Source organism: Amborella trichopoda, chromosome 8 (assembly GCF_054954075.1).
Source record: "Amborella trichopoda isolate Santa Cruz 75 chromosome 8, AtrichopodaSantaCruz75HAP2 v2.0, whole genome shotgun sequence".
In the NCBI taxonomy this organism is placed as follows: Eukaryota; Viridiplantae; Streptophyta; class Magnoliopsida; order Amborellales; family Amborellaceae; genus Amborella; species Amborella trichopoda.
This window is the reverse complement of record NC_142343.1, coordinates 8,761,832-8,822,779: the sequence shown is the minus strand read 5'-3', so window position 1 is coordinate 8,822,779 and position 60,948 is coordinate 8,761,832. Positions and strand designations below refer to the sequence as shown.

At 36.3% G+C, this 60,948-nt stretch overlaps 2 protein-coding genes and 1 long non-coding RNA gene across 15 annotated transcripts in view; all 3 read right to left on the bottom strand.

Moving 5' to 3' along the window:
* Window positions 1–4,353: 4,353 nt before the first annotated feature.
* On the bottom strand, window positions 4,354–5,439 carry LOC105420787 (pentatricopeptide repeat-containing protein At1g59720, chloroplastic/mitochondrial-like). Its single transcript, XM_020668430.1, has 3 exons — window positions 5,183–5,439; window positions 4,786–5,095; window positions 4,354–4,458 (listed from the first exon to the last, which is right to left on the bottom strand). The coding sequence occupies exons 1-3, from the start codon at window positions 5,437–5,439 to the stop codon at window positions 4,354–4,356; spliced, it is 672 nt and encodes a 223-aa protein (XP_020524089.1).
* Window positions 5,440–8,269: 2,830 nt separating this feature from the next.
* LOC18436110 (uncharacterized) lies at window positions 8,270–32,654 on the bottom strand. Of its 13 annotated transcripts, none has more exons than XM_088874849.1 (20): window positions 32,455–32,654; window positions 32,151–32,322; window positions 31,833–31,964; window positions 27,318–27,455; window positions 26,132–26,182; window positions 25,870–25,959; window positions 25,463–25,609; window positions 25,228–25,338; window positions 24,447–24,524; window positions 23,446–24,183; window positions 22,873–23,127; window positions 22,468–22,633; window positions 22,145–22,287; window positions 21,383–21,661; window positions 21,125–21,244; window positions 20,853–21,034; window positions 20,457–20,568; window positions 20,163–20,276; window positions 15,548–15,699; window positions 8,270–8,700 (listed from the first exon to the last, which is right to left on the bottom strand). In XM_088874849.1, exons 2-11 carry the CDS (start codon window positions 32,241–32,243, stop codon window positions 23,110–23,112), a joined length of 1,596 nt encoding a protein of 531 aa, XP_088730975.1. In that variant the 5' UTR covers window positions 32,244–32,322; window positions 32,455–32,654; the 3' UTR covers window positions 8,270–8,700; window positions 15,548–15,699; window positions 20,163–20,276; window positions 20,457–20,568; window positions 20,853–21,034; window positions 21,125–21,244; window positions 21,383–21,661; window positions 22,145–22,287; window positions 22,468–22,633; window positions 22,873–23,109. The 13 variants fall into 13 exon arrangements, with proteins under 13 accessions (XP_088730975.1, XP_088730971.1, XP_088730966.1 ...); XM_088874845.1 differs by having other exon boundaries at window positions 22,873–23,060; XM_088874840.1 differs by having other exon boundaries at window positions 22,873–23,040.
* A 17,758-nt stretch (window positions 32,655–50,412) lies between these two features.
* LOC148780766 (uncharacterized) overlaps window positions 50,413–60,948 on the bottom strand; it is a 17,916-nt gene continuing 7,380 nt past the window's right edge. Inside the window, exons 2-3 of the long non-coding RNA XR_016061518.1 lie at window positions 51,228–51,284; window positions 50,413–50,761 (exon numbers count right to left, since the gene is read on the bottom strand). This is a non-coding gene — a long non-coding RNA (uncharacterized LOC148780766). The remainder of the gene's footprint in view (window positions 50,762–51,227; window positions 51,285–60,948) is intronic.

The following is a 60,948-nucleotide window of genomic DNA, read 5'->3' as shown; positions in this document are numbered from 1 at the left end:
TGTGTGTTGATTTTTTTACGTGAGATAGATGAAGATCTTAAATAGAAGGAAATAACATGAGGGGGAAGTTTGAGAGTGAAAGAAAGAGCGAGAGTTGTTTTGATTCCCCCTTAAATTTTTTCTTTTTTATGTTTAAGTGGTTGAAATGGCCCACCGGGAGAAGACTTTGGTACTCTTTTGTAAAGAGGTTTTTTTTAATGAGAAAGAAAAAAGTTTTTCTTCCCCTTGGTTGAATTTACAGCCACTTGTTTTCTCAATTATTGCTGAGTTCTTGTATACTTTAAGACAAAAAAAAGAAGGTTGGATTTAATTTATCGGACTCCTTTCTCTTCATATAATTATAAATTAGTTAACAATAAATCTATAATTTAATATAACTTTTATATTAATCTAATTAGATATTTTTATTTTAGTATACAAAGTACATGATTACATTGTGTATGATTATATATTATAACAAGGTCTAGATTGGGGAAAGTATTTGTTGTTTTGAGGGTTAGTGACATTTATTTTGTTGGGAAACTTTTATATGTGACAGCACCAAGGGGGTCCAAACACCGTTAGTATGTGGTGCCAACCAACCCAACCTTTTGACAACTTCTTGAATTCTCAGTTGATGAATTTACTTAACTTTTTCAAAAGGTTTATTGACTCATTGAGTAAGGAAAGCATTTTCTTAATTTTGGGGCCTATCCTCGATTAATTTGGATTTTCAGATAAATTTATTGAGGGGAAGTTTTAATATGTCAAATGGTGCTAGGACCATTTATTTTGGGATTTTGTGATGAGAATGGTGATTAATTGTTGTTGGTAAATAATTGACGATACAGTCCTTTTCTTATCATATTTGTGGGTTTAAATTTAAGAAAAATCAAGAATTATGATGCTTTCTTAAAAAGTTCACATATCTAATTCTATACGACATAGTCAGTACAAAGTCAAGTACCAGATCTTTGAGTTTCACAGAGAGACCTATTGGAAGAGTCAATGAGATTCACAAAGTCTAAACTATGCAGTACATTGCATTGCAAATTGATATTCGTATTACTTAAACAAAAGAGACATGAATGTAATTAATATTACAAAGAGATGTAAATATTATATCAGAAATCATACCATAGCAAGGATATAAGTCACAATAATTGAAAAAAATGTTAGAAAAAATTCATTACAATTAAAAAATGAGCTTTAAAAGAAATAAATATAAAAAAAACTCCATCATTTTAGGAGATATCCACGTTCTCTATCTCTCTCTTTTTTTTGGACCAATTATAAACTTTTTACTTCTTTTTTTTTTTTTTTCTTTTTTTGGTAATTCAGAAAAACATTCTCTATCTATTCATTAATTTTAGAAGTTTCTATCTAGAGATACCTTTACGCAACTCTCTGTTTCTCTTCTATAGTTCATGAATTTCCATCTTTTTCTGTTTTATAGTTATTGAAATTTGTATTTTTTAAAAAAATTAAAGAAAAAAACTCCACCATTTTAGGAGGTATCCACATTCTCTCTCTTCATTAATTTTAGAAGTCTCTGTCTAGAGATACCTTCAATGCCACTCTATGTTTGTCTTCTATAATTTAGGAGTCTCTATCTTTCTCTTCTCTCTTTATACGCATTAAATTTAGGAGTTTCTCTCCCTTCTATCTCTATGCATTAAATTTAAGAATTTCTATATGTCTCTAGCATTAATTTAGGTATTTATCTCCATGTCTCCCTCGCTATCTCTCTTTCAACCCCTAAAGATACCCCGTCTCTCTTTCTATACATTAAATTTAATACTTTCTATCTCTAGCATTAAATTCAGGGATTTATTTCCACGTTTATCTCAATCTCTCTCTACCCTTTTTCTCCTAGAATAAGTTTGTTTTCTCTCTCTCTCTTAAATTTTGTGCATACTCTCTCTATCTACCCCTTAAGATGGGAATATGTCTTGTAATCTCTATAGAATTAGGCATCCTTCTTATTTTCACGACATGTGTCTACCCCTTAACTTTGACTTAATAATGTAGTTTATAGATATGCCTATGAATCTCCTATTTCCTATCTTATCAGCACCAAGTTCGCTAAACGTGCTCCACCGCAACTAGGTTTAACCTTATGACTTGGATAGCCTTATTGACCAATCACTAGATTATCCAGCCTAGTCAATTCCTCAAGGTCAACCCCTAATGGTAGATTAACCAACTGATGAGTCAATATCTGTAGTGCAACCAGCCCAACAAGTTAACTATCTCCAGGTACCCATCGAGGCGCCAATGGATCAATTTGTTCCTAAGGTCTAGCCATGCCAGCCCATCTTGGAGGTTCAAGACAGCCAACCATAGGTCTAGTCATTTCAGGTTACTCCCCAAGTTCAATAATTAGGGAAACTCAATCAACTAGTCTATCAGTCAATTCGAGTAGGTCATATACCTTACACTGATCCATGTTAGACAACTTGCCAGCTAGTTAACCTGATCTAGTTCTAATATTTCAATTAGCCAACATGGAAGCAACTATAAAACACCTTCTCAACCCTAGGTGACCTCAAAACCTAACCTCTAAAAATATATAGGAAAAAAACAACTTTTGTAGACAAATAAAAGCCTTACACGTAAATTCCTAGGCACTCTCTTTTCTGTAGTTTAAGAAAACTTTTAGTTCAACAAACCTAAAGTGAGATTATTCATAAACATTAGTTGCAAAACACCAGGCCAGAAATGTTATTACACTCTTGAACGTCGGACTACATAATCCGGGCAAATGTAAACCGATTAAAAAAAATTTTCTTTTTATTTTATTTTCACCACCCTGATTACTTACAAAAGTCCAAATATATTATGAGAAACAATAAGAGCACAAAAGAAACCCAAGGACTCTCACTTGCTGTCACTTTAATAATTATTTATCATACAAACGAAATTGCATAAATTTGATATTGGGATCATGAAACACATAATACTCATGGGAATAAGAAAAGATAAGACTGCAAATCATGAAGAAGATTGTCAAAAGATTAACTTAACTGGACTTTGCACACCTCGCACGTGGTTTCCTCCTCTAGTGGTGCATGGTGCATGGGATCAATGGTCTATCTCAAACTGCAAATCATAAAGAAAATTGCCAGAAGATTAACTTAACTAGACTTTGCACTTGGTCTTCTCCTCTAGTGGTGCATAGTGCATGGGATCAATGGTCTATCCTCCTCTAGTGGTGCATAGTGCATGTAATCAATAGTCTATCTCAGATTTTTTAAGAATAGGGAAAAAAAAAAATATCATGAAGAAGATTGCCAGAAGATTAACTTAACTGGACTTTGCACACCTCGCACCTGGTCTCCTCCTCTAGTGGTGCATGGTACATGGGATCAATGGTCTATCTCAGACTGCAAATCATGAAGAAGATTACCAGAAGATTAACGTAACTGGACTTTACACACCTCGCACCTGGTCTCCTCCTCTAGTGGTGCATAGTGAATGGGATCAATGGTCTATCATCTTCTAGTGGTGCATAGTGCATGGGATCAATGGTCTATCCTCCTCTAGTGGTACATAGTGCATGGGATCAATGGTCTATCTTAGATTTTTTAAGAATAAGAGAAAAAAAAAAAGGGGTAGGTCAGTGGGGATTTGAGCCCCTACCCTTTGGTGAGAATGAAGTCAAATATGTCATCATAGTGCCCATTAGTACTACTGCTAAGGCCCCGGCCCATTGTTGATGTTTGAAGCATGGGAAATCATAGGCTATCAACCCTTTCAAATTAGAAAGCAATAGTGAAACCATAGGCTATGTCTCAATACCTAGCATGATGGTCTAGGTCTTAATATTTAGGGTTGGGGCATGGCCCTCTTTTCTTTTCTCAATACCTAGCATGATGGACTAGGTCTTAATATTTAGGGTTGGGGCATGGCCCTCTTTTCTTTTCTCAAAGATAGCTCCATCTTAGAGAGGCTAGAGAGGGGAAGATAAAGATCAGATCTGTAGAGAGAGAGAGTGGCATGCTAATCTTAGGGGAAGAGATCATATCGGTAGAGAGACTGCCATGATAGATCAATTTGAGGGTTTTTTTTAAGCATCGGAACTTCATTTTTCAGTGGGATTTGAGATGTGACATTACGTTTGATCCTAAGCCTCATGAAAAAGTTGTTTTCCATAATGTATTGAATATACCATTGTATGATTTTACAAGGCCATAAAAATGCCAATGATTAGAGAAACATTTCCTACTGTTTACTAATTCAAATAGCTCTTTAAAATAATTAGAGCCTTCTGACATACTCGCGGGTGCACACACACCTTGAAAGTTTGCATCAATCCCATTGACATATTTGTTGCAGTTTCATAGTTTGGTGTTATGGACAATATTTTCCCATTTATATCCTATCTACCATGTTAAAACCCAAGGTTCTGAAACCCTTGGCCAAGCCAAGTTGGTAGGGTAAAGTCCGATTAGGCTCACCTGAGTAATGCATACGCCCCTTAAAAAGAAAAACAAGTAAGCAAAACAAAAAAAGATAGAGAAAGTACAATAAAATAAAAAAAGGTTTGTTTTCCATAAGGTTGTAACCTTAATCAATCCAATTAAGGTGGACCTCCAAATTTTATTATAACATGTAATTTTGATGTAAAATATTCCTAGGATTTTTTCAAAATCTATTTTCATATGTAATTGTAAATTTTTAAACTCCAAAAAAGGTTAAAATCAAGTAGCTGTATAAATATATGAAAATCTTGAAAATAGACAGTTTAGATAAAGTGTTGTAAGATGAGCGTGCATATCCTGTGATCATGGCATTCCAAGTAACGATATCCCTCTCGTCCATGTTCCTGAACAAAGCCTCAGCAGAACCCATATCACCCAACCTTATAAAACCAGCAATTAAAGCATTCCACAAGATCAAATCCTTGTTAGGAATATCGTCAAATACCTTTCTAGCAGAACCCATAACTCCAAATTTTGAGTACATGTCAACCATGCCATTCTTCACAAACCCATCTGATTTGACTCCAAATTTGATGATATGAGCATGGACTTGATGCCCCTCAATAACAGCAGGAACCGAAGCACAAGCTCTAAGAACGACAGTGAACGTGAATTTATCAGGACTGATACATCTATGCCTCATTAGTGCATAGAGCAAAATAGCATCTTGGGGTCCTCAACAATCTGGGTCAAATACACGGGCATTGAGCTTTGAGTACCCAGCAATCATGGTGTTCCATGGAACCAAACTTTTTACGGGCATTTCATCAAAAACTGGGCGTGCAAAATGTCGTTTATCGCAAGAAGAGTACATACGCATGAGACTGTTTTGTACATACACATTACCAATGGAAAACCATTGCTTAACCAGGTGAGTATGAACCTGTTGGCCTTCTCTTAGCCCCACTATAGAGGAGCAAGCCTTGAGAACCAATGGGAAGGTGAAATCATCAGGAAAAACAACATCTTTCACCATTTCAAGGTACAGGGAGAAAGCATAGGCTCTTGTCAATCAGATCTCTAATCATGGTGTTGTAGAGATATGAAGAATTTTGATACTCATTGTTTGAGTTAGGTTTTGTAAGAGGGGATTTCAGTGGAGAATAGAGGGCAAATTTAAATTAATTTTATTGTTATTTGGGGATTTCATGGGGCAAATTTTTAGGTTGAGTCATGATGCAGGGGACGAAAGATTCATGGGGAAAACTGTATTGGGGTATAGTGTTTGAAACAAGTGCAACCATTTTTTGTTGAATTCTCTTCAATGAAGAAGAAGAAAATATCTAGTTTCATATACAAAACCGATCAAATCCTTACAAGAGAGAAAAACCCAATAAGTTATTGTCCTTGCAAAGGAGAAAACACTTGTTTCTTCTCAATTTTGGCCATAGATTCTTCAATGGTCTCCTCTGCAATTCTTCCCCTTGCCACGTCTTCTGCAATTTGCAACGCTAAAGCCCCTGCACCAATGCAAAATGGTTCGGTCCTTGTCTCGGAGCCGTGATTTCGCACCTGTGATGTCTCCTTAGTATTTTTCCGGCGGGAGAAACCCTGTCACACGACGGCCGTCACGGAATCTTTCCATGCATGCCGGAATTTGTTCCTTTCCGGGGGGTTCATGTGCTTTTCTGGAGAACCCTTGCGGTTCGCAACACGTGTCTTGTTTGATTACTTATTCCGAGCGGGAGCATACTGTCTATTTGCTCCCTCGGTCAGCTACATTAGAATAGAGCAAAATGAAAAGGAAAATGATCTAATGCAACGGTTGTATAATAGTATAATGCAACCACACCTCTAGAAAATTATATTTTTAGCATTTGTATGACCCCAAATTGCGTAGAGACATTCTCTTCATCCTCATAATCAATCTTACAAAAATAATTTCAATTTGTACGCCAAAATTAATACCTATCCAACAATGAATTTCGACCATCTATTTGGTGAATTTCAAGATCTAGGCCTTAACAAAGTCAACATTAGTTTTTCCTTTTTTAGCATTATTAATCTAATGATGATAACGCTATATACAAATTTTGGGAATAAAAAAATGCTTCTCAAGCATATATCTAACCATCTCAATAAAATGGATGACTTATATTAGACTAGAATGAATACTTTCTAAAGCATTTTTTCAACATTTTCTTTATTGTGATTGTTCTTCATAATGAAAAGAGTGTACATTAAAAAATGGGTATGGTTTCTATAAGGTTGCAACCTTAAACAATCCAATTAAGGTGCATCTCCAAATTTTACCCTAACATGTAATTTTGGTGTAAAAAATTCTTAAGATTATCTTAAATTGTATTTTCATATCTATTTATAAAATTTTAAACTCCAAAAATAGTTAAAATCAAGTAGATCTATATACATATGAAAATCTTGAAAATGAACAGTCTAGATAATGTGTTGCAATATGCACTATTTCTGAGACTCAAAATCTTTTTTTTCTTTCGTATTTATACATCTTGATGCCGAGATGATCAATTAAAAAGTTTTCAACATTAAAATAATAATTTTCGATGGATTTTTAGGTGCATCTTTAATTCCATATTTTAAAGTTGCAACCTTATATAAACTTTTCTTTTAAAAATTCGTGTCAAACAAATGTCTCTAGCATAGTTTTTAAAAATGATTCTACTATACTACTATACAACCGTTGTAATAAATCATTCCCCAAATAAAAAACATGAACTACTCTCCTAAGAGCGGTTTGTTAGGGCTTACAGTGGCCCTAAAAGGAATGCGTGAGAATCCATGAGTAAGGGAAAGCAATACATCTTGATAGCAAACTGAATGCCCTTTCCTAGAGCTGGAAAGTCAATCAGCAAGGGACAACAATACATCTTGATAGCAAGCTGCATGCCCCTTCCAATTTGTCAGTTGCGTGCCCCAAAGTGAACAAAAAGGGCATGAAAACCTCTCATTTTATTTCAAATAATTCTACAACCAGCTAGCCTAAAGTTGCCAAAAGAGGAACCATAATAACACAAGTGATTGTCTATAAGGAGACTATTTATCTTTTATACATGAAAGTCATAATCATTCTCACTCATTAGTGGGTCTCGAAATTTGAATTTTTTTTTTTTTTTGGAACGATATCTATTCAATAACGCTCTTACAACCGCCTATTTTAAAATTTAAGACAAGAATAATTGTATCCTCAATGAGCAAAAGATAAATGATATCTTTGTATACAAACCTATAAAAGAATTCGAGTGCACATAATCCTATAGGACCCTCCGCCACCCATATGCATAAAACCCCAAAGGATCACTATTAAATTTGACACAAATTTCTAAAAAAATTTGCACATGAATGTAGATTTTTACTTTTATAGAGATTTACGCCAACTTTAATAATGATCCTTTAAAATCCTACACACATGGGTGTGAGAATGTTTCATAAGATCTTTACTCTTCTAATATTATCTATAATATGCTTCTCTGATAGATGGAAACTCCATCCCTTCGCTTTTGCCAAATCCACAACAAAGAGGTAATATAGTCCATCAAAACCGTTCTCTTTTGGATCTCATTCCTTTAAAGGTGTACAAGTTTTGTTCAATCCTAAGGAGCCCGACTATTGCGATTGTGGACAACAGATCCGCTTTTCTTAGGACTTAAAATCCTCCCTTTCCTTTCTCTTTATACATCTTCTCTTTATACATCTTGGAGTCGAAATGGTCAATTGGAAGCTTTTCAAACTTCAAAACACTCTGCTCTCCTGAATTTTTAAAGCCCATAAATCTCCTGAATTTTTAAAGCCCATATTAAATCTATGATATAAAGTTGCAACCTTATATAAAATTTTTCCTTTTTGATTCAACCATATATAAACTTTTTCCTTTTTGAGTTTTGACTCAATCCAATAGAAGTTCATTCTTGCTTTAAGACTCCACCAGATAGGTTATACCTTGGGGTATGCCCTTTTGCATCTGAATTTTCACTGAAATCTCCACCATATAGGTTATACCTTGGGGTATGCCCTTTTGCGTCTAAATTTTCATTGAAGTCGGGTGGATTTAATACTTCAAAGAGATAGGGAAAAGAGAGAGAGAGAGAGTCACTGTTCATTAGAGACTAGGAAAAGAATAACATGAAGAAAAGTCTCAAACACTTTACACGAAAAAATCCATCCATACGACACCAATTTCTAGGGCTCAATCCAAGATTTTGTCATTCCATTGTGCTCCCACGATGCCATGAAACCTTGGGATCCGAAGCCACAGCCGATAAACCTGCAGCATGGGGGACAACGAGGGGTTAGGCATAAAGATGCCTTCATTATACTATGATACAGCCGTTGCATTGGATCGTTGCTCCCTCTATATATATATGGGAGTGATTTTATGCGACAGTTCTAAAATAAAAGATCGCGTTAGGGCTATTTATTTGATTTAAATTTTACAATATAGACTCCTTTCATTCTAAAGATCAATCACAAAAAGTAGAATTTTGAAATAAACAACCTAAAAAGAATTTTTTTAGCTCAATTAACAAAAGATGTCTATTTTAGTGAGATGCTTAAATTTAAGCCTTTTTTTTTTCCAAATTTCTTAAACTACTTTATTATCATTAGATTAACAATATTAAAATAAAATAAAATGATTTTCAATGCATAAAGGCCTAAGTGAGGCGTGTGGAGGTATATAATTAGAGTTTTATATGATTGCCGCATACCCATGAAACAGATGAAAATGTTCTATAAGTCAAGTTTGCTTTATGGGACAAAACGCTAAGCAGTCAACAAACATACCTATACAATCACTGTAGTTGAGATGAAGATGTTGAGATGGATGATAAAACAAGAAAAGATACAATTCCAAATGAATAAATTCCGAAGAACTTAAGCTTAACACTAATAGGTAAAGAAAAGATAGAATTCCAAATGAATAAATTCCGAAGAACTTAAGCTTAACACTAATAGGTAATAAGATGATAGAAAGTAAACTTAAGTGGGCTAACCATGTATACGGCAGACCCAGTACAACTTATATTAAGAGGTACGAGTTAGATTTAAGTAGAAAGCTAAAAAAAGGCAAATGTAGACCCCAAAGGCCATGATTAGAAACAGTAAGAAAAGATATGGGACGTATGGCCTCATTGAGGGTATGACCATTAATAGAGTAGAATGACAGACTAAGATTCATATAACAAACCCCAAATAGTTCACAAAAAGCTTAAATGATGATGATGATTTAGATGTACCTCACTGATGCATACACCCCTAAATTTTGAGGTTAATCCAATTTATAAAAAATTAATTAAGATTTAAACACTATTAGATAATCATGCTACCTGAGACTCTAGATGGTAATGAGCTATGAATGAAATACTATAGAAATTACTCATGAGTGTTTTTAAATGTCTCTCTCTCTCTCTCTCCCTATATATATATATATATATATATATATATATCCAATTTATAAAAAATTAATTAAAATTTAAACACTATTAGATAATCATGCTACCTGTGAGACTCTAGATGGTAATGAGCTATGAATGAAATACTATAGAAATTACTCATGAGTGTTTTTAAATGTCTCTCTACCTCTTTATATATATATATATATATATATATATATATATATATATATATATATATATGGGGGCAATGATCTAATGCAATAGTTGTACCATAGTACAATGCAACCACACTTCTAGAAAACCATGTTTGTGATATTATATGACCCAAAATTGTGCACAAATACTTTTTTCTTAATCAATCTAAAAAGTAATTAATTAATATGCACTGTATATATAGTCAAAATGAGTCACCTCCAACAATGAATCTAAACCATCAATGTGATGAATTTCAAGATGTAGGCCTTTATGAATTGAAAATCATTTTTTTCTTTTTTTAATATTGTTAATCTAATGATAATAAAGTTGTCTAAAAAATTTGGAAAAAAAAATATCACTTTTAAGGCTTAAATCTAAACATCTCACCAAAATAGATATCTTTTGTTAATTGAGCCAAACAAATACTTTCTAGGTTGTTTATTTCAAAATTTTATTTTTTGTGATTGTTCTTTAGAATGAAAGGAGTGTATATTGTAAAATTTGAATCAAACAAATAGCCCTAACCTGATATTTTATTATACAACCGTCAAATGAAATCACTCCCCTACACACACACACACACACATACATATATATATATATATATATATACACCCAAGATCTATTTTTCGAGCATATATTCAATCAATTATTAAAACAGTACAACAATAATTAATTTCTAAACTTGCTAATCATATAACATAAATAGACCGACACACATATAAACAATAAATGGGGAGAAATATCTATAACTAACCAGTTAATATAAATACCAGTCCTTAATTTTACACAGAAAATAAACTTTACTTGCACAATACTTGCTGGTAGATTTATTACAAAAGGAAGAAAACTTACATCATACACTTGCAGTAACTAGCAAACAACTTCCACTCTTCAGGATAAAAACTTGGCAAAGTATGAAAATTACAATCACACATCACACCTTACAATCACTCAATCTCGGAGTGGCTTTCGACACACCACCCGATATACAGTATTTGTTTACAATAAAGACTGAGTATAGACAGAGAGATTGTATTAGAGAGAGAACAGAGACTGTATTAGAGAGAAAACATAGACTTCTAAGAGATTTCAAATGAATATTAGATATTGCAGAAGAAGGAGAGTCAACAGAGGAATAGGATTAAAAATACCTTTTGGGGTGAGTGGAAGCTTCAAGCTCCGTAATGGATGGAAGACAGTGGACAATAGAAGAGAAAGGCTAGAGAGAGGAGAGTAACTAGGAGAGAGAGAATTCAGACTACTTCTTCCGATGCTCTTTCAAGTGGGAGAGTCCCCCTTTTATAGGAGTCGGACCTCAAATTTTATAAATTGCTTTTTATAATTGGAGGCTACATCAAAAGAGTGAGCAGTCCCGTTCAATGACTAAAAGGTCTGGCACAATGTTTTGAAAAGACTAACAGTGAAACAGTAGCCAGGAAAGATCTGTCAACAGCATCTTGCACAATAAATAGTAAAGTCGACAGTATAGTAAAAAGTCGTGTCGGCAGCAGCTTGTACAGTAGGGTTTGTCGATAGCAGTATATAGGAACAGTAAAATATTTTGGTGACTTGACTGGTGGTTGGCTAGTGGCAGGCAAGATGGTCTCAATATTATGGCAGTTTTCAAAAAGCGTCTTCTTTTGGCATTATCGAGTCTTCTGGTGACAACTGTTCTTTTGGAAGGTTTTATTAATGTTGGGTCGGTATTCCGGGCTTCTAAGGAAAATCTATTTTTGGTTGTGCAATCTTCATTTTCTGTAGTAAAATCTTCATCATTTGTTGAAGTTGACATCGCTTCTGCTTCTTCAAACATCTGTAGCAGCTGGCTTTTTTAGTTCTTCTTTGGTGCCTTTTGGATTCGGTTGTTTCATCTTGCTTATGTAAACAACAAGATTATTTTCCTTCTTTTGTTGAACAGGGGAAAGGATTTTTTTTAATTTGATATTTTCGGGATCTATTGCAGTATTCTCATATACATCCCACCATTTTATATATATTTGTTTTCTTAATTTTGGGATATATTCTCAGTTGTGGGTATAATCCTCAATTATTGTATAGGACCATTTCATGATCCATGGAATTTGATAAAAAGCCATAAAGTATAAATGAAGGTCTATTTGGGGGTTTTTATAATTATATTTAGAAAATTTTTGTTGGGACATCTGTATTTTGTCTGGTAAAATCTCTGATCCAGATCCCCAAATCTGAAACTAGTTTTTAAACCAGTTTGGAAATCCAGTTACTACTGGTACTTTTATCTGTAGAAACCAGGTGTGAGAATTATTGCTATTTCGGAGTGAAAAAGCTTTATGCCCGGCATCAATAATTCTAACACCTGGTTTCTACAGATAAAAGTACCAATAGTAACTAGATTTCCAAACTGATTTAAAAACTAGTTTCAGATTTGGGGATCTGGATCAGAGATTTTACCAAACAAAATACAGATGTCCCAACATAAATTTGCTGAATATAATGATAAAAACCCCCAAATAGACCTTCATTTACACTTTATGGCTTTTTATCAAATTCCATGGATCATGAAATGGTCCTATGCCATAACTGAGGATTATACCCACAACTGGGAATATATCCCAAAATTAGGAAAACAAATATATATAGAATGGTGGGATGTATATGAGAATACTGCAATAGATCCCGAAAATATCAAATTAAATAAAATCCTTTCCCCTGTTCAACAAAAGAAGGAAAATAATCTTGTTGTTTACATAAGCAAAGATGAAACAACAGAATCCAAAAGGCACCAAAGAAGAACTAAAAAAACCAGCTACTACATATATTTGAAGAAGCAGAAGCGATGTCAACTTTAACAAATGATGAAGATTTTACTACAGAAAATGAAGATTGCACAACCAAAAATAGATTTTCCTTAGAAGCCCGGAATACCGACCCAACATTAATAAAACCTTCCAGAAGAACAGTTGTCACCAGAAGACTCGATAATGCCAAAAGAAGACGCTTTTTGAAAACTGCCATAATATTGATACCATCTGCCTGCCACTTGTCTGCCACTAGCCAACCACCAGTCAAGTCACCAAAATCTTTTACTGTTCCTAGATACTGCTACCGACAAACCCTACTGTACAAGCTGCTGCCGACACTACTTTTTACTATGCAAGATGCTATCGACACTATGTGTTATTGTGCAAGATGCTGTTGACAGATCTTTCCCGACTACTGTTTCACTTTTAGTCTTTTCAAAACACTGTGCCAGACCTTTTAGTCATTCAATGGAACTGCTCACTCTTTTGACGTAGCCTCCAATTATAAAAAGCAATTTATAAAATTTGAGGTCCGACTCCTATAAAAGGGGGACTCTCCCACTTGAAAGAGCATCAGAAGTAGTCTGAATTCTCTCTCTCTCCTAGTTACTCTCCTCTCTCTAGTCTTTCTCTTCTACTGTCCACTGGCTTCCATCAATTACGGAGCTTGAAGCTTCCACTCACTCCAAAAGGTATTTTTAATCCTACTCCTCTGTTGACTCTCTTTCTTCTGCAATATCTAATATTCATCTGAAATCTCTTTGAAGTATCGGTTTTCTCTCTAATACAGTCTCTGTTCTCTCTCCAATACAATCTCTCTGAAATCTCTCTAAAATCTCTCTGAAACCTCTATGTCTATAATCAGTCTTTATTGTAAACAAATATTGTATATCAGGTGGTGTGTCTAAAGTCACTTCGAGATTGAGTGATTGTAAGGTTTGATATGTGATTGTAATTTTCATACTTTGCCAAGTTTTTATCTTGAGGAGTGGAAGTTGTTTGCTAGTTACTGCAAGTGTATGATGTAAGTTTTCCCCCTTTTGTAATAAATCTACCTGCAAGTATTATGCAAGTAAAGTTTATTTTCTGTGTAAAATTAAAGACTGTCATTTATATTAACTGGTTAGTTATAGATATTTCTCCCCTTTTATTGTTTATATGCGTATCTGCCTATTTATGTTATATGATTAGTGAGTTTAGAAATTAATTATTGTTGCACTACACTGTTTTAATAATTGATTGAATATATGCTCGAAAAATAGATCTTGGGTGTTTTGGTACCAGAGCCATTAGAATCATAGTGGTGAACTGTAGAATGATAATACTATCATAAAAGTTAACAACTTAATAAAATTTAGCATTTAAAGATAGGTCCGAGAGTTGAAACCAAAGTCGTCTTGACCGTTACTGCTGTGAAAGGCCAGAAGGGCCGCTGAGGCATACAGGTCGTAAGAGATTGACTCGTGTATTCATCCGCTATCTTAAATATGGAAAATTTTATTAGGACGCTATCCAATAGGGCAACATCATCATCCAATAGTACACTTAGAATAAAAAATAAAGAGGAAATAATCATTGATAACATTGAAAAACAAATACAAAATTGGAACATATGCAAGGTTCCTATAACTTATATATATAAAAAGGCAATATTTGAATTTAAAACTAGCTATGCCATAAAAATTGTTGAGCAACGTATATCAGTAGATAACAACCAGGAAAGTTTTCAGTCGTTATCAGAGAAAATGATTAAAAAACATAGGACTAAAGAATACAAATATTTACACATAGGATTAATTCAAATAGCAATTAAACCCTTAACTAGACTAGGTTTAAATAACTCTATATTATTATGCCTCCGTGGTAGTAGACATAATAAATTTTCAGACTCTCTGCTAGGAGTAGTTGAGTCTAGCTTTTGTAATGGTCCTATATATTTTAACTGTTTTCCCAACTTTTCAGTCTCCTTAACTGATCCCAACCTTCTTAAAGTTCTAACCTTAAATCTCAAAACACAAAGGTTCGACATGAATCCTGATTCTCAGAACATTGCTTTAATAAATAGGATATGCTACAAGGTAATGAACACCCTCAGCCCAAATGTCCTTCACATGGATACCTAAGGACAAACAACATTCTTGCAGACTAATATAGAAAAATCTCATACGGTTATACCCAAATCTATAACATGGTCTCAAATCATGCTTCCTGATAATTGGACAACACAAAATGAAAACCAACACTATAGAACTCCTGTTAACCGTGAACCAGACCAAATAATAGAATACCCTGATGGTAATACTGAAATCCAAATTAACTCTAATCAAAGGACCAGATTAAATATTTCAAAGGAATCTGTAAGAAGCCCTAGTAAAATACCTACCCCTTCTTAGCATTCTACCTCTTCTATTCATGAAAAACCTATAATAGAAGAATTAACTAGGACAAATAGTAATATTCATATACCCGTCTATAAAGTTTATGAGCCAGATTCATCTAGTCATGAACCAACATTTTCGGATCTCGATTTTAATGTTCTAACTTTACAAAAAGAAGAAAAATTTAGGATGGATACTGAATTCCTCAAAAATGACTATCTTTCTAAGGATAATAAACAAATAAGAGATTGGCATCTGGCAGAATTTCCAAAGGAAATGTTAGATGCCCTTTATAAAAGACATAACAAATTTATAAAACAATCTAAACAAAATATAGGGTATTTTATATGGTTGAAAGCAACCTTGAATGAGAAAAATATTCCAGTTTCTGATGTTGGGCTCCACACATTGGAAAGCCAATATGAAGTCTTCCATACAACTGAGGGAGAAGAAATACAAAGCAAACACCCTCTTGAGAGAAGCCTTCAAATCAAAGGAATATCCAAAGAGAAACCTGAAACAAAAGCTTCTCCATATAAAATAATTTTAAAAGAAAATGAACATCATAGTCATAAGATAGATATAATCCCTCATATCCTGGAACAAAATAATTATACAAACTTGTATTTACAGTCTATTGGTAAACAAACCACTAGAATTGAAAATATAGTAAATAAAACCAAAATTACTCCTAAAGAAGAGAAAAAAAAAGCTGTTATGTTCAAACCCCCTCCAGAGATTAACAAAGGAAGATTCAGCTTAGAAGGAACTAAGAAAAAGGAAGAGAACCAAGAACTGATAGATGAATTGGTTAAAAAATTATCAAAGCTGAATATAAAGGAAGATAGGAAGGGAAAGGAGTTATGGTAGAATCAGAAGCTATGGTCTTACAAGAGGACTCTACTAATGAAATAGAAAAAATAGAAGGAGCCTAAGCTAATTTGGAAATAAATAGAATTGATTATGGGAGAAAATTTAGGCCACCTTCTCATACAAGAATGTATCATTCTAGACCAACTCCTGTAGATATACAGTTCGAAGAAGATTTGATATCAAGTATTGTCTCTTACTCAGGAAGGTCAATTGTTAATTGGAATATTAATGGCATGTCAGATCATCAAATACAAGGTACTATGAAATACATAACCATGTATGCTACAACCTGTAAAATAGCTGGGAGCCATGATCAGGAAGTAGCTAAGGCTATTGTCTGTGGATTTACAGAATGGCTAAGAGGCTGGTGGGATTTTCATATGAATGAAACCGCTAAGCAACAAATTTTGAATGCTACAAGACAAAGGACGATAAAAAACGAATTCAATCAAGATATAATCCAAAGTGAAAGTGATGCGGTTAACACCCTCATTTATACAATAACACTCCATTTTGTTGAAAGTACTTCTTTCTCGAGAAGATAGTAGTACAGACCACTGGAAAGAAAAATTTATACGAAGCTTACCTCACCTTTTTGCCGAAAAGGTAAAAACTAGACTAAAAAATAAACATGGAGGAATAATCTCATATTCTATATATACTTTAGGAGAACTATCTGCTGAGATATGTTCAGAAGGACTTGCCCTTTGTACAGACCTAAAATTAAAACGATAACTCGATAAACAAAGGATGACGGGCAAAAGGAACTAAGAGATTTCTGTAAACAATTTGGATACAATACAATACCATTGTCTAATAAACCCCATAAAAGGATAAATATAAAAAACATAAGATTAATAGAAAGGAAAAATTTGCCCCAAAAAATAGTTTTAAAAGAGCTAAGGGGAAAAGAAAAATACCATGTTATAATTGTGGAAAAGTAGGACATTATTAAATGCAAAATAAAAAAGAAGATTAATACTTTGCAAATAGAAGATAATATCAAAAAACGATTATATCATATTTTACAAATAGATGAAGATTCTGAAAGTAGTACATCTAGTTCCACTTAACCTTTGGTTGGAGAAATAGAGGATGAAAGTTTAACTTTCAGCAGCTCAAAATCTGATAAAGATATGGATATAGAAAGTTGTTCTTGTCACACTCTTACTGAAGAAGATAATCTAATAATAGATTTAATAGATAAAATAATAGACCCAAAAGCAAAAAGAGAAGCTTTGACCCAATTCATACAAATAGCTAAAATTAGAAAGAAACCTTCGCCTCTTATAAAAACTCAAGAGGAATATAGTCTAGCAGAAATTTTAAAAAGAATTAATAAAAAAAGAAAATGTCAATAAAGAACCTTCTATGTCTGAATTAAAACATGAAATCATATAAGTCAAAGATGAATTAATAATCCTAAAAAATAGAATAAGTGTCTTAGAATTAACTTCAAACCTCCAAAACTCTCCTGAAGATATAGATGAGGAATTAGAATTTGATAAAATTATAAATAACTATAATACAAAGCCTTTATCCCCTATAGAAGATATACCATAATCTTCCAGCCAACCTACTAATCAGGTTAATTAGAGTAATAACACAAAAATGGTTTACTCTAGTAAAAATAATAATTAAAAAACGAATACAATTTTCAGTCCCTAGCACTAATAGATTCAGGAGCAGACCTTAACGGCATAAATGAAGGACTTGTTCCTACAAAGTATTTTAGTAAAACAAAACAAATTTTAAATACAACAGATGGGAGCAGATTAATAATAGACTATAAATTACCCAATGCGGCAATATGTAATAATGGAAATTGTTTTGAAATACCTTTTATCATGGTAAAAGGCCTGAGTCAAGCCGTAATACTTGGAACACCCTTTTTGAATCTGTTATATCCACTAAAAATTGATACTTCAGGAATTGAATCAAATATAGATGGACACAATATTAAATTTGAATTTATTGATACACCAGAAAAAAGAAATAAATAATGTCAAACAAACAATTGATAGCAAAGAAAAGTTTCAAAACTATTTAAAAGAAGAAATGAAATACAAATTAATAGATGAAAAGATTTCTCTCCCAAAAAATATAAAAGCTATTTCCGAAATTAAAAAGAAAATAGAAAACGAGATTTGTGCTGACTTACCAAATGCTTTTTGGAACAGAAAAAAGCACATTGTGAGTTTACCTTATGACGAAAATTTTAATGAAAATAATACACCCACCAAAGCTAGGCCCATTCAAATGAACCCTAAACTTCTTGAAATATGTAAAAAAGAGATTAATGAGTTGTTTCAGAAACAGCTAATCAAGAAAAGTTCGTCCCCATGGAGCAGCTCAGCTTTTTACGTCGAAAAGGCCTCAGAAAAGGAAAGAGGAGCACCCAGATTGCTAATAAATTATAAACCTCTGAATAAAATACTAAAATGGATAAGATATCCAATCCCAAATAAGAAAGATTTATTAGATAGACTTGTAAATGCCTGTATCTTCTCTAAATTTGATTCAAAATCAAGATATTGGCATATTCAAATAACTAAAAAAGATAGATATAAGACCGCTTTAATGCCCCATTTGGACAATATGAATAGAACGTAATGCCCTTTGAGCTTAAAACCTTCAGGATTCCAAAATATTATATATATATATATATATATATATATATAGACTTGTCTACATATAGATCATTTATCTTTTGTACATGGAAGTCACGATCATTCTTGCCCCTTAAATTTCAAAATAGATGGTTGTAAGAGTGTTGTTGAATAGACACAAAGTTACAAAAGATAAAATTTGTAGATTTCGTGACCCCAAGCCATCCAATTTAACATCTAATGAGTGAGAATGATTGTAACCTAATGCTCGCTTTGTAGACAATCACATACATATACATATATCTGGGTGTGGTTTCTCAAGTTGCAACCTAAAACAATCCAATTAAAGTGCACCTCCAAATTATATCATAATATGTTGCTGTAAAAAAGCACTAGGATTATCTTAAAATCTATTCTCATATATTTTCATAGCTAATTATAAAATTTTAAACTCCAATTCTCATATATTTTCATAGCTAATTATAAAATTTTAAACTCCAAAAATGGTTAAAATCAAATAGATCTATAAACCTATGAAAATCTTGAAAATGGATGGTCTAGATAACGTGTTACAAGAAGCACCATTTTTGGTACTCAAAATCTTTTTTTTTTTTTCTCATATTCATACATCTCGATATCAAGATGATCAATTAGAGCGTTTTTAACATCAAAAAAATATTTTCCAATGGATTGGTGTGGCGCATATGTAATTCTACATTTTAAGGTTTCAACCTTATATAAACTTTTTCCTGTATATATACGGATGCAGTTGGCATACGGATACATCCGTAGCTGTAGAGGTAAGGTGCACCTTCAAATTTTATCATGGTATATAATTTTGATGTAAAATGTTCTTAAGATTATCTCAAATTCTATTTTTATATCTAATTACAAAATTTTAAATTTCAAAAATGGTTAAAATCAAGTATATCTATAAACATATGAAAATCTTAAAAATAGACAGTGTAGATAATATGTTGTAAAATGCCCTATTTCTGAGACTTAAAATCTTTTTCTTTTTCACAGTCATACCTCTTGATGTCGAGATGATCAATCAAAGGGTTTTTCAACATTAAAACTACCTTTTCCAGTGGATTTTGAGGTGCATCCGTAGTTCTACATTATAAGGTTGCATCCTTATATAATCTTATATATATATATATATATATATATATATATATATATATATATATATATATATATATATATATATATATGGTGAGAGACAGAAAGAAGCTACCGAACACTACATTATCTACAGCAATCATGCTCATGGAATCGCCATGCTCCATTTTCTTTAATTTGAGTGGATGGTGGAGAGCTGGAAATTCAATAGTTTGCTCGCTTCAAGGTGAGAGATACTTCAATTTGAATGGATGGTGGATGTGGTGTTGACTCTCTTTCTCCCTTCCATAGTAGAAAATTAGGGCTCCATTCATATACTCTCTCCTTCCCTTGCACTTGCAGAAAAGAAATAACAGGGATTATAAAGTACCTGAAGAACGGTACATAGAAACCAAGATCCAGTCGCTCCAAGTGACTTCGCATCCTGTTCAAATCAGCTAAAACCTCTAACTTCTCTCAATGCAGAAAGACTGAGACAGTTTCTCTGAAAGTTGAGAGAGAGAGAGAGAGAGAGAGTATTAGTGTGTGCGAGAAAGAGAGAGAGAGAGAGAGAGACAGTGAATTCATGTACGCTCATAGGCATATGTGTGTGTGTGTGAGAGAGAGTGTGAATTCGTGTGCTCGCACATGCATATGAGAGAGTGAGAGAGTGCAGAAGTCTCACTTGTTTCTATATGGACACTGGTGATGATGGATGGAGGCTGCATGGCTATGCGACAAGCTCATCTTCAAGGTAGGTGTACTCAAATGTGAACTCAGTTTTGATTCTTTGGCACCTACAATAACAATGCACAAAAGAATTAAAGGAAACTCTTAACGAATCTTAATTATTTCCCATTACAGCTGCCACAGTGTAACTAAATACATCATTAATCTCAAACAGTTTGAAAGGTGGGAGTCTAAGGTTTGAGAGCATGAGAAGTATATAAATTTTAGTTGTTTCTTTGTTCCCCATGACAAGTACGAGGCGAAGCTAATAAGATAAAGTTCGAAATGTGACACTAAACCAGTAAAAACGTAAAGCCTTGCTAATCAAAATTCCAGTGTTATGGCCACTTACCACCCTTGTGGGAACTCATCATTTGTTATGTGGAAATCGAAGTAGACATATGTTCCCTGTTCAAAATCGTGTGTTGTTATTTTTGGCTCCTCATGCCGCTGAAACCAAGTATTGTACTTCTTGTGGTATCTCCATGACTGCCTTTTCAACTCTCTTGCAGCCAAGTACTGCTGACAAGTGTTCTGCTTAGAAACGACATACTTTGCTATCAGTCGCATAGAAAACCAGATATTCCTTGTTTCTAAGAAGCAAAAAAAAGAATAAAAATCAACCTGTTGGTTATAAAATGCAAAGAACAATGTATCAGAGTCCACTCTCCCCCAAAAGGCAGGGTTCTCAATGATGGGAATCTGAGTTTGAGGGTAGCTTGAAGGGGTTGCGGCAGGATGCTTCTGAAATTAGATCAAACCAAATGCCAAAAATCAAGAAATGCTCAACAACATTTCAAGGGAATAACCACTATAAAGAAGGTCATATGTCTCTGACTTCAACATTTCAAAAAAATTGCAAATAGAGATAAAGTCTCATACAGGGACATATTTGTTTGCACGCTCTGAGTCACTTGGTTGAGGGAGCTTGTTGTAACAAGCTGCTTCAAGCATTTGTAGATTATATAGCTGATCATGCACTGCTCCCAAAGCTGCACTTGATCCACTGAGATTATCACCGATGGCACCAAGATCTGAAACGCTTCTTCGACCAATAATACCAAGACCAACTGAAGATTGGGATGATGGTAAAGGTTGCCCTGGAGATAAATCTGTATCTCTGGGCATTTGACTTTCAGCCAATGAACTAGGACCTGAAACCTGTAGAAGAACAAAATTCATTCCAACTAGTTTGGTTTGGTCATTTCCCAAATATAAAATCACCGAACTACCCCTGAAAAATGATGGGGATAATTTGGTCATTTTAAAAATTTTAAAATATTTTTTATAATTTTATATGGTGCGTGACGGTGTCAAGTACATACACCTAAAATTTTAGCTTAAACTGATTTGCAGAAAAAATATTAAAATTCAAATAGTGGATATGAATTTTGGACCATCAAATCAAGATCTAACGGCTGGGAGCACAACCTAAACTACTACTCATTTTAGGTACAACTTATTAGTAGCTTTATCCTATATATATATGTATTGACAATCAGGACCATGTGTATTCAGACAGGAACCCCAACAAGCAAGCAAAATGCTTAGCCAAAGGAAGGTTAATAAGTATTTCATTGAACTTTTAAAAAAATTACAGGCATTCCTCAAAGTGATTATACAAATGCGAAAGTCCAAACTTACCGGGCTATCTAATGTGTATGAACTCTTTAATTCCTCCTCATTATTCAGGTTCCTCTTGAATGCTAAGCTTGTAGTAGAATCCACATTTGAATCATCTGATGGCTTCTGCTGGGATTGTTGATCTTCTAACTTCCCAGAGACATCTTTTTTTCAATGAAATTAAGTATAAAAAAAAAGCTTTTCAAATTAGATGGCATTTTTTTTTTTACAACAATTTCAAGAATAAAAAAACAATAACTGAAGGACCAAAGCAGAAGTAGAAAACCCACAAGTGCAAAAACAGAAGAAATTAATTAATAAATCACAATTTTAAGTTTAAATACCAGAATCTTTCAATATTCCACTTGAAACCATGGCATTTTGAGCAGAACCCTGTTGCACAATACTCTGTTGTAGTTGTAAACCAGAAGTCAAAGTAGAGAAGCCCTGGGATTGAACACCAATACCTAGTCCGGCTTGACCTGATACAGATGAGCTTTGAGAATTCAACTGCAGCAAATCAAATATTTCACAGTTACGAGCGAAGTAAGGGATAAGATTAAGTTCTTAATGACATTGCAAGTGCTGTGTATTTATAAATTGTGGCATATTGGTGTTGTCAAGAAAAAACACCGAAGTTGTAGCAAAAAAACATAGCCCTATTAGGAAAGATGTGGTATTGAACTTTGTCCAGCTGACAGCATGACAGTAAATAATCAAATTCTTGATATTAGATAATGGGAAATGACCTGCTGCAAAAGGGGGCTTTGTTGTTGGGTAATGAACTGTTTATGATTTCCTCCAGGAAGATGAGGCCCTCCAAGAAGGGTACCGTGACCTTGCTGTTGTACTTGCTGGAGCCGGTAAAGATATTTCTCCCTCTGATCAGGTGCGAATTCAGGTCTTCTAACCTGTCCCTGACACCCCCACGAACAAACTTTCCTCTCACATCAAAAGCAGAGTAAGATATTTTGGATGTGATTTGTTCATAAACGTATTTTAATCTGAGGAAGGCACCAAAATATTTGACATAAATGATCAAGTAAAAGAAAAAGTCAACATTCAATATAAGTGATAAAGAGAAAAGAACAATAATCATCAAACATACACAATTTCAAATAAATAAAAAAGTTTGCATGCATGCATGCATGTTAAAGTGTGGATGTGTATATTCAATACATGAAGGTAGAACTTGCTAACAGATGCCAAATCAAAAGGTCAAAGATCATATGTCTATCAGGAAGATGCTTCCCCATGAATATATAAAAAAGGGCCTTTGGCATGAAAATCATCGCAAAAGTAATCAATAGAAGAAAGCATACCGCCTCAGTCTGATTTTGTAATGAACTCGAACTGTGAGGTCTCCACTGCACTCCTGAAACAACTGAAGGATTGAAAACTCTCCCACTTAAGGTAGCACCATCCACAACGCTGCTAGTTTCGGTTGAACCAGAGCTGTCATTGGACTTAGGGATTGGTTGTTGCAATAGAACCCTATTGGTCAGAGGAGAAACTAGCTGCGGAACTCCACCACTTCCAATTCTTTCATCTGTTCCTGCATTACTTCTCTTTGCCAATTCAGAGATTGCAGGAACTGCACCAAGGGCTCCACCTCCTGAACTCAAGCTCAATGGAACACTAGCTGATGGTTGACTTGGAATACCTCTTCCAATACCTCTTCCTGACCCAACATCACTAAGAGCTGGAGATGGTCTTCTTACGGGAACGTTCGGACTATCATCCTCTTTAGTAGAATTGGCCTGAGTTATAGGTGACAATGGAACTGAAGCACTAGATTCCAAGATACTGCGTGCAGGTCCTGGACTTGGAAGCACTGATGAAGTGGGGGTTACCCCACCTACGCCACGGGCAAGAACACCAGCACTGGAAGTAGTTGTATTAACACCCGTTGCCAAACCAGAACTGATTCCTGAAGGAGCTGAGGAATTTGAAGAACTCAGGATGCCACTTTTGGAAGAAGGTGGCGTCCTAGGTAAGGTATCAGAATTACTATCTTGGGAAGCTGTTTCTTCAGCTTGGTCCCTAATGGTGCTTCCTTGCTGAACATGAGAAACAAAGAAAGCTCAAAAAGGAGAAGTCCAAATACATAAGCTAATTGTTTTAATCAATAAGGCACAACAGAAAAATACTTCGTAGGGTTATAGATTACAACTAAACAACAAAATAACAGGGAATGCCAGATGACACAAGTATTGGGATTTCAAATCTGCAGCACTTCAAACTCCAAGCCTCAGGAAACAGGTCAGTTGTTTCAAGATATCAAAAATTAAAATGCACTTTCTCCATTCAGAATACAACTCACAGATAACTGAGTAGGTGAAGCTGTAACAGAACTCTTCATGCTTAAAGTCCCACTGCCTGCTGTGGAAGAACCGACACCCTACCACAATATATAACATGACGAACACCATGAACCGTCATTTTTTTGCAGGAAAATAATAAAGTACAGTTAGCATAAGGAAACATGTAATCAACAATTTTTCACCTCATAGGACACTGTTAAGTGGGATCATAGTTTAATTCAAATATATATATATATAGAGAGAGAGAGAGAGATAGAGATCTAGAGAGAGAGAGAGAGGAAACAAACAAAACACATGTTATCCCACAATAAAATACCAAACAAAAGAAAAAGAAAAGAAAAACCAAAACAACGTTCAGGTTGTGCCCTATCAATCAAGAAACGAATAAAATAGGCAAATATGAGCCATATGACAGTCCACAATATGTTAAAAAGCTTCTTCATGTGAAGCAAGAGCAGAAGACCAAGTGGAGTAACAATATCTGTGCTGAAATGTTCCAACACATCAACAACTACTAGAGTAAATGTTTTTCAAGTAGTTACAAAAAGTGGGAGAGTGGAGCATATCAAGCATTCGAAATTTTAAAAAAAAAAGGAAAAGAAAGAAAGAAATCTTGAAAAGCAATTAAAGAGTTCTTTTAAAACAGAAAGGCTTATTTTCCAGAGGCTCTTCACCCTCACATACTAAAAAACAGAGAAAATTCAAACAAAGACATGACTGTTGACAATAACTCAACATAGAGTACATGCATAATTTGAGAAAATCCTGCACAAATGTTACCTTAACGAGGCTAGGGGGGCCAATGGGAACAAGATCTTCAAGTGTTTCCACTTTGTCCAACGGTAATGAGTTGTACAGCTCATCAACATCACTAAATTCATCAAAGTCCTCCTTTCAAGGGATAAATCATGAAATAATAGACAAACATAATATTAGCATCCATTCAAAGGTTGGTATGAATCTGCAATAGAACCAAAATGAAAACAATGAAGAAACAAAAACATAGAAACTAAACCTGATTGCGCTCAACGTAATCCTCCACGAAATCCCTAACATCATTTACTTGTTCAGGACTTAATTCATCATTATCCAAAAGTCTCAAAATCAACTCTAGCTTCATGATATGAGCCTTATGCCGGGTAATAGATTCCTCCAAATGCGTCTGCAAAAGGTCAATGTCATAAAAAATGAGATATACACCGAAGATGGAAAGTTTCATAACAGCATGTGCATCAGTCTCAAATGCAAAGACAATAGTGATCAGTTAATCCAAGGACGTGCATGTAAAAAGAATAAAGATAGAATCCTCACCAAAAGGGTATTTTGTAAACGGTTTGTTTATAATAGAAAGAATCATGATAAAATCCTCACCAAAACGGTAACCTGTAAACCATATGTTTATAATAGTATCTGAAAACATACCAGCCGAGGAGGCCTTGTTTTTCCTTTCTTTACAGATAGGCCCTCAACTTCAGCTTCATAGCAGTCGATCTGACCCTCCAAATCTCCCACCTATCACAGATAAGGACAAATTTAAACAGTTACATTTGCATTTAACTGAAGTAAAAAATGAAAAACCAACTTGAAATGCCATTAGTAACAAAGCATACTGTCCAAATTAGAAGCTAAGCTGATATTAACATCAAGCAAGTACTATAGAGCAAGAAAGAAACCTTCCTCTTACCGCAGTGTTTAACCATTCCCTTGTCTCAGCTTTGGCCTTTTCTTTCGGGTCCTATCCCAGAACAAGAAAAGATGCAACAAGTTGGTAATAAATAACAAAGCAAAAATAAATTCCAATTGAAATATATGTAGTACCAACTATTTGATAAAGAAAAAAAAAAAAAAAAGCAATCAAGTTGCTTCTCCAAAACACATATTTTTCATGCACAACTCAAAAAATGCACGTTTTTACTCAAAATAGAAAACTGCAGCTTTTTCTTTTAGTTAGTAAAATCACTCAGACATTTAACTAGTCACCAATGCGTTCTAATTTTTTCCTGTTTAATATTTTCAGCAATGAAAGAACTTCAATTTCCAAGGAAATTTTAAGTTTTTTTTTTTTAAAAAAAGAAAAAAAAAAAAAAAACCAAAAAACGATACTTCCCTTTCTCCAATTAACCAGTATATTTCAGTCCTAATACTCATTTAGATGAAAAGCCAATCTTTACAATAAGATAAATCCCTAAGACATCACAAAACAAGGCCCACAAATCAACCATGGACAGAATAAAACTAACTCAGCTCCAGGAGATAGAGCACTCTCATGCGTGCGCATGCACACACACACACACAGATACACGCATAGTCATGCATACAAAAATATGAACATGCATGGGAAAATATTTGGTAACTCTATTTCAAAACTGTAGAAAAGAATGCCAGAGCCAACAAAATCTGGAATGGGTATTTGTTTGACCTAAATTTTGGGAATCTTTTATCACTAACATTTTCAAGGAGAAGAAAAACAGTTTTGTGTTTTAAAATGCCTAGATTCGATAGCCATTAATAATGGCAAACAACAGTTATTTGAGTGTAATTTAGGTGGAGCACTTTTCTTGACCTCCAAAGCAAATTTGTTTAGACTGATCACTAAGATGAACAAATAAGATACCCAAAATTCAAGTAAAAGAAATCCCCCTTGCCAGTTTTTGCCTGTGGTGTTTTTCGACCGCCATGAGCAATGGGCATACCATATGCTTTCCATATGCGTGTCACATTGGGTAAGTAAACTTCAAGAAACAAAACGTGATCGCTAAAGGATCACAGAAACACAGAGAATAGGATCCTCAGTTATTCAAATATTGGATACTACACGTATAGAACAGAATGCCCAATTATTCAACACTCCAGCACTCATAAAGACTTACAGTTTTCGGTTGTTGGCCTAGCCCTTCTTTTGAGAAGGCCTTTGTCTTAGTTTCCTTTTCGCAAACTTTAAATCGCTCCATTTCACGCTCTATGAGCTTGCGGGCATCCATTAGAGCCTGCTCATAAGATGCACTAACCTATGTCAACATATATAAAAGAATTGATCAAAACCATATACAAAAACAAATCCCAAAAATCTATTCAACAAAATAATATTTAAAAAGAAATAATGAGATAAACACAGTGATATCATCCATTACAACAATAAACAAGATCACTTCCAGGGAAACCACAAAGCATGCAGCAAGAGAGCATATCTTTGAACTTTCAAAGATGTACACCAATCTAAAAGTATACCACTCTATAATTATACATGAAGCAGCATTTAATAGTAAAGATATCCAAAAGTAACTTTATATAAATGGAGCTAGCTAGCCTCATTGGGAAGAACCTAAGGACTGCAGAAACATTTCAAATGACCCATGTCCTTCAGCACACAGAAACTCAACAGCCTATCCACCACCAAGTTGTCCTCCTAGTTACACTAGTGATTTCCATTACAGGAATGGAAGATAACATGTCCAACAATTCGGCAAGCATCTACAGAGAGTACCAGGAACAGATGGTATTCTTTAAATCATTCAATAACGTGGAGAGAGCCACCCAAAATCACAAATTCATGACAAGATCTGAATGCTGCATTCACAAATGAGAACGCCAATCAACAGAGCATGGATCACAACTAAAATCAAATCAAAGCTGCCAACCATGATCAAACAGAATCTGTTACAATTGCTCGTCCCCAATAAGAATCTTCCTAATACAAATGGTCACCTCAAGTACAAAACCCCCAATAGAGAGTATCTACAAAGCCCACACCTGAAAATATCTCTAATAAACACCAGCCAAGATCTACATTAGATTATTCTCACCATCCCAATCCCTTTTATCAATTCCCCACAAAGTAGTCCTGTTCAGTATTCTACCTCATCCAAAGAGGATGCTGACCAAGAAGATGCACATGTTCTTTTCCTTTCAAATTAACAGCTAATGAAGAGGACGCTTATCTAACAGAACAAGTAGCCCTTCTGATCGACCTCATGAACAACCCACGCCACACAGTACCAGCAACCAATTGAACAACCATCCCTCACAGATTATTTCATTATTCTCGCTGCCCATGCAACATAAAAGCCAAGTGAAAAAATTAATATCAGAAGTTTTTTTCAGTGAGAAATTCATATTTTTACACAATATAGAAATGCTCCATTCTCTCAATATCAGGCAAAGAGCAAAAAGGTCTATCACATTGTTATAGCACCTAGGTTTTGGAGTTGGGTTCAATTTTGCATCCATATTTTTGAGCTACTTGTGATAGTGGTTTGCCTTTTTGCTAGTGAAAAGGATCAGGCAATGGGGCATATTTTCAAGGCAATGGAGGTTGCAAGAGAAGAAATCAAGCGGAACTTGAAGCAAGATAAAAAAAACAAAAATCGCTCCATTTTGAAAATTGTAGATGACAAGTGGGATATGCAGCTGGAGAGACTCCTACACCTAGAAGTGTATTTTCTCAACCCTGCTTATTTCTATTCTGATCCTGAGATAGAGAAAAGGGATTCTATCATGGAATCATTTAACAAGTGCAATGTGAGAATCCAACCCGACTCAGATGTTCAAGACAAAGTGTCTATGCAACTTGACTTACATCGTTACTTTACAAGGACACTTAGGACGGACATCGTAGTAAGGCAAAGGACAAAAATATATCCACGTAAGTTGAAGATGTATTTGTCATTTAAATTATTACTCCTTCATAATTAACTTGACCTCTACTTTTTTAAATTCTAACTTTATTAAGATATACGTCTTCTACTTGTTTTTATTTTTAAATGTATTATAGCCTCTTGGTGGGGCAACCATGGACAAATTGGCCCCACTTGCGAAGGATGGCACAACGGATTTTGAACTTGACTTGTGCATCATTCGGCTACAAGCACAACTTCAACACATTTGAGATGGTATATTTTCCATTTACCCTCACATCCTATCAATTTCGTACACTAACTTTCTCGATACTTTTTTTTTTACTAAAAACTTGTAATAGGGAAATGACATATAATAAGACAAGTACATACAAAGAAGAGAAATAGACTCGATCAGAAGAGACTGAACAGCCTTGTTTTCGTTCAATATAATCAGAGCCTGAAGGAGTACCATCTAAAGTGGTTCAAGTTGAAGACCCCATACTTGTGAAAGATTTAGATCCAACAAGTGTATGGTTGGTCGAGCAAAATGCAAGGGACGAGCCAGTATTGGAGGGAGAAAGCTTGACATGGACCCAAGTGCAAAAGGGGGTTGGTTTGGCATTGAGCCCTATAAGGGCTACTAGATCCCAAACCCAGAGAATGGGGAAGGGAGTGGCCCAGGAAAAGGAAGGGGGAAGGGGAAGGGGAAGGAGAAGGTGCAGCCAAAGAGGAGGAGGATGCCAACTTAGAGGAGACACAGGAAGAAGGTTTTTATGAAGAGGAGGATGACTCTTATAATAAGGGCTTGGCATCATCATCAAATTCAGGTGCACTTGATGCTAGACGTTGACCTCATGTTGCTAGTGATGATCAAACTCAACCTCATAATTGATTCCATCATATTTGTGGGTGAAGGAGACTACTTTTTGTATTTTATGGCCTTTTATTGTTAAATATGACTTTTTTTTATGAGTAATCTGTTGTGACTTGTGACTTGTGACTTGCGAGATTTAATAGACATCTCAAGTTGCCTTTATCTTTTAATGTTGCTTTTAAGTATTACCGATTTTATTTACAGATTTACAGTTTAAAGTCGTGTATGTTTATGTTTGATATGTACTTCTGACTTCTGAACAATATATTACATACAAATCTCACTTCTTAAATAAAAAAATGGAATTCTAGGTGCCGGCCTAGACAGCCGCATTTGCCTTCTTGAACATAGCACATGCCATAATTTTGTTTCTATTCCTTTCCTTCACATAGACAATTTGAAGTAACCTTTGGATCCCCAGAGTTTTCTTTTTCTCTCTTTTTTGATCAAACAAATGAATTTACATTGAAGACCTTGAACCCTCCCTAAAAGATATTACATTCAATATCTTGGGTGATGGGTCGATAATCCAAGAGAATGGAGAGATTGAGGAGTATTAAATTAGAGCTGGGTGGGCAGAAGTGGAGAGGTGCATCCAGAGTTTTATGTTATCGCCGCATACTAATGAAACTGAAGGGCAAGTTCTATAGGACAACTGTAAGACCAATCATGCTTATAGGACGGAATGTTGGGCGGTGAAGATTCAACATATTTATAGGATGAGAGTAGTTGAGATGAGGATGTTGATGTGGATTAGTGGCAAGGCAAGAAAATATAGGATTCGAATGAATACATCCGAGGGGACTTTGGGGTGGTTGTAATAGACGATTAGAAGAAAAGAAGACTTGAGTGGGCTAGCCATGTGCAGCATAGACCTAATACAACATCAGTTAGAAGGGGAGATTTGGTTCTAGTGAAAGGCTTTAAAAAGGTAAGTGGAAGGCCCAAAAGGATATGGATGGAAGTAGTGAAAAGAGATATGATGACTTATGGTCTGACTGAGGGTATGATCCTTAATAGAGCAAAATAGTAGAAGATTTGTGTAGCCGACCCCAAGAAGTTGGGATAAGGCTCGGCTGATTATGATGATGATGATGATCCCTTACTGTAAAACAACTCCCCACTGTAATACATCTATTCCAGCATAATCACCCCACTAAAATCATATCAAAGGCCTCTTCCTCACTGCCTTACCTTGTCCAAACCTATACCCCATTCCCATACCGTGGAAAAATGCACCCCTAGCAGTAATAATCAAAATGGGATTCCTCATTTGACATTTAGAAGCATCATTAAATGTGGTCATCAAATCAAAATAACAATTGGACAATATAACAAAACAAAATAAATATTAGTGAAGCTGAGTAATGTAAATCAAATTCCACAAAGAATGGCATGTAAGCCAGGCTGACTCTCAATCATATCCACATGTAATCGAATACTAATGGAAATCAAAGCAAATTCAAGCAAATCCAATGCAAAATTTTGCATAGAAATTTGTGGAGTGTGTTGCATGGCGAAAAAGATATTAGAGAGAGTTTCAACTCCAGCACCCTCAAATCTAAAATAGATATTGAGATGCACAAAAAAAAAGTTCAAATAACTCGATTAAATCAAGTCCTAAACCCTATTGTTCAGAGAAAAAAGGGCATAATTTCTGCAGCCAGATTTCACAATCCTATGTATCAAACTACACGGAATACTTAACAATATCAAAAATCAACAATGAACATACATTTCTACGTAATCCACAGACAATTCTATCATATTCACAGATAATATCACACATAAAAATACCAGCATTGCAATCAAGAACAGAAGCCTGGAAAGGAAGTTGAGAAAACTGGAGTAAAGAAATATAACAACCAAGTGAGTAGACGGAATTCAATACTGACTTTCTTGTCCTTGATTTCGCTAGACTGAATCCATGTCTTGATCTGGTCCCTGTACCTTTGGAGTTTCTTAATCTCCTTCTTCAAATCTGCTTCAAATTTCTCCTTCTGATTTGCATTCTCAGTGTCATATACCTGAAAAGCCATAGCCAAAATAAAGGACTCAGTAACAGTCAAGGGAAATAAAACATCTCAATCGACCACCAATGAACTCCAAGTTATCCCGATACAGAAAGGCTAGCACCATAGCGGCTACTAATATCAACAGAAGCAGGAAGAACATGGGTATATAAACTAGGTTTTCATAAGAAGGAGCATGACCTTGTTCCAAATGCTATCAAAGACATCAACGCCTTCCTGAACCTTTTTCAACACCCTATCGATCTCCCCCTGGAGTTTGCGGCTTGCTCCCATGGTGATATTGCAGAGAATTAACCAGAAAGGGGGATTCAGTCATCAAAGCTTGCAAACTGCGCCCAAGTGGCGATTGTTCCTGTTACAGATAAATAGTAAATAAGCAGAGTCGAATCGAGAATCAAAAGCATTGAAACTGTGCCTCAATGGAAATTAGGGTTGAAAAAGCACAAACTATGGCACAGATCAGGGCAAAAGAACGTCAATTTACTATTGTTTGGGATTGCAGAGGACGAGTAGACTGAAAACTGACTGTGTTTTCCTTCCTCGAAGACTGAGAGAGAAAGAGAGTGCGAGGGTTGGGATCCGAAAAGTAATAGAGGTGAGGAAGAGAGAGAAAGTGTCTAGAGAGAGAAATGAGGGTTTTGGGCCTTTGTGAACTCCTTGGCAGGGCAAAACGGCCACTTGGGCATCACTGTCCTAGTAGCGTCGTGCATAAGTTCGTGTTCCAAACTACCTCTATTATTTTAAGAAATAATATTTTTTAAATTGGTTAAAAACTGTGGGTTTTTCAACATATCTTCAATGAATCTTTTTTTCTTTTTTTTTCGGAACAATTATAAATCTATAAAATTTGTTGAAATTTCACTCCTTTTCATTGTTTGGACGTCTTAGAATCTTTTCTTATGATAAGCACTTTAAAAGTGAGATTAAATTAAAAATCTTGATGTAATATATTGTATTTTTCACAAATATATGCCTATAAAAAGTTTGTATAACATAAAATAAAAAGCACTATCAACATATTTCTAGAAAAAATACTCCTAGAAAAATTACATATCTCAAAATAATAAGTCGAATTAGAAGAAGAGTAACCCAATGAAAAATGTTATTTTCTTTAAATCAATGACATTACTCTAAAGAGGTTAAAGATTTGAGATTCATTGGACATGTTGTTTAGTACAAGTAAGCCTTATGGTACTTTTTCTATGAGTACAAAAGATTGGTTAATTTTGTATTTTTTGAAATTTTTTATTATTTCACTAGTGTATAAGTATAGTAATTTGGATGGTCCAGTATTTCACAATTTTAGGCTTTTGCTTTTTGTCAATTGGAAACCAATATTGAGGGTCTTATTTTTTTTATTTATATCTATAAGTAATGATATACCTTGGTCATAATTCATGTTATTTATTAATGCCATTGTTATGTGTTAGATGTTTCATTGTATGCCCTCAATAAAATTATTGTAGGATTTGAGGATAATGTAAATTTAAAAAAAATAATTGTCTAAGTAGGACCCTCAATAATGATACCAGGTGAAGCATAAAATTATTGTTCACGGACTTCATAATAGTTGCAAATCATAATTTTATCTTATGCCTTCTCTATATGTCCTTTTTTTCACTAGATTTTGAGTCAAATCCAAAATATGTACAATTATTTAACTTAACTAATTTCATGTTTGCAAATAGGCTTTTGTAGTTTGAATGTCTTATCTTTCTATGTCTTTGTAGTTTGAATGTGTATCTCTATGTAGTTTGAATGTTTATCTCTTTGTAAAGTAGGATAAAGATAATGACAAGCTCTCCTAAAACATAAAACTTATATACTTCCCCTTATCCAACCGTCCATCCTGAATTGAGGGCTAAGATTGCCCTAATCACATGTCACGTCTCTACACTATTTTATTGTTAAATTTTTTTTATAAACTATTTTGACACCAAATTTTGGACATCCAATCCTCTATTAAACTCGTACTAGCAAAAATTATTTAAAACATATTTCCAATAAAATAAAATGAGCAAAATACCCTGAAAGTTTCAAGAGGTATTTTGATTATTATATTTTATAGCAAAATTATTTTTATTATTTTTATAGGTGCATCCCAATCAGAAGATGGCACGTACCAAATTTCATATTCAAACAATTTGTATAAAATAAAATAAAAATAAAATACTTTTAGACGTTGAATCTAAGATCAAATGGTGAGTGGATCAAAATTGGACGGCTAGACGGTAGGGGAAGCATAGATCTTCTATACTGTAGGAGAAATATAGAAACCTTTCCCTAAAGATAAAGCTCTTGTAGTTTGAATGAGTTTGTTGTATAGGATAACCAATTCCTATTTTGAAGACAATAACACGTACATATGTGCTAAAATATTTGTATAAATATATGGGTTTTTCCCAAGTAAAAGCAAGAAAAATATTTCTCTCTCTATTTGTTAGCATTTTTTACTGTTCATATTCTAAACCTAATTGCTTGCTTCTAATTTTTTTGGACCAAAACCGATTTATCAAAATATTTTAGGTATATTACGATTCCCATATTTTAACAATGTTCCAAACATTGCCTATTCAACTCCGGCCTCGCTTGAGTCAGACCAGATCGCTCAGTTGGTGATTCCAAGCAATTCACTAGAGCCTCCGGTATTTCTAAAGGATACAATTTATTTAAGGGTGCGGTTTGTATGGAGCCTAGGCTCTAAACACTCAAATTAGAGCCTACCTTCAAATAGTGCCGATAAATGTGGTTTTAATATTGAAAATCTTTGTGATAGCTCTAAAATATATTTTCATCTTTATTTATAAAGCTTAAAACTTCAAAAATAGTGTAGATCGACAAATCTATGAAAACTTGAAAATCTTAAAAATTGACGGTCAAAAAATGCATTATAAAATGCACTATTTCAAATATTTGAAATCCATTTTTTTCTCATGCTCATGCATCTTGATGATCAATTTCAGGATATTTGGGCATGAAAACAACCTTTTCTAATGAAATTTTTAAAGTAGGCTCTAATTTGATTGTTTAGTGGCTCAGCTCTATATAAACTTTTCCCTTTACTTAATGCTTAGGCCTTATGGTAAAAAATAGAACATCACTTCAAAAGACTCACTTATAAATAAATTTGCAACATGTGAACCGTCTCGAAAATCAATTTCCATACAGCGCAAAGAAATTTAAAGCTAAAAAACATACAGACCATGCAAATCTTTGGTATAAGTACAACTTTCTAAGATTTGAAGTCCCCCCTCTTTTCTTATTAACATCCATGATAATACAAGTCAAGAAGATTAATTTTAAAATTTTCCATATTCAAATTTCAATCAGTCTTTTGAAATGAAGTTTTGTTTTATTCATGGCCTAAGCCTAATTTTGACCTTTTCTATTTTTTAAAGGGTGTGGTTTGGATAAGGTTGCAGCCTTAACCAATCAAATCAAGGCACACCTCCAAATTTTATCTTAAATATAATTTTAGGATAAAAAATTCTTAAACTGGCTTGAGAATTTATTTTTATTTATAATTATAAAATTTCAAACCCTAAAAATGATTCAAATCAAATAAATCTATAAGCACATAAAAATCTTGAAAATGGACGGTCGAATAATGTGTTATAAGATATACTATTTTAGGACTCATAATCTTTTTTTCTTTTCATATTCATACATCTCGATATTGAGATGATCAATTAGAGGGTTTTTTAATATCAAGATAACCTTTTATGATGGATTTTGAAGTGCGACCTTAATTCTATATTTTAATGTTGCAACCTTATATAAATTTTTTTGGATGAGGTTTCTGTAAGGCCCAAGCTTCACTTCAAATCCTTGTCCGAGAAGTAAGGCCCAAGCTTCACCTCAAATCCTCGTCCGATAAGTAATTTCAGCAAAGAAAATCTCCATAATGGCTCCAAAATCAATTTATCTTGGGGATATGTAAATACTTATTAATTCAGTTACAATATACACTAATATTTTAGAGCTTGAAATCCTAATATTTAGTTTCCCAATATTCTTGAATTGTAATTTTAGACGAGTTATAAGGTGGTATAAGACTTTACTTCCTTTGATAGGGCTGTATCAAACCATATTTCTTTTAAATCCTTTAAACTTCAAAAAATGGCGCAAGCGGGACTAGAACCCGAAACCCAACCGCACATAAGTTAACCAGTCACTTGATTTTCCAATTATGGCGTGAGTAGGCGTGTAAATTAGAACACGAAATGATCAACTTGCATCAAACAAAATAGAAGGGAAAATTAGAATAAATAGCCACAAAAGTATCAATCAAATATGACAACAGAATTGTGTTGTCCTTCCCAGTTAAAAGGGAGCAATATTCTAGTCTTCACAAATAAAAAATCCATAAAAAAAACCTCAATATTTCAAGTACCTACAAGCCGCAATACAATGAATTGGGACCAGCACACTTACATGCTGCTGGCCATCGAGTATATTTACATATGAATTACCTTCTCACCGTTACCCTTGAAAAAAAATAAATATATAAATAAATAAAACCAATAAAAAAAATAAAAAAGAAAAAACTCAATACCAAAATATTTAAAAATTGGATTCGGGTTCAGATAACCAGCTAACCGACAGAGAGAGTGAGAAGAGTGAGAGGGGGAGAGAGTCAAAATTTTAATATCCATAATCAGAACCGTAACCTTCTTCATAAACATAACTTTCCTCGGCATTCCCATAACCATAACCTTCGTCTGCATTCCCATAACCTTCTGCATTTTTGTAACCATAATCTTCCCCGGCATGCTGTTCCTCATATCCAGTGTCATCATTCAAGACTTCGGCATCGAATCCTCTATCATTCTCATCCGTGCTCTTCTTCTGAGCGCGTGAATCACTGAAAGATGACGACTTTGTCCGTTGTCTCTTACTACTCGTGACTTCTTCTGCATCACCATCACCATCACCATCTTGGGTTTACCCTCTCCTTCGCCGGATGTAAAAAGCACGCACAATATACAAACACAATCATTTTGGTGATTTAAGACTAAGAAAGAACATCAAGAAGAAAAATATAAACAATTCAAACAGAGCGTGAGTAGGGAAAACTGTAGTATGACCCATATGATCATGACAACAATACACTCATTGAAGTCATTGGCATCCAAACAATTGGTTGAATGGTGGAGGGAAAGCCGGGTGTATGGTTGAACTAATGACATGTCTTTCCGGACCCACTATCCCTCCATCATCATCCAATCCATTGATCAGACCGTACTGAGCTGTGACTATAACAGAACCTTCTATGACTTCATGTTGACATTATAGAACTGTGTCTATACCAAAACCTTCTATGACATGTTGACATTATATATATAATGAGTAATGATATTGTAAGACTCTCCCACACCCATGTGAGTAGGACCATAAAGAATCACCACTAATTTTTGACATAGATCTTTAAAAAAGTTATGACATGGGTGTGAGACTTGGGTAAATGGGTTTATTAATAATTTTTTTAGATATCTGTGTCAAAATTTAGTGGTAATCCTTTGAGGTCCTACTCACATGGGTGTGGGAGGGTCTCATAATATCATTACTCATATATATAATATAAGAAAAAATAAAAAAGTTATATGGACCCTAAGCTCTAAACAATCAAATTAGAGCCTACCTCAGCAATTTCACTAGAAGATGTTGTTTTGATGCCTAAATGACCTCAAATTGATCATCTCGATATCAAGAGGCATGGACATGAGAAAAAAATGGATTTCAAGTTTTGAAAATAGTGCATCTTGAAATGACCCAGTGTTTTAAAATGCGGCCGCATCAGGGGGTATGCGGTGGGCACCGCATCGGAAAAGACTGCATATGTAGCGGTTTGGAGGTATGCGGGGGCATATGAGCCGCATTAGAGCCACATAGCGCATCATAGTGCATCTGGCCGCATACTGTTCCGCGATGTTATTTTCGATTGTGCCCCTCATGGATGGGCAAAATAGTCTTTTTTACCATAAAAAATTGGAGAAAATAGTTTGGGGTATTAAACCCCCTAACGAGCATTTGCGGCCACTTTCGTGGATTTTTTGGGATCAAATCGAGCAAAAAAAGAAAAAGGTGAAAATTGTCTTTCATTGAAATATTGGATTTGGGGATTGTTTGATACTTGGATCTTGATTTGAACCTTTGAGTTGTTGATTTGGGGAAGTTAAGGTGAATTTGTCATAAGAAATCAGGGTTTTGGTTAGTAGTATCACTATTTGTGACATTAATCTTCATGGAGACATGGACTTTTGGTTTGTAGTATCACTATTGGTAACTTTCAAGTTTGTGGTTGCAAATTTGTGCTTATGGTTGTGGATTGTTGAATGTTTTATGAAGCTAGTTTCAAGTTTCTAGTTTCTATCAGGGGATAGTGGATACAGAATCTCCGACAACGAATATTTTTAGAGTTGATCATTAAACCAAAATACATACTATCATATATCACCTCCATATATTTTTCTATACATTAACCTTTTTTTTAGAAATTTTTTATATTTATTGACCGCATCGTCGCGATGCACCCGTATTGAGCCGCATCGCCCCCCATCGCTTTTGGCCGCATCCCGCATTTTAAAACATTGGTCACAGTTGTCAACACCATTTGCTCCATTGTTTTTTATAATTATTAGTTGATTACAATTTGCCTCGCTCCGATGTCAGGCGGTTAAGCCGCCTTTCCAACCAATCAGAAGCCGATGTTGATACCAACTTTGTTGACGTCGGAAGCTCCTGTGTTTTCATAATGATGGCAATTTCCTTCATTCTGATGTTAGGCAGTTCAACCGCCCTTCCGACCAAAGAGAAGCTGACATCTTTGCCTTTTCTGTTAACAGCTTTCCAACATGTGTTGTAGGGATCACAGCCTTACAAACAGCTTTGGAACCTACGTTGACGACTGTTCCATTTAAGTTGGCCGTTTTCTCCTTTAAGCATTTGTTTCTTGTCATGGTCCTTCATTTCTGGGCCCCTTTTTCTCTTGGGGGTCGCCTGAGGCTGCCTTGTTGAGCTCTGAGTTCTGCATGTGGTCTGAGTAGTGAGGTATAGTTCTTTAAGGTGTTGGGAACAGTTCAAGTCTCTGGGTAGTTGTCCCGAGGGACTTTTAGTTTTATTATAGTTTCCTCACTCGGGATCGGGGTGTCTACAAGTATATTTTCACCTAAAAAAATAAAAAAAAATTAAAGTATTAATGTGGTCATAGAAAAGAAAATTACTTGTAATAAATTAATTTTTTATTAAATAGTTAGAATTCAAAGTATAATTACACAAGTCTAATTTGCAATAATGTGCTTATAAGATGCATTCTAAAAAGGGAAACCTTTCCATGTGAAGCTTCCCACATATAACCATATATGACTTCTATTCTCGGTCATCTAAATGGATGACTTGGATAGCTTCAACCACAATGCTGCACATAACATGGTTTATTTTGTATTTTTTCTAAAAAGAATATTTTTAGATGAAATTCCCCTCTTCTCACAAGGGCGTACCTAATTAAAATAAGAAAAAAATATTTCTATTAATACAATGGTAATTTGGTCATTTTTTATTATAAGATATATTTTTCTTATTTTTATTGAATGCACCCAAATGGGAAGAGGAGCGACCCACATTTCATCTTGAAGTGATATGGAAAACGAAATATTAAAAATCAAACACCCTGGATCATCCAATGAAAAATCAAACAATCAAAGGTCACATTACAACTAAAACTAATGTTTCCTCTCTAAGAAAATCTGAGCATTTTTCATAAATATAAAGTGGAGGCAGAAATCCAAAACCCAATAATCTCGATTGTGGAGCATCCATTTGAGCCCAAATTTCAACTGAATTCCATGATGTATCAATTGTACAGAAAATTTGAAGAGGGAAAAAAATCATATTTTATGGATTTGAAGATCAAAGTTTGACCTAGGTTTTGGCGTAATTCGACATGTTGATATTTCTTCATAACAGTTGGTCGACCTTAAGTGAAACTTGTTTCCCATGCCTATTTATGCCTATTTTTGGGTTCTTCAATGAATCATAGGCTTGTTTTTCAATAAAAAAGCACTAAAAATCTCATATTGAGACTTTGATTTCAGATTTACTATTTTTGGGTTCTTCAACGAATCGTAGGCTTGTTTATCAATAAAAAAGCACTAAAAATCTCATATTGAGACTTTAATTTCAGATTTACTATTCACCAAAATTTTCTAGAGCCAGATCAACTAGATCCGAAGTCGAAACCCAATCTGGTTCAGGGTTTTTGATTTGGGATGCATCGATTCACCAAGTGCAAATCTTAGGAGATCAACCCCAAAATTTTGGATAACTTTCAAATGTTTCATTTTTAAATTCATATCATTGTTTACTTTCAATTGACATCACTCAATCATAGTAATATTCCATTTATTATCGCATTCCACAAAAAAAGAGTAAGATTTAATCTTCCTCTCTTTTTTTTTCTCCAAATTTCATGCATACAAGAGATGTTTTACATGTATATAGAGATAATATTTTAAGTATTTATAAGGTTGGATTTTTTTTTAATTTGATGATACTGATTAGCTCTTTCATTGTTTTAGTTTTATTATTATTATTAAAGGCATCTAGTGTGCTACAATTCTTTTGTAAGTAGCATTTTCTCCAAAAATTTTAATAAATCCATTCATTTTTTATGCATAATAGGACATTTTTATAGGAGAAAAACCTTTAGATTAGAGATGATAGTTTTAAGAAAATGAAGTTGTTGAGATTTTAGTTTTTATTTGTGCTCTCCCCCCCATAGGGGCCTTCTTAGAAGGGTAAGGGACTCATTTGCCACTGTTTTAAAACCAAAATATCAAGGAGTCCATCTCCCCATTTTTACTTTCTTCTCTCCCTCAACCTAAGTTCTTCCCTGAGTTCCTCTCACATTTTTTTCTCCCAACACCAAGTCCAAGTTTAAAGAGCACTGGAACTCGATTAAAAGCAAGAACACTAAAGCATGGTTAAAGGAGATGCGCAACATTTTACGAGGGAAATGGAAAGATTTGAGCATGGAGGAACAGAAACCATATGTAGAAAAGCACCAAGCCGAAAAGAAACTCTATAAAGTAGTTGGGGAGAAAGAAACAAGAGGAGGAAGCTGTCGAAGATTTACCAAGAAGAACAGAACAATAAGGCTGCACTTGATTGCTTCAACAATATTTTCAGTTCAAGCAAGATAAGAAAGATAAAAAAGGTAAGAAAAAGAAAGAGAAGGTTGCCATGAAACCCATGCAACCACTTTCTCAGTGTTCTTCATTTTCTTGAATGAAAGGATGGCAGCGTTACTCTCTAAAAGTAAAAACATTTTGGAGGTCTCAAAAATTGCAGGAGAGGAATGGAAGAAGATGATGGAAGAGATGTGTACCCCTTGTTTCTTAGAGAGGAATGGAAGAAGATGATGGAAGAGATGTGTTGTAATAATCTTAAACTTTCAAAAAAAAAAAAACGAAAAAAAAAAAAAGAAACTTTTAATAAGTGATGTTCCATATGAGCATGATAGTCCTTAGGGACTATCACCATTTTCAAAGCTTTTTGTTTGAATTTGTTTGTTTGCTATTGCCTTGCCACGAGTGGACGTGGGCTTTAAGCTTATAAGAAGTAATATAAACGTATGAGGTGTAACTTAATAAAATATTATTATAAGGTGTCGTAGAGTTTAAATACGAGAGGCGAGGTCTCTCTCTCTCTAGCCGAATTTTTATCAGAAGCTCCCTCTTAAAATATTTTAAGTCAGTGATATCGTCTTCCTGAAAAATAGTATATTTTTAATAAATAGTGATATTTTCGTCCAGGATCTTTATGTTATAAGTTTTGTGTGTAAGTGACATCATTATCTCGAAAAATAATCCATTTTTTTAAAAAATAAAATGAAATAATTATTTCTGTTTATTGTCATGAATTTTAGATGCGATAAATTTTATGCGCACAAGACCTATTATATTGAAAAATAATCTTTTTAATAAAAATTGTGATATTTTATCTATGTTAAAAATTTTAAATGCTGTAAATTATTAGAAAAATAAATTTATTTATTTTTCTTGTCTATTGTTAGAAAATTTTAGATACTATCAAATTATTAGAAATAAATGTGATATTTCTGCTTTTAGTAAAATGGTGAGATTTCTTTCTACTGTTTTAAAATATTTAGACATTGTGAATTTCATGTGCAAATGACTGTCTTATTATCTGAAAAATGATATTTTGCATTTGATTATAGTATTGTTGTGAAATGTTTAATTACAAATTAACATCCCATAAATTGTGATAATTCCATATTCTTGAATTTCTATAAGAGTTTTTCTATATATATTAGATTGGCAATTATGCTATAATGTCTTTACGAACTGCTACCTTTCTAAATTTGAGCCCAAAATATTTGATTGGTTGAAATGTTATTGAAAGTGACCGTTATTAATGGTGTCAGTGAGATTCATATTAATTATTTCAGTGATATGTTGAGTACATGATATTTGCTGCTTTCGAATGTTTAAAGAAATTTAGAAATAATTTAAGTATGCAAGTGGACTCATCCGGTTCGCCGGTGAGGTATAAATGAACTTACCCGGGACGTCGGTAGGGATTAAGTGGACTCATCCGATACGTCAATGAGGTATAAGTGGACCTGCAGGGATTAAGTGAACCTATCTGGCATGCCGATAGGGATTAAGTGGACCCATCAGGACACTGATGGGGTATATAGGAGACCTACTTAGGACGCCAATAGGGTATTTTGTGAAATCCTTTGAATTATGCATTGCCGTTAAAGTGTTATGTGCATTTCAATTATTTGGATTATAGTTAATTATACATTTATTGAAAGTGAAACTGTTGATGCATTTCTGTTAATAGATCTTTTTTTTGAAAATATTGATATCTTTCAATCATGATTATTTTAGGATTATGATGATCACTTACTGAGTAGCCAAACTCATCAAACTATGGTAAACATTTTTTCAGGATAACTGCGGATTCATTTTGAGTGCTAGTCAAGATCAACCTTAGAAGATATTGTGCTAGCTTTCTTTATTTACTTTGTAAGACCTCACCACTGTAAATTTGTCCTATCAAGAGATGTATATATGTTTTGTTTGTCACATCTCAGGAATATATGTATTGTAAATTCTTGGGGTGTGACAATTATGGTATCAGAGCAATAGGTTTAAGATTCTTAGAAATGAAAATTTAAAAAGAATGTACTTAAAATCACATTTATTGTGTATACAGATCGGGACAAAGTCAAGATCCAGAATAGCTGAGGCTAATATGGAAGGAATTCACAAAGCCTTGGAAAATATGGTTACTCTAATGCAACATCAGATGGAAAACAACAATCCACCCAGGCAGTCAGTTACAGGAAATGGTGGGAGTAATATCGAACAATTTAAGAAATTAAACCCACCTTCTTTTAAGGGTGCTGTAAACCCACTGGAAGCCGAGGAATGGATTATGCAATTGAAAAAAATATTCGAGGTTATGGAATGTCCTGATGATAGGAAGCTGGCCTTGGCAGTTTTTATGTTAGAAGGTGAGGCACAACACTGGTGGCGAATGGCAAAAGGAGTATTGGTCAAAGAAAATAAACCCTTAACTTGGGAAGTATTTCTAGAGGCATTTAATGAAAAGTATTTCCCAAATTTTATTCGAGACAAAAAAGAAATGGAATTTATAGAATTAATCCAAGAAAATACGACAGTAGCACAATACGAGGCCAAGTTTACTGAATTGGCCAGGTTTGCACCACATATGATTAACAATGGGGCAAGAAAGGTGAAGAAATTTGAAAGGGGTCTCAGGCCAGCTATTAGAAGAAGAATATCAGTCTTGAAATTGAGAACTTATGCTGAAATAGTGGATCGAGCCCAAATTGTCGAAAAAGATTTTGAAGATTACCAAAAAACGAAAAATCAGAAAAGTCATGTTAGACCTACATCATCTAATCGACAACAATTTGAAAGGCCAAACAAGAAGCCAAGGCCCTCGCCATTTCAAAGCCCAATAGATCCATGTAGAAAATGTGGGAAAAACCATGGATCAAGCCCTTGTTATTAGAATACCGGAGCCTGTTTTAAATGTGGAAAATTGGGACACCAGATTAGACAATGTCTTAGCTTACCGACACAACAGCTTCCAAAGCAGGGAGAGATAGCTCCAAAGCCTCAGATGAAGGGAAGAGTATTTGTGATTACCGAGCAAGACGCTCAGGCATCAAAATCAGTGATCCAAGGTACTCTTACTATCTTTCAAAAAGTAGCTCATGTTTTGATTGATCATGGATCTACTCATTCATTTGTGTCACAACACTTTGCATGCCACTTAAAGGTAGAACCAGAACAATTAGAATACATTCTAGAGGTAGCCACACCGATGGGAAATTCAATTAACGCCAATATAATGTACAAATCATGTGTAATAAAGATAGAAGAAAATGAACTGTTGGTTGATTTAATACTCTTAGAAATTCAAGATTTTGATATAATCTTAGGCATGGATTGTCTTTCTGTATACCATGCAAGTATTGATTGTTACAAGAAAATGATTACCTTTAGTATTCCAAATCAACCAGTATTTCACTTCAATGGTATCAAAGAAGACTCCCCATCATATTTAATCTCCTGTATTCGAGCTAATCGCCTCCTTCGAAAAGGGTGTCAAGGCTTTCTTGCTTATATCAAAGAAGATAGGAAGGAAGAAATAAATTTGGATACCACTCCGATTATCCGAGAATTTCTCGACGTTTTTTCAGAAGAATTGCCAGAATTACCGCCTGACAGGGAAATTGAATTCTTCATTGAATTACTGCCAGGGTAGCACCAATTTCTAAGGCACCTTACAGAATGGCTCCCACAGAACTTAAGGAACTGAAACAACAATTTGAAGAATTATTACATAAAGGTTTATCAGGCCCAGTGTGTCACCTTGGAGTGCTCCAGTACTGTTTGTCAAAAAGAAAGATGAGACTATGAGATTGTGTATTGATTATAGACAGTTGAACCAAGTGATAGTGAAAAATAAGTATCCATTACCTAGAATTGATGATTTATTTGATCAATTACAAGGATCACAAGTGTTTTAAAAAATTGATCTTAAATTTGGATACCATTAGCTTAAGATTAAAAGTGAAGATGTACCCAACACAGCTTTCAGAACAAGGTATGGCCATTATGAATTTTTAGTCATGCCTTTTGGATTAACCAATGCACCGGCTGCATTTATGGATTTGATGAATCAAATCTTCAGGCCTTTTTTGGATAAATTTATTGTGGTATTCATCAATGATATTTTAATTTATTTCAATAATCAGAAATAACATGAGCAGCATGTAAGAATGGTATTGCAAATATTAAGAGAAAAGAAATTGTATGCCAAACTTAGTAAATGTGAATTTTGGCTTGAACAAGTGACATTTTTAGGACATGTTATATCAAAGGAAGGCCTATCAGTTGATCCTTCAAAGGTTGAAGCCGTTGTTAATTGGAAACAACCAAGTAATGTGACTGAAGTTCGAAGCTTTTTGGGATTGACAGGATATTACAGAAAATTTGTAGAAGGATTTTCTCGAATCGCAACCCCATTGACTCGATTGACACAGAAAAATGTCAAATTTGAGTGGACAAGTGAATGTGATGAGAGTTTTCAAGAACTCAAAGTTCGATTAACTTCAGCACCTATTTTAACTATTCCTGAGGGGAGTGAGGGATTTGTGATTTATAGTGATGCTTCACATAAAGGCTTGGGCTGTGTATTAATGCAATATGGGAAAGTAGTGGCATATGCATCCAGACAGTTGAAAGAATATGAGAAAAAATATCCAATTCATGACTTGGAGCTAGCTGCAATAGTATTCGCTTTGAAAATATGGAGGCATTATCTATATGGTGAGCAATTCGAAATATACACAGATCATAAGAGTTTGAAATACCTCTTCTCTCAGAAGGATTTAAATATGCGACAGATAAGATGGATGGATTTATTAAAAGATTATGATTGTACAATCCATTATCATTCAGGAAAACCTAACGTTGTGGCCGACGCTCTAAGTATAAAATCTACGGGAGTCTTAGCTCATCTAATGATCCAAGAAATGAGATTGTTAGAGGAAATAGTGGATTGGCATCCAACTCCATCCATTAATGGTGTGGTAAGTATGATTGCCAACATTAAGGCAGAACCCCAATTAATCTAACAGATTCGATTGGCACAAAAGAAAGACCCTCAACTTATAACAATTATAGAAGAGGTGAAGCAAGGAAGGAGAGATGAATTTTCTATATGTAGGAGGATTTGCAAAGATTCAAAGGTCGGGTTTGTGTCCCGAATGATGAGAGTGTGAAGAAAGCTATCTTGGAAGAAGCACATCATTCTCGTTATACGATACATCCCGGAAGTATTAAAATGTATCAGGACCTGAAGAAAACCTTTTGGTAGAATAATATGAAAAAAGAGGTAGCACTATTTGTGTCTAAATGCCTAACATGCCAGCAAATAAAAGCTGAACATCAAAGGCCCGCTGGGTTGTTGCAACCTTTACCCGTGCCAGAATGGAAGTAGGAGCACATCTCTATGGATTTTGTCTCTGGCTTGCTTAGAACAAATTCAGGACATGGTAGCATTTGGGTCATTGTGGACCGGTTGACCAAAGCTACCCACTTTCTACCGATTCGCACGACATACACTTCTGACCGACTGGCCTAGTTGTACATTAAGGAAAAAGTGCGGTTGCATGGAGTACCTGTCAGTATTGTATCGGACAGGGATACTCGGTTTACTTCTAAATTTTGGGCTAGACTACAATCAGCCATGGGGACGAGACTCACCTTTAGTACTGCCTTTCACCCCCAAACTGATGGACAATCGGAGAGGACCATCCAAACTTTGGAAGATATGCTAAGGACCTGTGTCATTGACTTTACAGAAAGCTGGGATGACCATTTACCCCTGATTGAGTTTGCTTATAATAATAGCTTTCAAGCCAGTATTCAGATGGCACCATATGAAGCCCTGTATGGAAGGAAATGCAAGTCACCCATCTGTTGGGACGAGGTTGGTGAAAGAAAGCTTTTGGGATCAGAAATTGTTCAGATAACCACAGATAAAATAGCATTAATTCGTGAAAGGCTCAAGATAGCTCAGAGTCGGCAAAAGAGTTATGCCAATAACCGACGGAGAGATCTTGAATTTGAAAAGGTGATCGAGTTTTCCTAAAAATCTCACCAATAAAAGGTATTATGAGATTCGGCAAGAAAGAAAAGCTGAGCCCATGTTACATCGAACCATTTGAAATCCTGAAAAGAATCGGAGGTGTCGCTTATAGACTTGCCTTACCACCCCAATTGGTAAATGTTCATAATGTCTTTCATGTATCGTCACTACAAAAATATCAGCCCGACCCATCTCATATCTTGAAATATGAACCTTTACCGATCAGGAAGGACATATCCTTCATTGAGCAGCCAATTTTGATACTGGATAGAAGGGTGCAAGTGTTGCGCAAGAAGGAGATTCCTTTAATCCGTGTATTATGGCAGTACCATTCAAGAGAAGAGTCGACTCGGGAACGAGAAGATGATATCAGAGAAAAATATCCCTATCTTTTTCAGTAATCAGGTATATAAATTTAGAGGACTAAATTTCTTTAAGGGGGGAGAATGTAACAATCTTAAACTTTCAAAAAAAAAAAAAAAAAAAAGGGAAAAGAAACTTTTAATAAGTGATGGTCCATATGAGCATAATAGTCCTTAGGGACTATCACCATATTCAAAGCTTTTAGTTTGAATTTGTTTGTTTGTTGTTGCCTTGCCACGTCCAGTGGACGTGGGCTTTAAGCGTATAAGAAGTAATATAAACGTTACACCTCGTGTATGAGGTGTAACTTAATAAAATATTATTATAAGGTGTCGTAAGAGTTTAAATACGAGAGGCGAGGTCTCTCTCTCTCTCTCTAGCCGAATTTTTATCGGAAGCTCCCTCTCAAAATATTTTAAGTAAGTGACATCGTCTTCCTGAAAAATAGTATGTTTTTAATAAATAGTGATATTTTCGTCCAGGATCTTTATTTTATAAGTTTTGTGTGTAAGTGACCTCATTGTCTCGAAAAATAATCCATTCTTTTTAAAAATAAAATGAAATAATTATTTCTGTTTATTGTCATGAATTTTAGGCGCGATAAATTTTATGCGCACATGACCTCATTATCTTGAAAAATAATCTTTTTAATAAAAATTGTGATATTTTATCTATGTTAGAAATTTTAAATGCTGTAAATTCTTAGAAAAATAAATTTATTTATTTTTCTTGTCTATTGTTAGAAAATTTTAAATACTATCAAATTATTAGAAATAAATGTGATATTTCTGCTTTTAGTAAAATTGTGAGATTTCTTTCTACTGTTTTAAAATATTTAGACATTGTGAATTTCATGTGCAAATGACTGCCTTATTATCTGAAAAATGATATTTTGCATTTGATTATAGTATTGTTGTGAAATGTTTAATTGCAAATTAACATCCCATAAATTGTGATAATTCCGTATTCTTGAATTTCTATAAGAGTTTTTCTATACATATTAGATTGGCAATTATGCTAGAATGTCTTTACGAACTGCTACCTTTCTAAATTTGAGCCCAAAATATTTGATTGGTTGAAATGTTATTGAAAGTGACCGTTATTAATGGTGTCAGTGAGATTCATATTAATTATTCCAGTGATATGTTGAGTACATGATATTTGCTGCTTTCGAATGTTTAAAGAGATTTAGAAATAATTTAAGTATGCAAGTGGACTCATCCGGTTCGCCGGTGAGGTATAAGTGGATCTACCTGGGACGTCGGTAGGGATTAAGTGGACTCATCCGGTACGCCAGTGAGGTATAAGTGGACCTGCAGGGATTAAGTGGACCTATCTGGGACGTCGATAGGGATTAAGTGGACCCATCAGGACGCTGATGGGGTATATAGGTGACCTACTTGGGACGCCCGTAGGGTATTTTGTGAAATCCTTTGAATTATGCACTGCCGTTAAAGTGTTATGTGCATTTCAATTATTTAGATTATATTTAATTATGCATTTATTGAAAGTGATACTGTTGATGCATTTATGTTAATAGATCTTCTTTTTGAAAATATTGATATCTTTCAACCATGATTATTTTTAGGATTATGATGATCACTTACTGAGTAGCCAAACTCATCAAACTATGGTAAACATTTTTTCAGGATAACTGCGAATTCATTTTGAGTGCTAGTCAAGAACAACCTTAGAAGATATTGTTGTTGTGCTAGCTTTCTTTATTTACTTTGTAAGACCTCGCCACTGTAAATTTGTCCTATCAAGAGATGTATATATGTTTTGTCTGTCACATCTCAGAAATATATGTATTGTAAATTCTTGGGGTGTGACATGTGTACCCCTTGTTTCTTCGAACTGTGGTTCAGTGACGAGGAGTCGAGGATCTCAGCCGGGTTACAACGCAGTTTGAAGTGAACTTTGAAGACACCTTCATCTGTCAAAGTTTATCATTTCTACTAACATTTGAAGTGCAATTTGAAGAAACCAGTGCTCTCTCAATCAAATGCCATTCCTACGATCCTACCTACCTCACCAATTCAACAACCCAAAGGTTAGGGACAACTTCGAGCTCCAATCACCATTATTGGGATTTGCATGAATATAATGACAATAAAGTTATCTAAAAAATTTAGAAATAAAAAAAAATTCTTACTAAAGTCTATATCTAAGCATCTCACTAAAATGGATGGCCTATATTAATTGAGCTTAAAAAGCATTTTCAAGGGTTTGTTTTTAAATTTTGCTTTTTTGTAGTCATTCGCTGGAATGAAAAAGAGTGTGTTAAAACTTAGGGTCGAAAAAATAGCCCTAACATGGTTTATTAATATTGTTTCATTATACAATAACATTGCATGAAATTACCCCCTATATGTGTGTACATATATATATATATATATAATGTTAATATTTTAATTTATAGTCAAAATGATTTATTGCTACACCAAAACAACATACGAATAATCTTAAAAACTATTAAAAAACGAGGAACATACTCCCAAGTATAAACAAGTCCCAGTAGAAAGATCTCACCATTTTAAACATCCATTAAAATGATACAGACCAACATAAACTTAAGAACATAGTTAATATGCAACAAATAAAAAGATCTCACCAGTTTAAAAATCCATTAAAATGATACAGACCAACATAAACTTAATAACATAGTTAATATGCAACAAATAACAAGAACAATTAGACACATACGTGCTGTGAAACGTTGAATGAAGAAGCTTGGATCAACAGGCTTTTGGACAATAGGATGTTCTTGAAAACTCAGTAGCTTAGCAAGGTGCAAAAATACCGCACCTAGCACATAATTGGAACAGACTTCAGAACTCCATGCATAAATATATATATATTGATAAAGTTAAATGTTTCATTGAATAGAGAAAGAAGTAAATACAAGTGTTGGGTCTAGCGTCCCATACAAAAATTGGGATCTACCAAAACCCTAACGGGCAAGGTAATCCTTTTACAAAAAAGCCAAAAAAGAGTCCAATACTATGACAACAATGAGTTGGCTCAGCAAAAAATAACACCCTATTTACAACATGTAAGTTAGTAGTGAACAAAAAAGGAGAGAAAGAGTCATCAGCTAGCTTAGAGGGAGTCCAAGACTGTTTGCGAGGTCGGCTCCATCATTTCCCATGAGATCTGCGAGCGCGTTGGACGTCCTGAATGTATGCCTCCATGAGACGTTGATACCCCTGCAAATGAATTCAATATCATCAAAGATCGAAACTATATACCAAGGTGGTATAGACTTTCCGGATGCCCAATATATAATTTTGTATGCGTCCCCTTTAACTATCAAGTGGGAACCCCAAGAGGGGTTAAAAAGCTTGAGCCCTATCAGCAGTGCCATTGCTTCAGCATGTTGTGAATCAGTATAGCCAAGGGGTTCAGCGTACGTGAGCAAAATATGCCTTTCATGATCTCGGAATACTCCCCAACCCCAGCTGGCCTTGGGTTGCCCCTTGAGCAACCATCAAAATTGAGTTTGATAGTTCCTCTCGGGGGTGGTTGCCAGTTGTTGGGTTTTTGAGATTTCCTTGGTTGATGAAAAATGATGTTATAGAAAAAGCTGTATTAAAGGAAATTAAAAAAAAAGCAGGACACTCAGAAACTGGATTTCAATTCTATAAAGCTCAGTCGGAAAATAAGGAAGCATACACATTTATCTGCAACAAGTCAGAAAAGTCAATGAGAATAAATGGCTTCTTTTCATGCCTGCAATACAAATAAGAACTTAGTAAAAGATCATAGATTCTCACAACGAAGAAGAATCTAATAAGTCTAATACTAAAGAAATGGCCTTAACTTTCAATCAAATGCATGAATCATCTCATGTATTTACCATGACTGACCTAAAACACAGATGGCAGTTGGGGAGTGCACGTCTAGAATAAACTATAATGAAGGTTGCAAGAAAATACAAGAAAAGAAAAAGAGGGGGACAGTTGGTCAAGGAAATGTAATATCAAATTGGAGAAAAAAAGCGGCTTCCTTATATAATATTCTTCAGAATCACAATCTTGGGCATGGCAAGATCAATAATATATCATCGCAAGATTGTTATCATAGAGAAAATTAAATCATACCCACACTCTAGATAATTAGAGCATTCATTTAGACATCAACATACTCATCTATGCGGTAGTTAGAAATATGATCATTAAATGTGGGTATGAATAAATGCAGTATTTAGAAAATTCTTGTATCAAGATCTCTATCATGGTAAAATGTCCATTTTGGGGATATGAATCCATCTCATCACATAAGGCATGCCACAGTGCCACCACGTTGAGAACATGGTTCCTTTGCCAAATCAAACATCAAAACTTTTATATAATAAAGTACTTAGGATAGATCCTGAGCATTTCCTTATATAACTCCAATACACTGGCCAGTTCAGTTGACACGAGTGATTTTTCTAACTCGAAATGATTTTTTACTCACTGATTATATAATTTCATTTGTTGTGATAATTGCAGACATCAATGCATATATAAAAATCACTGCCACCATCTAGATTTCATTTGTCTTTTAATCGATAATGAAAATCATAATAGAAATCCATAAAACAAAATCAACATTTAAGGTGAAATACAATTTCAACAAAAAAAAACATTTAAGGTGAAATACATGTCACGAAAATGATCCCCAGCTGCCAACTAGTAACAAATGAACACCGAAATAATTAAAACTTCTTGCCACCTCACTGGGTCCCCGATGCAGAATAAAGAGAAGCCGGTCAATAAAGCCTTGATACACGAGTCGAATTCTCAACAGTCTCATAATTGCCCCCAGAACAAGTGGAAATGTTCCTAAGGACTCCAAAAAGCCGTCAGCCAAGTTTCGTCGCAATACGACATATCTAAGACAGCGCAGACAAAAAAACAGTATGGGAAAAATCAAACTCTAGCACAATGAAACGGACCCTAGAATTGAAACCATATTACCGGGGCTTCAAATGGTTGTGGGACCACTGCCATTGGATCTGGCACGGTCGAAAATCCATACAGGTCAAGTTTGGACTATATCGGACACTCCAAGACAAAGTTATGGGCAAAAGACTGAAAAATGGTAGATCACACGCTATTCCCGTGCGCCCTCCCTCACCAATCTCCATTAATGGAGACTGGTTTTCACAGTTTTGAGTAGTAACTTTCGGGAGCCATGTCTCCCTCAATCTGAGTCGGATCGAGCTCAAATTTTGGGAGAGTGTTCGTCTCATCAAGACGAGCGTTTTGATATGTGGCACGGCTCTTGACGATGCTCGAGCAGGGAGAAAAGCTAGAGAAAAATTGATGATTAGTGACAAGAGTTGCAGGAAATTCAGCAGCGACATGTCTCGCTCGAGCGGCCGTATCACGGTGATCGCACAACGGATCGACACGAAATTAGTTGCATTGCGTGCGTAAGATCTAAGGTTACATCTGGGCCAAACTTCGCATATGATGAACGGTTAGATTTGACGTACGATGGCGTTAAATCCTCGTTTAAGCACGAAATCGAGCTGCGCTTGTTGCCAAACGATTGTGACGACGTGCTTGTCGTAATTCAGCCAAGAAATTGTGAAGACATGTCGAGAAATGGCGCAATCTTGATCCAAAGATCGCAAGTTTTTCAAAAATTTCGCATCGCATGATCGTGGCTCAAAAACACGACCTGTGATTCGAAGTGGGTATCAAAATGATCGTCATTTCGAGCCTAACAAGAAAACAAATATCTTTTGGCCAAACGAGCGCCGAAGCAACCCCGAATCAGTCTTGGAAGATTGTACACATTCTAGAGCAGCACCAGGGATTGAATTGGAATTACGTGAATTGTTGGGCACGGACAAAATCGTCATTTTGCCCCTATTTTTAGAATTTCTTTTAATTCAATTAAATTGTAATTTTCAACAATTAGGGTGAACTTTGAGCATCCACCCATGTTTGGCCCCACCTTTATATATACACGTGATATCTTAATGTAATGGACCCAATTGCGGAGAACTTAATGAATAAAAATTAAGGGCTTTAGCTTGAGTTTGTGGGCCACATCCAGGAGAAAGCAAAGAGAGAAGAAAAGGTTTGATACCCTTTGGTTAAGGTAATTTTCTCTCTCCTCTTCTTTCCTTTCTCTCTCCTCTTCTTTCTTTCTCTTTCCTCCTCTTTCTTTCTCTCTTCTTCTTACGTTCCTTTTTCCCTTTTTCTTTCTTTCCTTTTCTCTCTCTCCTCCCTTTCTTTTTCTCTCTCCTCTCTTTCCTTTCTCTTCTTCTCTGTCATGCACGACAGTAACTACTGTCGAGCATGACATTTTCCCCTTCTGTCAATCTCTTTGGGATGAGCACAGTGAGCCAGGCCGTTTCCCGAGTGGCGGGTTGGGCCTCTATCCAAATTCCTTCTTCTCCCGTGGTACATGGCGGTATCCACCCCCGCATGACGTCTCCCACCCCATTCTCTGACAAGGACACTGAACTGGGCTCTTTCCTGAGTGGCGGGCCAGGTCGTGTCTGAGTCCTTCTTGACATGCACGACGATGCTTATTGTCGCACATGTCTTTTCTTCTCTCTCTCTCACTTGTCGTGTACAACGGTGCTTATTGTCGTGCATGTCTTTTCTTCTCTCTCTTACTCATCATGCACGGCGGTGCTTATTGCCTTGTATGTTTCTTCTTCTCTCTCCTGTCATGAATGGCAGAGCCTATCGCCGTCCATGTTCTTTCTCTTTCTCCCTCTCTTGTCATGGACAGCAGAGCCTATCGCAGTCTATGTTCTTTCTCTTTCTCCCCCTCTTGTCATGGACGACAGAGCCTATCGATGTCCATGTTCTTTTTCTTTCTCCCTCTCTTGTCACGAACGGCAGAGCCTATCACCGTCCATGTTCTTTTTCTTTCTCCCTCTCTTGTCACAGATGACAGAGCTTATCGCCATCCATGTTCTTTCTCTTTCTCCCTCTCTTGTCATGGACTGCAGAGCCTATCGCCGTCCATGTTCTTTCTCTTTCTCCCTCTCTTGTCATGGACGGCAGAGCCTATTGTCGTCCATGTTCTTTCACTTTCTCCTTCTCTTGTCATGGACGGCAGAGCTTATCGTCGTCCATGTTCTCTCTCTTTCCCTCTCTTCTATCATGGACGACAGAATCCATCACCGTCTATGTTCTTTCTGTTTCTCTCTCTCTCTCCTATCACGGATGACAGAGCTCGTCGTCGTCCATGACTCTTCTCTTCTGTTACTTCTCTCTCATCTTCCCTCTCCTCTGCCTTCTTTTTCTTTTCTCTCTCTCTTCCTCCCTCCCGATTTCCTCTCTTCCTTATATCTCTCATCTCTCTTTTATCTTTTTTCTTTCCTTCTTTCTCATTCTTTTCTCACTCTTCTGTCCTCTCTCTCTCTCATTTCTCTTCTATCTCTCTTACCTCTTCTCTTTTGCCTTCTCTCTCTTCTTTCTCTCCTCTTCTCTGTCTCTTCCCTAACTCTTCCTCTTCCCTCTCTCCTCTTCTATGTCTCTTCTCTAACTCTTCCTCTCCCCTCTCTTCATCTCTTCTCTTTTCTCTTCTCTTTCTCTCCTCTCTTCACTTTTCTCCTCTCATTTGACCGGAAGACAGGTTAAGCCTTGTGCTACCAAGTTAGTCTTGTCGTCGAGCAGTTTAGCCGCAAGCGTCGGTCTGAGTAACCGTGACTGTCTAGCTGCTACGTCAAGCTAATCGTGGAGCCAGATTAGTCAGTGTGTTGGTTTTGTCGTCGAGTAGTTTAGCCGTCTTGCCGGTTAGAGCCATCGTGCTTGTCTAGGTTCCACGCCAAATCAACCATCGCATTGGTCTTACCCCTGCGACAGTCTGGCAGCCTGGTCAAATTTCTTCTCTCTCATTCATCTCTATCATCTCTTTCTCCTCTTCTCTTCCCTTATTTTATTTCTTCCTACTCTCTTGACCATATTAACCTTCATTCATTTCTAAAACAACACATATTTCATCTTTAAAGAACTAGTTGAAAGCCACACCAGTCTTTAGAGCCATTTCTTTAAAGTACTGGTTGAAAGCCATTCCAGTCTTTAGAGCCATTTCTTTAAAGAATTGGTTGAAAGTCATAGTAGTCTTTAGAGCCATTTCTTTAAAGAATAGGTTGGAAGCCATACCAGTCTTTAAAGCCCTTTCTTTAAAGTGTTGGTTGAAAGCCATACCAGCCTTTAAAGTTCCTTCCTTGGAGTACTGGGTGAAAAGCAAGCCAACCTCTAAGAGTTTATTCTTCTCCTCTTTGAGAGATTCGTTGAAAACCATACTAATCTTTCATTCTTTCCTCTCATCTTTATTCCACTCTCTTTTCTTTGTCTAGAGGACCAGTGAACATCAGACCACTCTCCATCTCTTTATTCTACCCCTTGAATGTATGCTCGTGTGCATTCACCTAAAGGCAAAGTGAGGTCATCTGATCCACTTATCTTGTATACTAACATATACGTGTGTAATTATAGAAACAAGAGTGAACGGGTCAAGGGAGGCGATTGCAAACCAGCCGTAGGCTTGGGGGGCTTTCCATCGTGTTCTAAGAGGGCGCTCATGCGAGTCTGAGTGCCAGGTGAGGTGTGTCCCGCCTCACACCCTAATTCCTCTCTCACCAGTTGGTGTACCTGCCCTTGTTTTATACACAAGGTTCTCGAGAGAGCGGTCTCAGGCCTTGGGTTCGCTTTGAAACCCGAGACAAGTGCTACCAGGTCAACCCGACCCTGGGGCGAGATCGAGGCATCTAACCAGCTTGGCGACTTTACTGGGGACACACTACCCCATTGTCGTATCGTCCTTATTTGGTCCGTCTCTGTTTTTCATTTCTGTTGATTGCTCGCACATGGCTTCAAGGTTCTTTAACCCATTTATCCGAATCGAATATTTTCTAATCCCCGCATTTGCGAGTTCCCCTCAAGAACAAGTTCCCGTCAAGAACAAGTTCCCGAACTTCGTTCCCGACTTTCCTCTTGAGCAAAGACCCAGTGTCTAGCTCCCAGGTCTTGACCTGGATTGGCGTGCGAAGGGACTTAAAGGTCCCTAATTCCCCATCTCTAAGCTTTAGTGGAACTCCCATCAGAGCGCCTCGCATGGGTGGCACATCTACCCCCACTCACAGCATGCACCCTGTCACCGGCAGGTGACTTGTCGGTCGTATTGTTGAGGTATGCCAAAAGGCTTCACAGTCCCTAAATGCAAAATGCAAACAAGTTGTCGGTGCTCCTGTGAGTCACTGCAAGGCTACCCCCCACATTCCTGCACCACCTCAGGTCTCTATGTTTAGAGACACAAAACACCGAGGAGGAGACCCTGGGGCCTCCACCTCTCACACACACACACTAAGGCTCCTAGGTCATCCGCTTGAGCCACACCTCGGGGCAAACCTCATATTGCCTCAGGTCGGTGTCCAGGATTGGGTCTCCTTAGGCGAAATCCTGCACGCGCCATGCATGAGCATCCCACCACTTGGGGCGACGTTCCTATGCCGACCCGAGTACACGGGAGACGACCACCTCGTCTTCTCTCTCAGCACACACTTGCGCACCTTGTAAGAGGAAGGCTCCCGCTTGTTCCCTTACGGACACGTGCTCGCGATTCTCGGCCTCCTAAGGTCAAACCGGTTGCTCGAGCCCGGTTTGACACCCACATCACCCGAAATTCTGCCTCAAGGGGCGAACACGTGCCACCATTATGGACTGCTCCCGGCTTTTGACTTAGACACCATCGCGAGTCCACCTCTACTCCAATCACCCCTTCGCCTCAGAGCAAGCACCTCAAGACGTGGTACTCGAAGACCTTCCCCAAGAGTACCATCTTGAGCCAACCCCATCAGGTCGGTCATGTCTTGAGAAACCACAAAAGAGCTCAGGGGCTCAGATTAACCCTTGTTCGAGGTCCACACCCCTTGCCTCATCTCATGGAGACAGCTCTCTCATGCGCAAGAAAAGCGGACCAGTCTCGGTCACAATCCCAGTTCTGGAGAGTGGTACATCAGAATCTCAAGGCTAAACATGACAGGGGTCTGCGAAACCTGACCAGGGAAGCAACCAGGACAGTCAGGGCAACCACTCCCGGTGACCTTCTTCCCAAATATCTTTTCTACTAGCTTCAGGAGTTGACAAAGCTTGAAGAAGAAGCCCCAGAATCTTGCATGGTTGTCAGCGTCGTAGGAGACGACCTGACCTCACAGCACTCAGGGTCCCAAGACCGTCAAGAACCGGTTCTTACGTGCTCTGCATATAAGGCTCGAGTTAAGTCAGAGCACGTTGAGCCCTATTGACAGACTTGCCACGACCGGTATGGCAGCCATGCAAGGTCTTGACTGCACCAGAGACTGACATCCAAGAAGAGGGGGTCAGCGTGATGGTCATCAACGAACCTAATGACAGCCATGAAGAATGCATGGATAGGTTCGAACACATGGTGCGAGCAAAGATGGAGAAGATCGATCGCATGCGGTCCTCAGCCAATTTGTTCCATCATGAGGCCAACTCCCATCACCCAAATGATGCAGCTCCAAGGTATCATCCTCCTCCTGCCTCACAAGACAATTTTGTCCCTCGCCCCGTCTCATAGGAAGATATTGACACGATGGTTACCCACAGCCTACTGAACAGGCAGATTCCGAGTATGCAGGGGACAATGCTTTACCAAAACCCATACCCCTCTTATATTGATCAAGTCTCGTTTCCCCCTAATTGCCAAAAGGGGAGGCTCCCCTTATTTAATGGCACAACTACTCTGCATCAGCATATCGCTCATTTCCAAGTCGCATGTCAGGAGATAGCATCTAATGGGAGACTCCTTCTCCATCAGTTCATTGAGACCCTCAACGGTCCAACTTTTCAGTGGTATGCTCGGCTTCCTCCTAACTCAGAGCATACTTGGGAGGAAATGGAGTGACTGTTTTACCAGCACTTCTATGAGGTAGAAAGAGAGGTCCAAACCATCGAGCTTCTCACCTTGACTCAGGAGCCAAACAAACCCGTAGATCAGTTCATAGCAGGATGGAGAGATTTGGCTTCTTACCATTCCAATCCCATGTCTAAGAATGAAGCAGTCCAGACTTGCGTGTGCAACATGCGGCCTGAAATCGCTTTGCACGTCGAGGCCTCGAACCCAACCTCCATGTCAGAGCTGATCTCCAAGTCGGTCCACATTGATAGCCTATTTCGACACCATGGCGAGTCGTGACCACAATCTTCAAGTTCAGGAAACGGCCGAGGTAATGGAAGTTCTCGACCTAACCCTCGGGGCAACCAGCAAAAGGGAATGATTAGCACGGCCGTCACTATGACTGGTCCAAAGAAGACTGTCCCTCAGACTTTCGATCTCTCCAAAGGGGTAGGTCCATCAAAGACCCAAGCAGCACGCCAGGGAGATCAACAACAACCTCAGTTTTACAACAGGGTGCCTCCTCCTCCAAACCTTAATCGAAGTGACTATTGGGCCAGACAAAAGAATAAAGTCTATAGCTTCAACAAGGAATGGGTTCCCGCTCTGCTGCGGCTGTTGTTGGAGCAAAACATGATTGAGTTGCCTGAGATAAAGAATCATGAACAAGCCGTCTTGATACGCACACGAATTACTGTGCTTAGCATCGAAGGCTAGGGCACACCACGGAAGAATGGTACATTATCAAACACCATATCGAAGCCTTGATTCAGAAAGGTCAAATACGGCTCAAGGACCTTAAGAAAGCATTTAGGGCAGCAGAATCCTCCCATGCGGTGACAGTCCAGGAGAAACATGAAGGCACATACTCCCCCGATGAATTACCAACAGATCTCCAGGCATTATTTTGTATGATGCTCCAAGAGGGAATCATTGTGCCGAAGCCAATGAAGCAGCCCAAGCACCTCACCCAAGAAACTCAGAGCCTCTGGTGTCTGTATCACCAGATATGGGGCCATGACCTGAATGGGTGCTATGGTTTCCAAACCATAGTCACCAAGAAAGTGCAGAGAGGTCACGTTGCTTGCGCCGCTCTAGTCATGATTCTTCTGATCCACAGGAGCCTTCGACTTTCCAACCGTGGAAAATATATCACTGGCGGAGCAGATTGAAGTCCCTGAAACGAGAGGCAGATCGTCAAGCTAGACTTGCCCTTGAATCTAGCAAAACCGGACGAGTGCTCCCAAAGGGTACCAAGAGGAGACAAGCATCAAAGGCCGCCCGTCGGAAGAATAGTATTCTCCAAACTCGGGTCGAGGAAAAGATCCTCAAACCAATTCGTCCACTACCGACCTTACAAGACTTCTTCCCTACTCTCTCTTCTCGTCAAGAAGAAATCCCTAAGTCATCATCTGCTCAGGTCACGTCCAATGAGGGTGACAACATTAAAAGCACCCGTCAACGATTTAAGCCGGGGAAAGACCCAAAAGATCCCCTGCACACGTGATGACGTAAAAAGCTACCCGGATCAGTCCGATGTGGGAGCTGACCTTAAAAGCCCTTCACCTCCTAACCTCTCTTCTTCTTCTCCCTCTTCTTCTATTACCTCTTTTGCAGGTACAACTCTGGAGTGCCCAGATTTTGAGATCCTTGATAAGGAATTGGAGGGTTCTAATATCAGTAAACGACATCAAAGGCGGCTGAGAAAGAAGCTGGCTCAGACAGCCAGGTTCTTGACAGTTGCTGACGCCTTGGCAGCTGGTGCCAAGATGGAACCACCTTCTATTGGGAAGCACAGAAAGTCCAAAGCGAAGAAACTTCGATGGCCTTCAAGCCCGACTTCGAGCTGAGAGAGTTAAGAGGGCAGAGCTTCTATACTCATGAAGCCTGCCACATGGTTCAAATCTCCGAAGCATCAACCAACACAGGCTAAATGAGTCTAAGGTCCGGGAAGAAACTACAGCCTCCCCCGAAAAAACCTAAGCTGTTAAAGTATCCTAGTCCACCAATTGCTCTCATACCCAAATACCCCGTCCAATTCACCACTTCTCTCCTACCCAAATACCTCGTCCAAACCACCACTCCTTAAATATCCAGGGCCACCATCAACAAAATCTTGAACTCAATTAGGGAAGAATGAAGAGGGCCTTTGACAAGTCAGCCAAAGTCCGCTCATTCACTCGTGGAGACTTGGTTCTAGCAGTTAAAAGGCCGCTTCAAGTGGGAAGGCCGCTTCATCGTCAAGAAAGTCTCGCCAAATGGGACCTATATATTGGCACACCCTGATGGGGAAGAGGCAATGCCCCCCATCAATGGGTGGTACTTGAAGAAGTATTATCCTTTATATGTCCTCAAGCCTCGATGAACAACAGAAAAAAAATGAGAACAAAGAATGAAAGAAAAGGGGAAGGAGAAGAAAAGAACAGAAGCAAGACAAATTCACAAAGTCTAAAAGCAAAAGCTCTTTTTATTACATTAAGAGGAGTTACAAGATACAGTCAAAAGCCCTGTTTGG

Coding starts and splice junctions, on each gene's coding strand:
- LOC18436110 (XM_088874839.1), bottom strand. CDS start 32,243: ATGGGAGCAAGCCGCAAACTCCAGGGGGAGATCGATAGGGTGTTGAAA. Junction 22,634..22,872: donor AAAGCCCCCTTTTGCAGCAG/GTCATTTCCCAT, acceptor GATTTGCTGCAG/TTGAATTCTCAAAGCTCATC. Junction 20,569..20,852: donor GATGAGTTCCCACAAGGGTG/GTAAGTGGCCAT, acceptor TTGTTATTGTAG/GTGCCAAAGAATCAAAACTG.
- LOC105420787 (XM_020668430.1), bottom strand. CDS start 5,439: ATGGTGAAAGATGTTGTTTTTCCTGATGATTTCACCTTCCCATTGGTT. Junction 5,096..5,182: donor TGGAACACCATGATTGCTGG/GTACTCAAAGCT, acceptor AATGAGGCATAG/ATGTATCAGTCCTGATAAAT. Junction 4,459..4,785: donor ACATGGACGAGAGGGATATC/GTTACTTGGAAT, acceptor TTTCTTTTTAAG/GGGCGTATGCATTACTCAGG.